The sequence below is a fragment of the Sorex araneus genome, chromosome X (genome assembly GCF_027595985.1).
Source record: "Sorex araneus isolate mSorAra2 chromosome X, mSorAra2.pri, whole genome shotgun sequence".
Taxonomy (NCBI): Eukaryota; Metazoa; Chordata; class Mammalia; order Eulipotyphla; family Soricidae; genus Sorex; species Sorex araneus.
The window spans coordinates 352357794-352426305 of record NC_073313.1 but is presented as its reverse complement, the minus strand read 5'-3'; the positions used below and the strand labels follow the sequence as shown (position 1 = coordinate 352426305).

The window sequence follows — 68512 nt, the reverse complement described above, 5'->3', positions numbered from 1 at the left end:
TAAGGTCTGGCACTGGAGACCCACTCCAAAGCGTTCCAAGTAATGTTTCGTCTTTTGTCAATTTAGTATAAAGCGTTTTCCGCTGGGCTCCCGGGTCTCTCCCCTAGAGTCCTCTGCGCACTGCGATCTGCAAGCAAAGGCGTGCAGCTACCTTTTATTGCTCCCCGCAGATCTCTTTCCTGGCGGCGTTCGCTTTCAGATAACTTTCAGTTTGTGTGCAGTGAATGAAAGAACACTGATATTCTTTCGGCTTGTTGGTTTGTTTGGGGGGCCACACCCAGCTGTGCTCAGGGCTTCCTCCTGGCTCTGCGCTCAGGAGTCACTCCTGATCGGTGCTCTGGGGACCCCAGATGGGCCATGTGCCAGTCAAGCGCCTTATCCGCTGTACTCTTTTTGGTCCCAACACGGACATTCAAAACCGTGTTGTCGCTTCGATTAGATTTAAGATGAGTGGGCTTCTGTAAAGTAGCTTTAAAAAAAAATTGTTTTTGCATCACCTTGAGATACAGTTACAAAGTTGTTCCTGATTCAGTTTCAATCACACAGTGCTCCAGCACCAATTCCTTTACCAGGGTGCATTTCCCACTACCAATGCCCCTTGTTTCTGCTCGGCAACCCCTGACTGCCCCAGCCTTCTATCCGCCTCTATACCAAACACTTTCTTCTCTCCCCACTTTCCCTTTTAGTCACCGAGCTTTGCAATACTGTTACTGAAAGGGTATCAGGTATATTGTAAAGCAGCTTTGTCTAATTGGACAGGCAAAATTTCCCCCCAAGTTCTATTTGCAAGCAAGCGCGAGATGTTTAGCATCCTTAATAAGACGCTTCACTTTAATCTCCAGATATTTTGCAACTTTACCTTTATAAACTCTAACCTTACGTTGTTGCCTTTCTATTTCTTTGAGGCCTTTTAGACAAATTTCATAGGCAATACGAGAAAACATAGTAGGGAGCCAATCTAAGACACCGAGGAGGAATGCTATCATTTACGGAAAATTGTACTCCCTTTTAGGATAGTAAGGAAAGTAATAGACCCTCTAAAACGTGAGGGAATTTTCTATTTCTTTCTGCTTTGGTCATTTGCTTTTGTAACAAAAGAGCCTAGTTTGAATCACTATCTTGCATGCCACTGTACTCTTAGGTGGAGTACGACCAAGCCATTCTGAGTGAAGAAAGCCATCAGATGTAACAGTTGTTCATTATTTAAAGCCTTGTGCCCAATGCCACAGGCCTCAGGGGTTATTTCACTCAGGGAAGTTTTGTTTGTTTTGGTAGAGGTAACAGTAATTCATTCAGTCAGGGGCAAGGAGGAAAGGATCACTGTATCTCTGTAATCCCATGATTGATCATTGATTTGCTCAAGCTGCCGCCAGTAACGTCTCCATTCATCCTAGTCCTGAGATTTTAGCAGCCTTTGTTTACTCGTTCTTCCCAGCAGTGCCGCATTGGAGGCTCTTTCAGGGTAAGGGGAATGAGACCCATCATTATTTTTTTATTATTAATTTATTTTATTAAATCACCATGTGAAAGTTACAAAGTTCTCAGGCTTATGTCTCAGTCATACAATGCTCAAACACCCGTCCTTTCACCAGTGCCCATATTCCACCACCAAAAAAAAAAAAACACCCAGTATACCTCCCACCCCCCACCCCACCCCCCACCCCCCCACACCTGCATAACTGAGAAATTTCACTTCATTTTCTCTTTACCTTGATTTACATTCCATATTTCAACACAAAACTCACTATTGTTGTTGGAGTTTTAACACAGAACTCACTATTCTTGTCGGAGTTTATCCCCCAACAATACGGCCCTATTGACAAGGAAACATTTGATAATTAGTTTTCCACTGATGAGAATGAAGAGATATAAAGTCGGTTTAGGATTTCTGTATTTTAGTAATTAAGTCCAGGAAGATTTAAGTTGGAAATTGCATCATTTCCCTTCCTGGGGCAGCATGGAGCAAAAGCTTAGTTCACGGTCTGGAGACCTGGCTGCAAGCACTTGTGGGACCAGAAGTCATATAGCTGGTTCTGGATCCTGGGCGTTCAGCAGCAAAGCGGCTGTGCAAAGGCACGGCCACCCGGGTTGAATCTCAGCGGAGCTCAAGCGGTGCCGGCCCCGGCCTGAGAATGCCCAAGGGTCCCCCTGTTTCAAGTTCAAAACACATTTGTTTTTCCCGCGCCACCAAGTTCATACCTCTTTAAAAGTTCCATAATATGGCGGACACCATGCCGCTTCTTTCCAGAGGGAAGAAAAACCAAGGAAGGATATTTCCCCCCTTAGCCGGCATGGGGAAAAAGCTTAGTTCACAGTCTGGAGACCTGGCTGCACACACTTGGAGACCCATCATTATTACTGTGTTTGGCATACAGAATATGCCACAGAGAGCTTGCCAGGCTCTGCTGTGTCAGCAGGATGCTCTCAGTATCTTGCCAGGTTCTCTGAGAGGGAGAACTAGGCTATAAGTGGTTGTGTGGCCGCTAATGCGGCTGCATGCTTTCAGGAGCGTTGTTTTATAGTCTCTGGATGTTTATACATACCACAATTTATCTAGTCATCTGTTTGGGGGCACTGGGTTGTTTCTAGACGTTGGCTATTGTGAACAGTGCTGCAATGAATATAGAGTCACAAACACCTTTTTGAAAAAGCATTTAGGGGCATTGAAGTTAAAAGTTTAAGAAGTGGAATTGCTGCATAATCTGGTAACCAAATTTTCGTATTTTTGAGAAGTATGATACTGTTTCCAAAAGAGGTTAAATTAGCAGACATTTCTAACAGCAGTGGATAAACATTTCTTTTTCTCACATCCATACCAAGATTACTTCATATAGCACTGTAGCACTGTTGTCCTGTTGTTCATCGATTTGCTCAGATGGGCACCAGTAACGTCTCCATTGTGAGACTTGTTGTTACTGTTTTTGGCATATTAAATTCACCACAGGTAGCTTGCCAGACTCTGCCGAGTGGGCGGGATATTCTCGTCAGCTTTCCAGGCTCTCCAAGAGGGACAGAGGAATCAAACCCGGGTTGGCCGCATGCAAGACAAACACCCTACCCGCTCTTCTATCACTCCAGTCCTACAAGTGCTTTACATACCTTAGCTTATTAATCTTTGTTATATGTGTGGTGGTTGAATATTTTCTCCCAGCCTATGGGAGTGTTTTTTAAAAATTCTAGTCATAGTTTTGTTATGCAAAAGCTTCTTGAAACAAACAAAAAGAGAAAACAAAATAAAGATCCTTCTAGAAACAATAAACTTTACAGTAAAGTGGCAGGCAACAAAAAAATCAAAGGCATTTCTATATACCAAATCTATGACATTTCTATGTGCAAACAATAAAATAAAACAAGAAGGAGAAATAAAACAAACTTCATTCATAATTGGGTCTCAAAAAAATCAAGTAACTCAGATTCAACTTAACAAAAGAAATGAAAGATTTATACAAAGAAAACTATAGTCACTACATAAAACAGAAGAAATGGATACACATGCCTTGTTCATAGTCACAAAGACAAATATTGTCAAAATGACCATAATTCCCAAAGTTCTATGCAGATTAAACACAGTCCTTTATAAAAATATCCACGATATATTATCTTTTCCACCATTCTTTCTAATTCCTCTCCTTCTGGAATTCCTAATTTGGAGGTTATTCTTTTCACTATTGTCAATCATCTTTAATTTTCCTTATTTTTAAAAATCCCTTTTCTGGGGCTGGAGAGATAGCACAGCGGGTAGGGCATTTGCCTTGCACGCGGCCTGACCCGGGTTCGATTCCCAGCATCCCATATGGTCCCCTGAGCACCGCCAGGGGTAATTCCTGAGTGCAGAGCCAGGAGTGGCCCCTGTGCATTGCCAGGTGTGACCCAGAAAAGCAAAAAAAAAAAAAAAATCCCTTTTCTATTACTTCTTCTTTATTATGATGTCCTTAACATGTCCTCAAGGTCACTGAGATTCCATTTTCAGCTTTCTCCATGCTGCTGACTCCTCTAACGGCATTCTTTGGTTCCTTCAATTCTATATGAATGAATTATTTGGTTTGCCAGTAATTTTTCTTTGAGTTTACTGAATTTCTCCTCCAATGATTTATTCAGTTCAGTGAATATAAAAAAAATTAAAAAGTTATTTTAAAAGCAAATATGCATAGCCAATCTCCATATATAAAGATCACTGTATCACTGTAATCTCCTTGCTCATCGATTTGCTCGAGCAGGCACCAGTAACGTCTCCATTGTGAGACTTGTTGTTACTGTTTTTGGCATATCAAATACGCCCAATGTAGCTTGCCAGGCTCTGCCGTGTGGGTGAGATACTCTCGCTAGATTGCCCGGCTCTCTGAGAAGGAGGAAAGTACTGCAGGTAATTGTTGGTGTTTGTGTGTGTGTGTGTGTGTGTGTGTGTGTGTGTGTGTGTGAGAGAGAGAGAGAGAGAGAGAGAGAGAGAGAGAGAGAGAGAGAGATGTTTTTGAGTACTTGGTAGAATCCTTACTTGATCAGAAATAACTGGGTCATTTCTCTCCCTCCATTGCAAATTCTATTATTTTCTAATTTACTCTATATATTCATTTCAATCCTTGCCAGATTCACACAAACAAACTAAAATCAACAGTTGTTTCAGTGCTGGGAATTGTACCTAGACCACAAAAATTCAAAGCTTGTGCCTTGCCCTGAGCCACAATACCTGACCCAAGAAAAGCTTTTGAGATATACAACAACTCCATTGAGCACTTCCACTGACTTTGACTTTTATTGTAGGGTGGACAGCATTTAGGAAATTAAAAGAAAAATTAAGTGTTTGAAATCAACATTAGAGCATGGAAAGATTGGAACTGGGAAATAAATTTTTTTTTGGTGGGGGAATGAAGTTATACTCATTTATATTTAAAGACTCATCATATTTCTCTTGTATTGTGTTAAAAAAAAGTTAATGTTAGTATTGAGAGAGAGAGATAAATAGAGAGAGAGAGAAAGAGAGAGAGAGAGAGAGAGAGAGAGAGAGAGAGAGAGAGAGAGAGAGAGAGGGAGGGTCTACCATAGAGGCAGGCTGACAGGCAAGGTATGGGGTGAGAGCAAAAATGGGGACATTGCTGGCAGGGCATGTACAATGGTGAAGGGATGGTTGTTGGAACATTACATGCCTGAAATCTAATCATGAACAACTTCGTAACTGTAACTTTGTAACAAGGTGATTCAACAACAAAATTATTTTAGGTGTTAAGTCTATTGCTTTTTATAGAAAAGATGAATTGTGTAAAGTATTTATATTTGTTCTCATTTTTATCCTTAACAAAAATTGTGATGTGGATAGCCAAGAAAATTAAATTACTCTGTGAAATAAAAAAGTAGTTATCACCTAAGAAATCTAGTAAAGCCATATAGCAGGGGGTTGATTTTGTTTGTTTTTTTACCCCTATGCAGTATTCTATAGTATATGTTTGTGTTCTTTCTATCTTTTTTAAAGTAGATTCATAAAATGCAAAGCTGTGGGGCTGGAGAGATAGTACTGAAGTTAGGGTGCTTGCCTTACCTGGCAGATTTGGTTCAATCCCCACCACCCTCTATTGGACTCTTGAGGCCTGCCAGGAGTGAACCCAAGCACAGAGCCAGTAGTAAGCTGTGGACAAAAAACAAAACAAACTAAGGATGCAAAACCGTGAACTAGTGATTTTCATGAATCAGAAGGAAAGTTTCATGATTCTTTATACAAAAGAGGGTGCAAAGGTCCTAATTTTGGTGGTCGTGGTTGAATATTTTTCTCAGTTCATCCCTGATTTACTTCTAATTTGTAATAAGATTTAAATTCAAATTAAAAGATCACTCTTTTCTGTCACCAATTTCCCTTAAACTTTGAACAGTAAATGTTTAAGTCCCTCCTTATCAAATTATTGTTCAAATGTTGAGTTTTCTGAACATTTCTTATTCTCACAAATGGTTACTAGCAGAACAGAATTGGGCTATATATGGTCATTATTTCTTTTATTCAATGCCTTTTTAGAAAGTTTTTTATGTTAGGTGATGAATTTTTTCATTGGTGTGTACAGTTAATGCAAATATAATTATGAGTCTGTGTTCTAGAAATTCTGTGCTTTGAAACTCGTCTAATTCAGAAGGGTTTTAAAAAATTCTTCTTAATAACAGAGTGGGAGACTAACACCCAAGAATTGTAGAAACAACTACCAGGAGGTTGACTCCATGGCTAGGAGGCTGGCCTCACATTCTGGGGAAAGGGCAACTCAGAGAAGGGATCACCAACTATAATGTAGTCGAAGGCCATGTGGGAGAAGGGAGTTGCGGGCTGAATGAGGGCTAGAGACTGAGCACAGCGGCCACTCAACACCTTTATTGCAAACCACAATAGCTAATTAGAGGGAGAGAACAGAAGGGAATGCCCTGCCACAGTGACAGGGTGGGGTGGGGGGGAGATGGGATTGGGGAGGATGGGAGGGATGCTGAGTTTACTGGTGGTGGAATATGGGCACTGGTGAAGGGATGGGTTCCCAAACTTTGTATGGGGGAAGCATAAGCACAGATGTGTATAAATCCGTAACTGTACCCTCATGGTGATTCATTAATTAAAAATAAATAAATTTATTTAAAAAAAAATCTTCTTATATAAAGTATATCTTAGCAGCTTGATTCTCTATTTAGTTTCTATTTCCCTAATATAATTCCTTAATTTTTAAAATGAAACTCTCAAACTTTGAGTATGTTGGCGAAAAGTTTAAAGAAAAATAAAAAATGATTTCTAGACCCCCCTCTGAGGCAACCAGCAAAAACAAAGCCTTCATTCTTTGATAAGAGATTCTCACAGTTGGTTTTATATTTTCACCAACTGCCAACAGTAGACTTCCTCATTTTTTTAGAGTTCTTATCATATTCTTTTTTTAAGTTCATCAGGCAGTCTTGAGGGTGGAGCACTCAAGACAAGAATGATTATTGCCCTTTGATTTTTCTGTTTATATTTCCAAAGTGTTGGTCTGTTTTTAGAGGAATAAATTGTACTGAATTTCAAGAAGATTTTTTTAAAAACTCAAGTGTTGGTGGTTGTTTCTAGTAGTGGATATACATGAATTCTTTTTTATTTCATTATCCACTCACATCTTTTGAAAACTTACTTTGTGCCAGGAAGTGCTCTGAGCCCGTTTCCTATGCTATATTCCATGTCATAAGAACCCAACGTATCTATGGTGACAGGTACTTTATAAAAATTTTATGGATATCTGGAAACTGAGACAACATATTCATAGTATCTCCTAATAATGCATACTTTAATAAAAACCTGTTTCTCTTTTTCACCTCTTTCTGATTAATATTATGATTCTTCATAAATTCTTAATTTCCTTTTCACCTAATACACCAATGCAAAGTAATGTTGTGAATATTGTGCTATAATATTGTGATTATTCTTATTTTTCATTTTTTTGGGTAGGTGCAGGTGGTGTGCTTCACCTGGCTGGTGTTCAAGGCTTAGTCCTGGCTTTGTGCTCAGGGGTCACTTTCGTGTTGTTTGGAGGAACCCTATGCAGTGTGAGGGACTGAACTGGAGTCAGCTGCATGCAAATTAAGCATCTTATTTTCTGTACTATACTTCTCTCCCTGCAAACTTTTTTTAAAAAATCAATTTTATAGTTGAAGCACAGGGATCTTCTGCTGAAAAAGCTTCTAATCCTAGATCTTATGTTTAGAGTATTCTTCCCTGTATCAGAATCCCCTACTCACTGTTCTTAAACACAGCATCTATTTTTGAGAGAAAAAAAGACAGGAAATAGTCCTTTCTCAGCATTCCTGCATATTTATTTACGGTTCAAAGCAAAAAATAAACAGAGGAAAACTTTATGGCTTTTCTGTTATGAATATATATTTCCTTTAAAGTTCATTTTAACATCCTAGGAAGGGTGTGTTCAAGAAAAGGCCACTAATAATCTTAAATTCAGTTTTAGGAACTTGAGACCACCCCTCCCCCACTAAATCTTGAAGATTTAAGAGATCTTACTCTTCCTTATTTACACCTTCTTTACATCTGTCTATAAAACATTGTCCTGTGAATTTCCAACTGTAATCTCAAGTTCAGTATCTACCAAATAGTGTCCTGCCCCTTCATTCTATCATCTTCAGCCACTTTGTCTTTCTCATTTGATAGGATCAAACCATCATTTGATGCAGTGAATTTCTTTTCCTGAATTCTCTCAATGACAGACCTCACTGTCACTGTATTAAACTGGCCTTTCATCATCATGCTCCTGAGTTCGTTATTGTTCTAATAGCTATTACAAAATCTCAGATGAAATTGCATTATGCCCTTGAATACAGCCACTAAGTGTTTTTTCATTTTAATAAAAATAAAAATTCCATTGCACAGCATGTAAAGTCTTTATTCCAGGCTTTTACATATCCCTGCAGCTCCATCTCCTCCCACATCTTTTTAAATGTTCTGTGTTCCACCATACAGTGGTTTACGAATATGTAGTGATAATAATAATGGAATAATGGAACAACATTTTATTTTTCTGTAGTTTAGCATGTGCTCTTTCTTTCTTCTTGCAAAACTCTTATTTCCACTGCTTTCCTGGAAGAATTCTATTAGTTCTTCAAGATCAGCTGAGATATTCTTTCCTAGTAGAAGTATCTTTGCCTTCCCAATGTAGCAGAAAACAGGATTCTTCCAAATTAACTAGGATAGAATATATGATAATACAAACACTAAGTTCTTTTAAAAAGGATCGGGGGATGGAGGCAGTTTGGATTGGACCACAACCTGCAGTGTTCAAGGGTTACTCACGGCTCTGAGATCAGGAGTGACCGAGGTGGTATTGAGAAGCCTGTGTGTTGCTGGTGATGCCAATCAGGGTTGTCGGTATTCAGGCAAGCACTTTGTGCCCTGTTCACCGCCCAAACTATAAAATTCTACTTCAATCAACAAATCACAACATCCTGTTAATCACCGATTTCTCGGGCAGGCTCAGTAACCTCTCATTTCATCCTTTCCCTGGGATCTTAGAAGTCTATCTCGACTTGGCCCTCCTAATGATGTTGCACTGGGGGGCTCTCCAGGGTCAGGGGAATGAGATCCAGCTTGTTACTGGATTTAGCATATGGATACACCATGGGAAGCTTGCAAAGCTGTCCCAGGTGGGCAGGAAACTCTCAGAAGATTGCCAGTTTCTCCCAGAGGGAGAAGTAGGCTAAAGATATGGCTTCTGAGAGCTTGCTTTTAAATCTCTCTCTGGATGTTGGCCGTTGATGGGATTATACACACCTGGGTTCCTCTGCCAGTACCTTCATGCATGAAGCCTGTCCGAACGTGTGGAGAGGAGCCTCCAGCATGGTTCTAGCTAGGTTCTGGTGGTCTTTGGCCGCCGGGAGCTCTGCTCAGGGTGGGGAGGGAAGCTGGAGCCCATCCCCTCCGAGAGGCCCTGGGGAAGACAGCCAGGCCTTCGGGCAAGAGACTCTCTGCTTTGAAATTCTAGTTAAACATAAATAATAATCTGTAACGGCAATTTGTAATTATTAACAGTTATTGCAAAATACAGGCTTTTATGTTATCTTTTTCATTTAAAAAGCAAAAGGATTATGTTACATTTGCCTAAGAACAAAACCCTCTATCCAAGAATAATGTGTAATTTTTGTTTGTTTTTTGTTTTTCAGTGAAACCCACCAGTTCGGGTGATATTCCCGGCTCTGTGCTTAGGAGTCACCTCTAGTAATTTTTGGGGACCACATGTGGTACTGGGGATTTGAACCAGAGTCAGCTGCAAGGCAAGCACCTTATCCCCTGTACTATCATTATCTCTCAGACCCCTATGCCTTTTCATTGGATTTAGTTTGTGACTCTGAATTAAAGTTTTAAATAGGAAAATATATTATGATTTGTCATGCGATGCTGACATGGAACCTGGGTTGACAATAGGCAAGGCAAGTGCCTTAACCCTTGTGCTCTCTCTCCAGCCCATTCTGCCAACTTACTGACTGGAAATATTATTTTGTTTATCTCCCCCAACTGCATGGCAGAGCCTGGAAAGCTCCCCGTGGCATATTCCATATGCCAAAAACAGTAACAATAACAGGTCTCATTCCCCTGACCCTGAAAAAGCCTCCAATCATTGGAAAAGATGAGTAAGGAGAGGCTGCTAAAATCTCAGGGCTGGGAGGAATAGAGACGTTACTGGCGTCCTCTTGAGTAAATTGATGAACAATGGATGACAGTGATACAGTGAATCTGTCATCATGAGTGTCTTCCTCGTTTATTGAATTATTGTCATGAAAACTGAATTACTAAATATACCTGTATTTAGTATATTTAAGAATATCACAAACAAATTGACTTTCGTTGTCTAATGCTATTTTGTTTGCTTTTCTGAGCACCAGGCAAAATTCTAAGAGGAGAACTATAATTACATTTTATAGATTTTTAATTATTTAGCAATTTAGATTTTATAAATTAAAATTATTTTTCACCTCCACCACACACCCCCAACATATTATCACTGTATCACTGTCATCCCGTTGCTCATCGATTTGCTGGAGCGGGCACCAGTAACGTCTCCATTGTGAGACTTCTTGTTACTGTTTTTGGCATATCAAATACACCACGGGTAGCTTACCAAGCTCTGCCATGCGGGCGAGATACTCTCGGTAGCTTGCTGGGCTCTCCAAGAGGGCCAGAAGAATCAAACCCGGGTTGGCCTCATGCAAGGCAAACGCCCTACTCGATGTGCTATCACTCCAGCCCCCAACATATTACTTACCCTTGTTTTATAGGTAAGCTTACTAACTGCCTAGAAAAGCAAAATTATTGCTTTCTAAAAGTTGGATTGTGGGTGTCTGTGCAACTCAGTAATATAATTGTAGTTTAATGGTAACAACTTTGATATTAACAAAACATTCCACTTGCTTTCAATTTTTTAAATTTCTGATTCTTACACGGATGGCAAAAACATGCAACACAGTAGATAATAATTTAGAAAAAAAGGTGACTAATGAATGTTAGATTACTGGATTTAAGGCACAAGAATGGGCTTGAGGGGCCAGAGTGATAGTAAAATGAGTAGGGTTTTAGGCTTGCATGCCGCCATCCTTGGTTGGACCCCTGGCACATCTCATAGTCCTCCCAATCTGCTAGGAGTAATCCCTGAGCACCTCTGGGGTGTGGCCCAAAAATAAGAACAAGGAAAATAATGGGCTGTTCGATCCTCTGCACCACATGGTTTGGAACAGAATCAGGAGTAGGTAGCCCTGGAGCCTCATAACCGGCAGCTCCCAAACTCCCCAAAGAAGATTTAAAAAAAAAAAACACAAAAAATTTGAACCCGTTTATCTTAGGAAACCAGAACTCTTTAAAAACACAAAGAAAAAGGTGTCAGATATTCCAATTCCATCAATAGTTCTTCCTCTAATTGCACAGAATTTTTAAAATGATTTTTGTTTTCAGAAGCACTGTAGCCGAGTTGTTCAATGATTTGCTCGAGCAGGCACCAGTAATGTCTCCATTGTGAGACTTGTTGTTACTGCTTTGGCATGTGGAATACACCACGCCATGGGCAGCTTTCTAGGCTCTGCCATCTGGGTGGGCGGGATACTCTCGGTAGCTTGCTGGGCTTCCTGAGAGGGACGGAGGAATCGAACCTGGATTGGCCTCGTAAAAGGCAAACGCCCTACCTGCTGTGCTATTGCTTCAAATAATACAGTGATGAAGCATTTCTTTGTTTTTTGTTTGTTTGTTTGGGGACTACACCTGTGATGCTTCTGACTCTACACTCTGGCTGTGCTTGTGGGACCATATGGAGTGCTGGGGATGGAAACAGGTCAGCTGTGAGCAAGGCAAATGCCCTACTTTCTATACTATGACTCTGACCCTGGAATTTCTATTCATACATAAATATATATAATTTTTATATATTATATATAAAACAAAAATACAGTTTTGTCTCCAAAACTCAAAGGCATAAAGGAGTAAGATTTTATTTAAGTTGCTTGAAAAATAACAAAGGTGGAAATATTTTTATTGGTTTTTTTCTCTGTGTAGGATTTCTGAGTCAATCCATAGATATTTGGTGATAATATTTTGAGTTATATTGGCATTTTTTAGATTTTTTAGGAGAAATAAAAATTAAACCAACCAAAGATTAGTTATTCTGGATCATTGAAATGATGTTAATAGTGATATTAATTTTAGTAAAAACAGGAGTTCAAGTTAAGGAAAAGAATAACATGATAAGTTCACTTGTATCACTTGTCATCCCATTGTTCATCGATTTGTTCAAGTGCCAAATGGGCGCCAGTAACATCTCCATTCGTCCTTGTTGCATGCTAGAGTCTTCTTGCTCCAGGAACATGAAGATAAGTTAGTTCTGGATATATATATATATGCATAAATATATATATATATATGCAAACACACATATATACATATATGTTATTTTTCCATTTGAAAGGATGTTGGCACCTCCACGTGATGCTCCAGGTGAACCGACATCTAAGATCTAAAACTTTGTTGATAAGAAATACAGAATTATTTATTATTCATATCAAAGAAGTCATAAGACTGTTGAGGCAGGACCAGACTATTGGGTGAAATGTAAAAAGAATTTATGAACATTCCAGTCTCCTTCAAACACTGAATTTTTTGAAAGGAGGAGAGATACTCTATGAAAACAAATATGGGCAGCTGTGGACACCAGACTGCCTGAGTGAACAGGAGGTGCTAGTTTTATTCCCTTCAGTAAGAAAGAAGCAGAATATTTGATTCAAGGGCTGGGTTTTGGGTACTTTCTCTGGAAAACTCAACCCATTTACCTAGAATTGGAATCTTACACCTTTTTTATCTTATAAAAGATAAAACTTATAAAAGTTGACTATAAAGTCAACTAGAAACTGTCATGATAACCTTTAAAGTGGTACAAATTAAGCCAGAATCCCTGGTCTGAAGTTAGCATTGGGACTATTAGTTTTATTTCGTTTATTAACTCCATGTGGTTAAGGTTCTCAGCTTGTTGGGAGTCAGGAGAACTTGGGGTCCTTCAATTAGCAGTCTGTCTATACATTGCCTTATTTTTCTGGAGATATGTGAAGTTGGGGCCTCTCCATTTCTAAATGCTTGCTTTTTTTTTTTCTAAGCAGGACATGTTTCTGTCCCAGACAAGAAGGAATATTATTGGGCCAAGGAGATATTGGGCTGGAGCACACACGCTTTGCATGCAGGAATTCCAGATTTGATCTGCAAAATTGTATGGTCTTCTGAGCAATGATACTTAGGATGGAGCCAAGAATAACCCTACTGAGTGGCTTGGTATGTTCCAGAAACAAACAAACAAAAAGAATAAATAGGATTGACCAGGGAAATATATAAAGAAAGGGAGAGAGAAATAATTTTAGGAAGTATTTAAGTTTGGGAAAGGAATTGGGAAGTATTTCTTTTCTTTTTGGGTCACACCTGGCGATGCACAGGGGTCACTCCTAGCTCTGCACTCAGGACTTAGCCCAGGGGGTGCTCGAGGGATCATATGGGATGCTGGGAATCGAACCTGGGTCGGCCGTGTGCAAGGAAAATGCCCTATCTGTTGTGCTATTACTCCAGCCCCTGGAATGGGAAGCATTTGCTGTACTGTTGCTATTCTTATTTGTTTTTAAGTACCTAGAAATAACTGTCTTACTATTTCATAGCAGCATTTTATTTATTTTACTTGATGGTACCAGGGATTGAACCCAGGTCTCATGCATGAAAGTCTTGTTCTTGACCAGAAACACATCCCACCCCCCACATCCCAGCATTCAGTATTTAAAGTGTTTGCAGGATTAAAATAATGATTGTTAGACCAGAGAGATAGTACAAGGTTATGGCACTACCCTTGCACAGGGCTGACCCCAGTTCGATCTCCATCACTGCATATGATGCTCAGAGCATCAACAGGACCCCTGAGGACAGAGTCAGAAGTAAGCCCTGACCACGGTCAGTGTGGACCCTCAAATCTAGCCCTGAAGTAAAATCAATTAACTAAACATAACGCATGAAATATGTATGGGTTTCTGATATATCTAAAAGGGAATGCGTCCAGAGCAGCAATACAGCGGATAGGGCACTTGTTCTGCGCCCCCAAGCACCTCTAGGAGTAATTTCTGAGTGCAAAGCCCCTGAGCATTGCCGGTGTAACCCCCAAAAATAAAATAAAATAAAAGATGATCCATAGCTAATACAAATAGCTTTGCTTCAAGTAGATGCACACAGAATTTTTAGAAACTATCAATATTTAATCAAGCTGATCATCAGTAATTTATTTATGTGTATACCTAGATGCTCCTACCTGCATATCAATCCACTCAGTCATCTAATTTTTTTCTTCATATTTGACATCTGTAGTGACTACTTTCTGAGGAGTATACTTAGTACACAAACCAACAGATTTCTCACCTTCAGTCCAGACCAAGGAAATCGGTCATTATTTTTAGTTAAATTTCAATAGCTAGTATATTATATATAACATGATGAGCTCTGAACTAATAGAAAAGTACCCTAATTTTAAAATTATATAGATATGGTTACACACTGAGAAAATTGTAGTGACTTCATATTTAAAACTTCTATAAAAACCCATAAAATGTTGACATTTTAAAAAATTAAGTTCTATTTTTTTATTGAATCACAATGAGACACACAGTTACAAAATTGTTCATAATTGGCTTTTATCATACAATGTTCCAACACCTGTATCTTCACCAGTGTACATTTCCCCCCCCCCCCCCGCCTCTCTCTCTCTCTCTCTCTCTCATTTAAAAAATTCTTTAAAATTCTGCAAGCCAAATTAACTCATTTTAAAATGGCTTCTTCACTGTCCTCTGTTCTTCTTTAGGTAAGAAGATACATTTGGTTAATTAGTATATCCTCAGAATTCATGTCTAGGAGCCGGAGAGATAAAACAGGGGGTAGGGGGCTTGCCTTGTATGCAGTAAATCTGGGTTGGATCCCAGGTGCCATCCCTCCTGCAAAAGTTCATGTCTATAAGGAACTTAGAAGGTTAACTTACTTGGAAATAGTTTCTTTGGAAGTTTAGATGAGTTCATATTTAATTTTCTAGGGTGAGCCTTAGGTCCAAAATAATTAATATTCTTAGAATAAGAAATATTCTAAGATGCATTAGAAACTCATACATCTTTATCTGTATGTCTATTTAATTAATTTTACTTCAGGGTTAGATGTGAGGGTCCACGCTGACAGTGCTCAGGGCTTACTTCTGGCTCTGTGCTCAGGGATCCTGCTTATGTTCAGGATGCAATGATGGGGATTGAACTGGGGTCAGCCCTGTGCAGAGATAGGCACATATATTCAGAGAAATTTATGCTAGGTAACTATGGGGAAATTATGCACAAAACAGAGAATGTCAGGGATTTCTAGAAATCATCAGATGGTTCGAGAGAAGAACAGAATAGATTCTTCCTCTGGTCCCCCAGAAGGAAACAACCCCAGTGTTGTCACAGAAATCCAGTGACAATTTGATTTTTGAATTTTGGCTCCATCCTGTGAGAGAATAAATTTTTATTTCAAACCATACATTATTTGGTAGTATTTTATTACATCAACTCGAGGAAACTAATAAAGTCTACATTTAAGTGCAGCTCATAGTTCAGTTTACATCGAATATTCTGGCAGTGAAATGCTAAGAATTTTCTTTTCTACCAAAAAGACATTATTGATCTGTGAAAATTATTGAACACTGAATTAGTGGGCTTGGGAAAAAGACACTTAAGATCTTCTTATAACTTGTTCCTTTCCTTTACAAATTGCAAAAAATTAAAACTGGTAGAAGTCTATAGTTCAACAAGTCAAAACATTGAGGAGCCCTAAAATTCCAGATAGCAAGTTAATTGTGCTAATTAGCGTCTAAGATGATATTGAGTCAGTTTTTCCCCAATTGAAAACTAAATTAAATTCATGGTTTTGAGCTCATTTAAAATAATTTCCTCAGAGGCCTTTCATATTGTTGCTCATGGAAATCAGATTAGGTACATTGATCACAGCACCACTCTTGGAAGTAATACAAATTCCGTTTCAGATCTCTCAGGCTAGCTTATGGATGTTGTAATAAAAGTATTAACAACACTGTAGTGTTAAATAATATTTTGAAATTAGGCATAGAACGCTTTCCCAATATAATTTATAAATAAATATTTGTGGGGTGTGTGCCTGATCGTGCTCAGAGTTTTGCTAATGTAATTTTTTAAAATTTATGTTTTTGTTTTTAGCCACACCCAGCAATGCTGAGGGGTTGCTCTTGACTCTGTACTCAGGGATCACTCATGGAAGGCTCAAGGAACCGTAAGGGATGCTGGGGCTCGAACCAGGAGTGGCCATGTGCCAGGAAAATGCCCTACTTGCTGTATTGTCACTTTGGCTGGCTAATCACGATCACGATCACGAAATCCTGTTGATGGTCGAGTGGCTCGAGTGGTCTCAGTAACCTCTACATTCGTCCTGTCCCTGAGATTTTAGAAGCCTCTCTCTTCTCGGCCTTCCCAACGATGCTGCATTTGGAGGCTCTTTCAGGGTCACAGGAATGAGATTCAGCTGGTTACTGGCTTTGGCACATGGCATATGGATACATATTGGCTGACTAATGTAATTTATAAATAGACATTTGAGGGAGCTGAGGCCACACCTGGCAGTGTTTAGGGACTACTCTTAGCCCCATGCTCATTGTTTGGAAGACCATTTGATGATGCCAGGAATCAAACCTGGAGCTTCTGCACGAGAAGCATGTACCCAGCCACTGAGCTATCATTGGTATTTTTTAAATTGAATCACCATGACATGCAGCTATACAGCTTTCATGTTTGAGTTTCAGTCATACAATGAGCAGACACCCACCAGGGCACATTCTCCACCACCAATGTCCCCAGTATACCCCCTGCACCTTTCCAACCCTCCCCCTGCCTCCATGGCAGACAATTTCCCCCATACACTCTAAATTGGAATTTTTAAAGGGAAATTTAGGCAAAGAACACACAATATTTGCAGAAATGTTGACTGGCTATAGATCTTATTGGGTTCTGCCTGTGCAAATTATAGTACAGCATTAGAAGCTGAAGCATATTGATCATGGATTGAATGCTATATAAGAGTAAATAACATTAACTGCAACACTGTTCTAATATCTTTCAGACCCTTAATATTTATGAGGGTTATGTCTTCAGACCTCCCAGAAAATATGAATGTCACTCTTGTACAAAATTTATTGGTTGGGAAAATGCCCAATATTGCCTACTGATGCAGTATTAAATGAAGTGATAAATAAGGACACCAAAGCCACACCGAGTTGCAGATACTAGATGATCATTTGACTGGATTTACTAATCTAATCATTGTAAACATCAGTTTCATAGTTGCATGAGATTAACATTTTGCTTTAGTCAAAGGTCATATTATTATTATTATAATGTCTAGGGTCATTCACAAATAGAGCCCAAAGATTACATTTATAAAAATTGATTAAAATTATGATACCTGGAAATATTCAAATTTTCTTACATTTTTGTACTACTCTAAAATAGTATATAATTTAAACTTTAGATTGCTTTTAAAATCCAATGTATGGGGGCTTTGGGGGTAAAAATGAAAAGATGCTTTTTTTTTAATGAATTCAACATTCATTTTAAAAACAGGATTTTCGAAGTGCAGTGAATGTGACACTTTTTCCCTTTATGAGTTAATCAAATTGTTAATCAAAGACAATTACTATCAACATTCATTTGTATACTCTTTTCTATCTAAGAGCTGTGTCAATAATTTGTCACTTTGGTCTAGAAGAAAGAATACTGTTACTCTATTCTATTTATATCTTTAGAAACGACTAGTGTTCATCTGAGGAGTCTAAGTCTTTAGAGCAGTAACTAAAATAACTTGCAAGATTAAAAGTAATTAAGAAAGCCAGGAACATTAAAGCGGTAAGAACTCAATAGTTCTGAACCTGTCAGGTTGTTGTTTTTTTTAACAGAATCACCATGAGATACAGTTACAAAGCTGTTCCTGGTCCAGTTTCAGTCATACAGTGTTCCAACACCCATTCCTCCACCAGTGTACATTTCCCACCATCAATGCACCAACATCTCCTGTTTCCTTTCTCTCACCACCCCCCTTCCCCCCGCCCTCCACACAGCCTGTCTCTATGGCAGGCATGTTTCCACCGCCACTCTGCCTCCCCACCACACATACACACATACCCTCTCTCCTTCTGGGAATTATGGTTTGTACTACAGATACTGAGAGAATATCTTATTGTTCCTTTACCTATTTTCAGGGCTGGAGCCATAGCACAGTGGGTAGGGGGTTTGCCTTGCACGCTGCCAACCCAGGTTCAATTCTTCCGTCTCTCTCAAAAAACCCAGCAACCTACTGAGAGTATCTTGTCCAAATGGCAGAGCCTGGCAAGCTACCCATGGCGTATTCGATATGCCAAAAATAGTAACAAGAAGTCTCACAATGGAGACGTTATTGGTGCCTGCTTGAGCAAATCGATGAGCAACCGGATGACAGTGATGATGATGATGACAGCCTGCAGCTTATCCAGAGTGACCATTTCCAACTATCTTTGTCGTAGTGGTGTGTTCTCTATTCCAACTGCCTTCTCCCCCAGCTCCTGAGGCAGGCTACCAACTGTGGACCAATCCTTTTTGTCCTTGTTTCTAATGTCCTTGGGTATTAGTCTCATATTATTATTATTTTTTATATCCCATAAAATACAGTAAAAGACATATGCATGCCTCTTGGAGAGCCCAGCAAGCTACCGAGTGTATCCTGCTTGCACAGCAGAGCCTGGCAAGCTACCCGTGGCATATTCAATATGCCAAAAACAGTAACAATAGATCTCATTCCCCTGACCCTGAAAGAGCCTCCAGTTGTTGGGAAAGATGAGTAAGGAGAGGCTGCTAAAATCTCAGGGCTGAGTGTAATAGAGACATTATTGGTGCCTGCTCGAATAAATCGATGAACAATGGGATGACAGTGATACAGTGATATCCCATAAAAGATCCCTTCATTCTATGTCTATCCCTCTCCTTCTGACTCAATTCACTCAGCATGATACTCTCCATGTCATCTATTTATAGAGAATTTTATGACTTTGTTTTTCCTAATAGCTGCATAGTATTCCATTGTGTAGATGAACTACAGTTTCTTTAACCAGTCATCTGTTCTCAGGCACTAGGGTTGTTTCCAGATTCTGGTTGTTGTGAATAGTGCTGCAATGAACATAGAAGTGCAGGTGACGTTTCTGCAGTGTGTTTTTGGGCGAGAACTTAAACTATTGAACCAGCTACAGTTTTGGTTGTCTCAATTAAAAAAAATAGTTACCCTGATTTTCAATGCTATCAATGAAAGGATTTCGTTCATATGACATTCCAACACCACGTACCCCGATCAGAGTGTCTGTTTCTTTCCATTATTGTCTCAAGGTTTCCATTTCACACACCTGTCTCTGCAGTTTCCCCTACAATCTGCCCATCACGGTAAATTCAATTCTGTTGATCATGTCACAAATTTTGTTGCTTTCAACCATGTTATTTCCTTACTGTGCTTTTCTATGTCCCACATATATAAATCATGTAATGATCATTCTGTATCTGTCCCTTTCCTGGCTAACTTTACCCAGCATAATACCGACCAGTTTCATCACATAGTGCAAATTGCATGATTTTGTGTTTTCTTATAATGCAACATTTGGGTTCCCATTCATAAAGTGTATCAAAAAAAACCAACAAAACCAAAACCCACTGTTTAGCTTTATTTTCTTTTTATTATTGCTTGGGGGTGGGGAAAGGGGTTTTGGGTTACATTTGGGGGTCCTCAGGCCCACTCCTGGCTTTATGATGAGGCACTCCTGGTGAGCTCGGGTGACATATAGGATGCTGTGGATCCAACACAGGGCTTCCAGGTATAAGGCAAATGCCTTACCCACTGGGATATGGCTCCAATCCCTGTTTTGTTTTCTTTCAAAATAGTTTTCAAGGCCAGGGAGATAGGGAGAGAGCACACACCAGGTATATTTCTGGCCCTGAATTTAATTCTCAGCCCCAGATGACTCACCCACCCAGAACCACAGGGTGAGGTTTGCCCCTGGCTACCCCTGCGGCATTGCATTGCTAAATCTATCTTCACAATAGGTCCTTGCATTAGAATAGAGAAAAGTTTCCAATCTTTGACCTGAGCCAGAGAAGATACTTAAAACAGCTACATAGTGGGAACTGATTACATTATAATGCATTTGAAGCCTTACAAGATCAGATTTGAACAGTAACTTTAACAACTGGTTTTCTAGAAAATTAAATTAAAAAAAAAACAAATGCCTAGGATGCAGTGTTTACTGGTTACTATTTAAATGAAATTACTGAAATGTGTGTTTGGGAATAGAGTCTGGCAATTAGTACATGTGAACCTGTAGGAGTCTGCCAGCATATTGTTAGTTTGATGCTAATAATAACCATTGTAATTAAGAATTAATGAATTCTTACTTATTGGCACAATAACTTGTTAAATGCTTTACATGGTGTGTTTCAGTTCACACAACCACCTAATAAGGTAAGTTAAGTTCTGCTCTATAATCCCCAATTACAGTTTACCTGTGTCTCAGAGAGGTTAAGTAATTTGCTTTTGTTAACAGTTAGGAAGAAGTGGACCAGAGATTCTACTTTAGACAATTTGACTCCAGAGACTACTCACCCAGTAACTATTCTTTTTGGATGAAACAGTAAATTATGTCAAACATCCTTTCATGTTAAATGTATTTTGTATTTAATGAAAATGTGTGAAATTTCTTAAAAATGTTATAGTGATATGAGTGGTCAATTTCCAATCTAAATATTTATTGTGCAACCAATCAAAGTAACCAAGATCATAAGGTAATCTATACAAAAGGAGAATACAGTCAACAATTGATTCATACAATAAAAGTGATACTTTGTCATCTCAAAATCTTGAATATTGTGAAGATTAAAAAAGATTCACAAATATGTTTTTCAAAGAGCAATTCTGTATAATTATATGAACTTTAATATAATAAAAACTCTTAGAGACAAAGAATCTTCTTAATTGATGCTGCAATGTACTAGAACATCAAATGTATGATGTGAATAGTTGAATATTCTATTTGGTTTTCTAACACTGAAAGTTCAGAAAAATGGTAATTTTTTATTAGGGTGGGAGAAATAGTTTAGGAGATTATGTAATTGCCTTATATACAGCCACCTCTCATTTATTCCTGGCATTGGACATGGTACCCCATCACCAAAGAGTGATACCTGAGCACAGAGCCAGGAGTAAGTCTTTGAGCACCATTGGTTGTGGCCCCCAAACATACAATATCAAAAAATAACAAACAAGACAAAACTAAACAATAATAAATACTAAACAAACATTAACAAAATAGGAACAATACTATATAAATATACTAAACAATAACAACATCATATTTTATTATCTAAGCATGCATAAAATATAATAGTAAATTGAGATAAGGTTTGGAAGAGAAAAAAATGGAATTAAATAAAAATCTGGGTCATATGAAGATTAGTTAGACTATATAAAATAGAAAATAGTGATGAGTATGACAAGGACCTTAAGTAAAACCTGCTGCTTCACTACTAATTGGTATACACCATTACATCTCCACTGACCGCCAAAGACTTTCTACCACTGTCCTTACATCACTTCTATCCCACTTCTTCCTTTGCAACATCCCAACCATCTTTACATCACTTCTATCCCATTTCTTCCTTTGCAACATCCTCAACTATCTTTCCCACATTGCTGAGAAATCACTGTATCACTGTCATTCCATTGCTCATCAATTTCCTAGAGCAGGCACCAGTAAATATGAATATTTATTTATGAATATTAAATATTTATTAAATTATATTAAATTAAATGTAAATATTGAATATTCACTTACTCATTAGTAGGCAAATGAAACAGTGTATGTCTAAGACTGAGACTAGGACAAGCCTTTGATTTCTTCTCTTCTTTTATTTTGTTTTGGAAGGCACATCTAAAAGTTCTCAGGTCTTACTCTTGGAATAATGAGAAGTAGTGATAGAGAAAAACCTATTGTGGAAATTGACTCAGAAGTTGAAAAAAGTTTAGAACTCTGAGGAACTTTGCTAAATTATAGAGTCATACATTTTATATATGTATGTAAGTATCAGATATGTATACCAGATATGTATATGATATAAGTATCAGAGTCTCAAGTTCTTAAGAAGTAACAAAATGACTTTTTAGTGTTGAAAAGAAACTGAGGAGAAATTTATACAAATATCAATTTATTATATATAGTAACAATAGATCTCATTCCTCTGACACTGAAGGAGCCTCCAATCCTTGGGAATGACAAGTAAGGAGAGGCTTCGAAAATCTCAGGGGTGAGTTTAATAGAAACGTTACTGGTGCCCACTCGAGTAAATCGACAAACAACAGGATGACAGTGATACAGTGATACAGTGATCAATTTATTATAGGTTTGCCTTCTCTGTCCCTCTCAGAGAGCCCAGCAAGCTACCAAGAGTATCTTGCCCTCACGGCAGAGCTTGGCAAGCTACGAATGGCATATTCAATATGCCAAAAACAGTAACAGCAAGTCTCACAATAGAGACGTTACTGGTGCCTGCTTTAGGAAATTGATGAGCAACGGGATGACAGTGATACAGTGATTTCTCAGCAATGTGGGAAGGATAGTTGAGGATGTTGCAAAGGAAGAAATGGGATAGAAGTGATGTAAGGATGGCTGAGGATGTTGCAAAGGAAGAAGTGGGATAGAAGTGATGTAAGGACAGTAGTAGAAAGTCTTTGGCAATCAGTGGAGATGTAATGGTGTATACCAAAAGTGTTAACATTATTGTAAATTATATTGCTTCAAATACAACTAAAAAATGAGGTCCGTAAAAAATGCTGGAACACTATGGATAAAGAGTAGACAGTTGATTTCAGAATCATATTTGATGTAAAATTATTAAGATTTAATGTATATCTACAAAGAGATTAGATGCTGGGTGATGAAAGCAGTAAAAAAAATCAAGAGGGTCGGAGTGATAGCACAGCGAGTGAGTGTTTGCCTTGCATGTGGCCGACCCGGGTTCGATCCCCGGCATCCCATATGGTCCCCCAAGCACCGCCAGGAGTAATTCCTGAGTGCAAAGCCAGGAGTAACCCCTGAGCATCGCTGAGTGTGACCCAAAAAGCAAAAAAAAAGAAAAGAAAAGAAAGAAAAAAATCTAAAGGGGGAATGAAAAAAAGTAGAAGTTTCAAAGTTAGGAGTCTGGGTAGACGAAAAAATTGATAAAAATTGGGGAGAGAGTTCATTAAAGTATTTGTACATACATATCTCATTTAAAATTTTATTATGTATTACCATACTGTTCTCCTTGAAGGTTAAATGCAAATGTAGATGTACATAGCATCATGGTTTCCTAAAATATTTTCCCACCTAGTGCTTCTCATAGACTTGATTAAAGAGTGCTATTTCTGTTATTTATAGCCATTTTTATTTTAAATAATTTTCATTGGTGGTGATGTTTTTCTCTATAACTACTGTATTTGGCTTAAATATTTCTGTTACTTACTCTTATTGTATTTAAAATATATTTGGTTATCTTTCAATCTAAAGGAAACTTATAGTTTAGCATATTTATGTGCCATTTACTATACAACATTAAAAAGAAAAATAGCTGTGTCCAGTATCTGTCCCTATCATAAAACTTTAATTATGTTAGATACTTAAAGTGGCATTTAGTTTTAATGCATAGTCTCAATCAAGTCTCCACTTTAAAAACCAAACCAAGAAACTTAAAACACACTCAAGACACCACTAAATCCATTTGAGTTGATAAAGTTATAGGTCAGTAATATTATTCTAGTTTTTTTTTCACATTAAGTGAGATACTTAAGTGAGGTATTTTCAAGTAGCTTGGCAGCCACACCCACAAACTACCCCCCCCACCCTAATCCTATCAATGGCCAAGATCCAGAGACTATAAAACAAAGCTCCCGGAAGTGTGCAGCCTTGAGACCTCTTATAGCCTAGTTCTCCCTCTCAGAGAACCCGGCAAGCTACCGAGAGTATCCTACCTGCATGGCAGAGCCTGGCAAGCTCCCTGTGGCGTATTCGATATGCCAAAGATAGTAACAATGATGAATCTCATTCTCCTTACTTTGAAAGAGCCTCCAATGCAGTACCATTGGGAAGAACGAGTAAAAAGAGGCTGCTAAAATCTCAAGGGTAGGACGGATGGAAACGTTACTGCTGCCCGCTCGAGCAAATTGATGATTAACAGGATGACAGTGATACAGTGGCAGAAGTGAGGTACTTGGTATGAGCTTGTTTGGAGGTTTTAGCAGGGGAGCGCAGCTACTCATATATCCTCGACTGAAGTCCAGTCCGTCTCTATTTGGGGAAGCGATAGCACAGCAGGTAGGGTGTTTGCCTTTTACGAGGCCAACCCAGGTTTGATTCCTCCATCCCTCTCAGAGAGACCGACAAGCTACCAAGAGAATCCCACCTGCATGGCAGAGTCTGGCAAGCTGCCCGTGGCGTGGCATATTCTACATGCCAAAAACAGTAACAACAATTCTCACAATGGAGATGTTACTGGTGCCCGCTCGAGCAAATCGATGAACGATGGGATGACAGTGCTACAGTGCTACTTGGTATGAGACACTTAACTGGGTGTGTAAATATGAGTAACTCCTTTCCGTAATTAACAGTGTTTCAATGCAGGAGACATAAACCACTCAGTATAGTAACACTGTAGCACTGTTATCCCATTGTTCATCTATTTGCTTTAGCTGGCACCAATAACTTCTCCATTGTGAGACTTGTTGTTACTGTTTTTGGCATATCGAATATGCCACGGGTAGCTTGCCAGACTCTGCCGTGTGGGCGAGATACTCTCGGTACCTTGCCGGGCTCTCTGAGAGGGATGGAGGAATCAAACCCAGGTCGGCCACGTGCAAGGCAAACACCCTGCCCACTGTGCTATCACTCCAGCCCCTCAATACAGTAAAATATTTTAAATACTGTAACAGTTGAAAACAGTGTTTTTGGAAAATAGGGAGGATTACAAATCATTCTACCTGAGAATGGAACAGGACAGGGAAGAAATAGATGTTTACACAGTGAAAGTAACCCCAAGCCTTTCATGGAGGGAGGTGTAGGAGGTGTGATGGGGAGCTTCTCCCCTGCAGTTCTGCGGATGGTCAGGGCTACACCCTATGATTCTCAAAAGGTCATGAAGAGTTAAGGATGGAACTCCAGATCAACACCTGTGCTCCAGCCCTTTGGGCTATCTCCCTCCTAGGAGGACCCTTTGAAGAATTACTGGTCTGGTGGAGAAATAGGTTACTGAGGGTGTGGACAGGGTAGCAGGAAAACAAGCAGTCTACTACGGGCATCATGAGGGTAAATTGTGCAAAAATGATAGTCAGAAAATTTAGGTTAGTTTTTTGTTGTGAAAATCTTGCATACCCTGCCAAGGACATTGAGTCTGGAGGTACTCAGTGAAGCTCTGACTCATTTGAGTAGAACTGGTGTCATGTTTACAGTTTAGGATTTATCTCAATTTATTGTCCCATTCATTGATATCTGAAGCACAATAAGATAATAAGGTAAGAGGAACTACACAGGTGTTATCCTTAAGGATATCAAGTTACAGGTAATTATGGAAAAAACAAATTTATGGCTTTACCTTATAGATGGAAAGTATGTTAATGCACTAATTACATCCACCTTCACTCTCCAGTCTTTATGGGCTGATCACAAGCATAGAAGATTGTATTCCAATGGAATGTGGAAGTACAGAAAATATTAGGGTAAAAAAAAATCTATGGAATTTGAGATCCAAGGAAGTAGAATTTTGAGAACTCACTGATATATAATCCGAACCACTCCCACGTTCTTATTTAGTGCTGATAAATGCTTATGCTACAAGGTTTTCCACAAATTTAAGCAAACATGTCAGAAGAATTTACAAACCAAAGAAAGAACAAATGCCCAGAGTTGGGATCATTACATCCTAATGAAGCAGTCTATTAAGAATTTCCCTAAAAGGATTCCTCATTTGATTCCCATAATGCCTGACAGCACAATTAGCTGTGCTGTCCCTGCTAATATAATCAGATGTAGCCATTGTCGCTCAGTTCTGCTTTCAGGTCCTATGATTGGCTACACTCTCTAGCTCACCCACTGCCTAGGATTATTCCACAAGAAGCAGAACCTATCTAATCTGGATCTGTCTAGATTACTACTCCCCAAGACTGGGCTAAGCAGGCCTTTCTGGTGTCTTCACTGAGACAGTTTGATCAATGGATCTATTGCAATGCACTTACTTTGCTGTACTTATGCTAAATTGGCTTTTTGGAGGGGGGGTTGGCGAGGGGGTAAAGAGAGAGGGAGGCGCACATCCACTTATGCTCAGAGTTTATTCTGCTTAGGGATCACACCTGGTGGCACTCAGGGACCAAAAGGGCTGCTGGGGATCAAAACCGGTCAGCTGCATGTGAGACAATTGCCCTACCCACTCCTAGTGTACTATAGCTCCTACCCCTCTCTTGCTAAATTCTTTTTTATCACCTCACGGCTCATTTTGGACCCAGCAGGTCCAGAGTTCGAAAAGTGACTCCTCTCGTCTGTGCTCTCACAGGGTCTGAAATTTGGCTCTAGTTGCATATGATCGTAGTTGTTTACCAGATAATACCAAACGTGCCAACTTTGAAACAATCAAGGGGATTAAAGTTTATAATTACTGAGTAGTAAATATGTTCTATTTTGTGGTTATGGAATTCACAAAAGGTTGATGGAAACTATGAGGAAATTATTAAATCAGAGGGGAACCCCCCTAAGTTTGTTACTGGGCACGAGTAAGAACTGCATTATTGTTTATGCTTACAAAGTATTAACAATGAATTTTTTCTTTAATTTTATCCACAATATTGGGGAAAGGAAACCATTCCCCCAGCACATAGGTAAAATTTCGAGTCAAAGTGAAGACTTATAATAATTTCCGTACACCTTTTCCTTAAATATTTAAAGTATCCTGTCTTCTGCCTCCCGCCTCCTCCCCTTCTACAGGTGAAGTGGAAATCAAACATCAGATGACTCTGGAATGAAAGCTTTTGTAGTCACATAGACTTGGTGTGGAGCGTCGGAATCACGGAACTAACTATATGCTTCTACTAGGCAAGATAATCGCTGAGAAGCCCCTTCCGGGGAAAAGAGAATTTTAAAACTTAAAGTAGTCTCATAAACTGATAACTTAAAAAAAAAAACAACCAAAAGTCTGATTCTTTGACTTTGGAAGTTTTATCCGGGAGAAGCAAAACACTGAGACCAGCAGCTACTCCGGAATTAGCCACAGCGGGTAAAACTAACCAAGATAACTAACGGCCCCCCAAAGATTTGGGTTCAGAGTACCGACAACCCAGGCATTCACGCGTGTGTGTGATACAGGAAGTTGGAGGCGGGGCTTATATGGAGGATGGAGAGCCGGGGCTGGGGGGAGGCTGAAGAGGGGCGTGGCATGGGCGGGCTGACTATGGGATTGAGAGAGAGGCCAGTCCGCAAGGGGCGTGGCGAGGGCGGGTCCGGGGGCGGGGCCAGCTGCCTAAAGGGCGGGGCGAAGTCGTCGCGCTCCCGCCCGGAACCTGGAGACCCGCGGGACGCGCCTACGGATCGGGTCGTACCGCTGTCATGTCGCTCTCGAACCCCAACTCATGGGTGGCGGAGCTTCGGAAACATACTTCTCCTTTGTCGCCTCCCGCGGGCCCTGATTTCCAACCCCCTAGTAAGCGGCTCCGTCTGGAGGAGCCCGGAGCAGCCCCTGAAGCGGGATGGAGGCTGCCTTTGGTGCCTCGGCTGTCTGAGGTGGAAAAAGTCTGGGAGTTGTCCCCCTGTCGGCCCCTCAGCGAGCTTTTCCTCTCGGCCGACGTGCTTTTGGGTAACGTCACAGAATCAGGTGGGGAGACCTCAGCCCCCGGGGCGCCGAGGTGTGAGGTGGGCTGGCGCGAGAGCCGAAGCCACGGGAGCCCTCGCCGGCCGTCTCTCCCGACGCCGAGTGTTGATCCTCTCAGCGCTTCCAGAAGCTTTGCCGAGGCTGGGGACCTCGGTTTCCGCGCGCCAAGCGGTGACAGACCCGAAGCAGAAGGTCGCCAGCTTCTGCCCAACGCTCCCGGCACGCGCGGTCGGCTTGAAGTCAAAGGCGGAAAGCACTTGGCAGCCCAGGACAGTGACTCTAGGCAGACAGTCGGGCGGCATCTAAAGCAGACCCCCAGCCCGCTTTTAGATGTTACCTTTTGTAAGAAGACGCGGCCAGAACCTCGCGGAATTCAGAACAGATGTCAAGCTGACAGGGTCATGCCACCAAATAATGAAAATAACACTTCAGTATTTACGCTAAAAATATCAAAACGGCAAAACCTGCCCAGCATGGAAATTGCCAAACCCAGCTATTTTAGAGAGAGCAGTACAATAAGTATCCCCGACTTTCCAACGGATTTAAATAGCAAAATGTCCTCTGTCTATTTAGAGGAAATGGCAAAGAAAAAGAATGACATAAATGAGGCATATGTTAGGGATTTCACAAACATTTACTGGTCCCAAAATAGACCTGATGTTAAGCAAAAGTTACAGGATGATAACAAAAGTGTGGCTGCAGAAAATATTTTTCCCAAATGTTATGAAAGTAGCCCCCAGTCACTCAGCAACCAAAATACTTGCGTGAGAAAAAAAGACTTAATCAGTTTAAACCACTACAACAAAAGCAGACTCGATTTTGATACAAGACACTCCGGAAACAAAGTTACTATAATAGTAGAAAATGAAAATTGGAAAGAATTAGTAAGCTACCTAGACTGTTACATGTCTACCACTATATTAAAAAACTTTCAAACACTAGAGACTAGGGACTATAACACTAGATCCATTTTCATAAAAAACATAGAAAATTTTATCATGAATAATTATGGGGCAAAATACCAAACTATGAAAAAAACTGGAGAAAACTTTGGTTTTCTGCAATTATTAGAAGTAGGTCCTTTAAGTACAGAAGATTATTACAATGTAAAAGTCATGAAAACTTACGAAGAACAACCAAAGTCTCTCATGATTGGAATGCAGAGTAGCCAAAAAACTTTAATACATTATTTTTGGTTAAATAACAAAGAAGAAAATGATAATATACTGCAGTTAAGATATAATGCTACACAAAAAGTCTTTTATTTAAGCAGCATTTTTGAAAATTTTATCACGGAAATTTTTTGTTTCTATAAAAGTATTTTAGGAATTCAAAATAATAATAATATTTTAACTTGGTATGAAATTTTGACATGTAAAAAACAAGTTGGTGTTCAAAATTTGGTAACTAGAAATATGAATGCCAATAGAAAGCACAACATTTTAGGATTATGTTTACAAACTAGTGTTACAGAAAGTCTAAAGTTCATCTTGAAAACTAACATAGATTCTTTGCTCAATAATGCTGACATTTCAACAATTGATGAAAGTGATTCCAAATTAGGACAGGCATACATTTTCAAATGGATAGTGCATTTAAACTATCCGAGAAATGTAACGGAAAGTCATATTATACATCTAGAAAGAATTTTAATGTTTTCAGGACTCTTAGAAGATACCCTAAAACCTATGTTAGAGAAAAGAAAGCTGTTTAAAAGTGAAAATGTTTTTGAGAAGTCTAACGACAAAAAGTTTTATTCCTCCAGTATGACAATTGAAATTGCACATCTTCAAATTTTTGAAACATACAAAAAAACTCCTCTCTTAATGAACTTTGATGACATGAATAGAATGTTTTCAACAAAAGAAATAGCTTATAACAGTGATGACAGTTGTCCTGAACAACTCATGGTTTTGGAAAACAGACCCCACTGTATTACCAATGCAGTTCAAACATGTATTCAGTTTGATCCTCAATCAATACAGTGTATTAATGAAAACTGTTATGAAGTAAGTATCTACAGTCAAGATTTAGCTAATAGAAGAAAACATGAATCTAAAAAGATGAGTAGCTTTACTTTTAAATGCATATCTGATGATAACTTCAATATTAGACAACACACCATATCAAAAAATCAGGACATAAAATTTAGGGAAGAAATCAATCTGGCACCCATAACACAAATAATACATTTTGGGAACTTACTAAGTGAAAATGAAGGAAAAGAATATAACTTAATTTTGAAGGAGGAAGAAAAAGTCACAGCACAAAGTTTAACACACAGTTTTCTTGTTCAACAAGATAGTAAGATAGGAAAGAAAGAGAAAAATGCATTTTTGTTAATGAATTGCATGTTTCCTGTGCAATCAGTTTTATTAATGAATGAAAAAATATGCAAGGGAGAAACTAACAGATACATTGATCAGAATACTATAACTGATGATAATGAATATGAAAGCATTTTGCAAGAAAGTGAGTTAGTTAATTCAAAGCATTTTTATCCAAAGAATGACTCTACAGAAAGTGAGAATTATCAATTTGATTTGAGTGTAGCAAACAAAGAATGTTTTCAGGACTTAACTGCCAAGTGTTTATCAACAGAAGCTCTGACAATAGTCAAAGATTTTGAGATGAAGAGTAAATTTGATTTAGTACTTGAAGAACTCCGTATGTTTCATGAAATTAGTAAAGAAAATGAAATTCTAAACACTGCAGAAACAAACAATGGGCAAGAAAATTACTCTGGAGAAAATAATGACATTGAGGAGGTGAAAATGAAGATAAAAGAAGATTTGAAAATGGGCACTGTCAACAAAATATGTGCATCTTCTTTCCACTGTGATAATAGAGCAGCTTCTTCTCTACACAAAAGACATCAAAGTTTATTTAAATGGAAAGTAGTACCTGAAAAAAGAGAACAGGAAGTTCCTGAAGAATATTGTAGTCCAAGGACATCAGAGGAAGAATTATTCTATCCCACTGAGGAAGGTATGAAACTCTTTAAAACGTTTGTAAGAAAAGGTGTCAATTTATTTTTTCTATGAAGACCAAATATATAACTCTGGCAAAAGTGATAAAATATAATGTAATATTTATTGATGCAGATTGTTTTTCTTATAATTATTCAAACACATTAATATACTGAAGTTGATGGTAACAAGGGATTAAGATTTTAAAATAAGCTTTATCGAGTCTTTCTTCATTTATCAGAACTCAATGGAGAAAATATTTTTGAAAAATTTGTTTGTAATTTTAATGTTTCATATAAAAGTAACTTTAACTGTAACATATTGACATTTATTTTCAGTTGGCGCAAACTCTTCAGCAAAAAGACCTGCTTTGGTTTCTGATGAACTTAATGAAGAAAAATTTCATCACTCATTCAAAGGAGGTATGATTCTTGCATAATTTTAAGAATACCATTGAAGATGATTATCGTATTCTTATATTTTGAACATTAAGAAAATACACTAAGGTTGTTAGAAAATAAATACAATATTTAACAGTTTATAAACTTTAATAATTTATTAATGCAAGTTCTAATAATACGAATTATAAAAATTCAAAATACTATTTATAATGTTGTTAAACATGTTTTGTCTGTGTTATGAGAAAGGTGTTATGTATGTTTAATACACACAGCTAATAGATGCAACATTAATTGGTAAAATTAATGGCAAAATTTTCTAAGTTGAATTCTTTTTGATGAAATGTTACTCCCAATTATGTATAATTATAGGTGTTTTATATTTCTTAAATTGTGTTCTTTTTGCATATATATTTTGTTTAGTAATAACATTAGCATTACTTATATATCATGATTTATGAATTTGATGTCAACACTTTTAGAACTTTTAAAATAATGATACTAAGGAAAAACTAGCCAGCTGATCTTATCTTTTACCCAAATGATCTACAATATTAGAATAAAATGAATTAATTTTAAGAGATACACAGCTTGTAGTACCAATGGTGAATGAGGTTGGGAAGAATTGAAATTGAAAATGAAAAGGGAGCTCTTTTCTAAAGACTGTATTTTCATTTTGGTCAGAAACTGCTAGTATTACACAAGATGAGATATAGAATGAGTTTTTATGTAGGTGACTTATATTTACTGTAAGACATTTATGTATGCATCATTTTCCCCTTTCTTTTCTTTTTTTTTTTTTCTTTACTTGGAGAACCATCTGTGATGCTATGGATGGGACCTAAGTTGATTGTTTGCAAGGCAAGCACCTTCACTCAGGACTCTCTCTCCAACCCCTATGCATTGTGTTCCCCCAAAAATCTGTCTGGCTTATCACCATTACTGTCTCTAGTACAGTAGTCAGTTACTTCAAAATTGCATTCTCCTCTCCCCCTACTCAGTTTACAGAGAACTAATTTTAAAAATAGGGACTGGGGCTGCAGAGAACAGAGGTTGAGTCATTTGACTTGCATGCAGCTGACCCTGACTGATCCTGAGCACAGCATGGTCTCCCAAGCACTGCAATAGTCACTGAGCACTATTTGACATTGGCTAAAAACAAACAAAATGGTGAGATGTTATGGAGTTGGGGGGGAGGGTGATAGCTTAAGTGATAGTGTGTACTAGGTCCTGGGTTTCATTGTCAGCACTGAATGTCACCACTCTCCAAGCTCCACTGGGTGTAGCCCCTATAAAAATATATTCATACCCTTGGAAGATCACAAGACTGTAGGTGAATAGCCTTTCCTTTGAATAAAGAAAATTAAATAAGGGAATAGTATTTCATGAAACTAAAATGCAGGATTGTAGGCATTCACCTGAAATAGTTGGGGTTGCAGTTCTTCAAGAACATAAAGAAAGGAAGAATACATTCATTAATATGTTTTGAGAAACTATGAAGAAATTTTAGGGAGCATGTAGCCATGATGTCAACATGACAAATTTATTAATGAAATGACTATATGAGAAAGATTTAAAAATACAACTTGAAAAAGAAATGTTCAAGTCTCATTGCCATGGAATATAAAAATAATATGTATGGCTGTGCATATTATTTAATACTGTTTAGCATAGTCACCTTTTTTTTATTTCCAAAGTGTATGAATATGAAAAGATCTTCCTGAGGCTTGTTAAAATCCATAGTGTGGGAGAAAAGTTGAAAAACACTGGAGTGATGATGAGAAGAATGAATTCTGCTTAGGTGGTGGAGGAGCTTGCTTCTGCAGCATTGTTTTGGGAAACTACTGCTCTGAAATGTTTTTGATATCTGCTCACTTGCCATCATGATGTCTTCAATTTAGCATCAGTGTTCTAGAACTTCTCATTATGATGTGATGTCTAGAAGTTTGAAATTATTTTCAGCATGGGTTTTGTGCCAGCAGCAACAGTAGATGCTGGGTGTGTGTGGGTCAAACTTTGAAAAGACATAGAGAACATTTGAAAATTTAACTAATTTTATTTGTAAAAGATCACTGAAACATTTCATGAATTTTAAAATAAACAGTTTTATTAGAATGTTTCACTATTTGGAATCAAACAATTCAAAGCAATGAGTTGCAATGCAGAGCAATAAAAATAATCATAACTCATTTAATTAGAAGGTAGGAAATAAAAACAAAGAAGCACATTCTTTTAATAACATTTATAACAATAATAAAATGACAAAAGGTATGTGCTTTGTAAAAGGTCTGCTTTTGATACTAGTTTACTCAGTGATTTTATACCTATTACAAAATTGCCATAAGTACTTGTCATATTAGAATATGAAAGAACTATATACTTTGAAAAGGTAATCAGACTGTGGCTTTTTATCTTGGACAATAATCTTACAGTGCTAAGTACATTTAGTATAAATTGGTGAAATTCACGATCACAAAATCACGAAATCCCATTAATCACCGATTTCTTGGGCGGGCTCAGTAACATCTCATTTCGTCCTTTCCCTGAGATCTTAGAAGTCTACTTCGATTTGGCCCTCCTAAGGATGTTGCACTGGGGGCTCTTCAGGGTCAGGGGAATGAGATCCAGCTTGTTACTGGATTTTGCATATGAATACACCATGGGAAGCTTGCAAGGCTGTCCCATGTGAGCAGGAAACTCTAAGAAGATCGCCAGTTTCTCCCAGAGGGAGAAGTAGGCTAAAGATATGGCTTCTGAGAGCTTGCTTTTAAGTCTCTCTCTGGATGTTAGCCGTTGATGAGATTACACACACCTGGGTTCCTCAGCCGGTACCTTCATGTATGAGGCCTGTCCGAACGTGTGGAGAGGGACCCCCAGCATGGCTGTAGCTAGGTTCTGGTGGTCTTTGGCCGCTGTGATCTCTGCTCGGGGTGGGGAGAGAGCTGGAGCCCATCCCCTCCGAGGGGCCCTGGGGAAGACAGCCAGGCATGTGGGCAAGAGACTCTCTGTGAAATTATCTAATTTATAACCAAACCTGATATAATCAAGTAATTTTGTTTTATTTGGATATCTTTGTTTACAAGGTAAAAATCTATAAATAATACTTTTCTCTTGTTTTTTAAAATATTAAAATTGACTAGACATAATAAACTGATTTATAGCTCTTTTTTGATGTCTCATTTTATATTAATTATAGTCATGTTAATTATGGTCACATATATTAAACCTTGTATTTATCAACATTTACACATAAATGTATATTCTGTCTAATTCATTGTAGTAGAAACCATACAATTTAGTTTTTTCAGATTTAATATTTGATTTATTTTAGCAGTTTTAGTATAATATACTATTATATTAAGGTCATCCTAATTCATTAAGGCTTGGTACATTTAGTTTTATACAGGCACTATACCCCATTATTTATTTTAACAAAGCACTCTGAAAGTTAGAGGTATTTTTGTATAATATTATCAAGGGTAGTTAATCCTGTCTAGTTAACTAGTATAGTAACAAAGACACCTCTATGAAATGTTTTTTCAAAAGTAGCAATCTAGGGGCTGGAGCAATAGTACAGTGGGTAGGGCGTCTGCCTTGCACGCGGCTGACCTGGGTTTGATTCCCAGAATCCCATATCGTCCCCTGAGCACCGCCAGGAGTAATTCCTGAGTGCAGAGCCAGGAAGTACCCCCTGTGCATTGCTGGGTATGACCCAAAGAGAAAAAAAAAAAATAAAAGTAGCAATCTAATGTTAAGTACAAGGTTCATAATTGGACAGTACCATTGATAATAATAAATGAATACATTTATGCTCTATTATCAGTAATAATCTCTATTAGAAGTCAAATCATTAGCAACATAGTTTATTTAGCCTCTTGTAAATAAAGCCACTTATTAAGTTGATTTAAAAATCTATAGTTTTGCTGTTTGTTTTTGTTGTTCTGCTTTTGTTTGTTCTGTTTTATGCCAAAATGCATGACTAGAATTTTGCATCACTAATTTTGCTTATTTTATATAAGGCAATTTAATCTTTTTTGTGCTAAGCTTTATTCATTATAAAATGGAGACGTACCCTAAAGTATTATATTAAAAGTATTTCACAGTGGAAAGTATCATGACTGAATTTAATAAAAATAATTTAAGCATAGATGATGTGAATGAAAAATAAAATAAAATAAATTAAAAAAATAATATATTAATGATTTTTACTCCCTTGTGTGTTTTTGTTATCATATATATTCTAGGTAGTAATTTCTCAAATGGAATTTCCAGAGTGTTGCCTCTTAAGACATGCAGTCGACCAATCAGAATCGGTTTGTCAAGAAAAGCCAAGCTTAAACAACTTCATCCTTATTTGAAATAAGCATTATAAAAAGTTAAAAGAAGATATTGGAATTTAATGTTTTGAAAAAGTTCACAATATCTATATATGCTTTTTTCCCCCTATGGGCAAATGCTACCTTTCAATGTGAATTATTTAATTTTTCTTATAAAATGGAGAGGCTTATACTTTTATTTTTGATAAATCATCTAATTGTCTTTGAGCCCTTTATTATTTGTGTATATTAACAATATACACATCAAAGGTTTTTTTTTCATGATCTTAAAAATGTTAAGTAGTTGTTTTTCATAATATATGTATACAATGCTTTTGTGGATAAGATTGATAATAGCTTTATGTGTACACAAAATGATGTGTGGTTCATCATATAAAATCCTGAGCTAATACAGTTGTATTTATCAAATGAAGAAAATAGAAATTCAAAGTGGTTGAGTTTTTCAAGATCACAAAGTTGGTAACAGGATTGGGATACAGGCATTCTGGTAGCACCATTCCCCGTTTTTCTTTACATTCACTTTCTAATTGATATGTCCGTCCTGTAGAATTTATCTTTGGCCCCAGAATGGAATTAAGATAATGTAGGTAATATCCTCTACTTATTTTCTCATGGAGCAAATATAATTGAAATTCTTTACCTTGCATTTGGCTCAGTGATAGGATACAGAAGACATGTCTAAGATCTTGCCTTATGAAGCTTCCTTTCTGTGATTGAGACTGGTAGAGGGAAACTTAACACAGTGCAAAAAAATAACAATAAAATCTAAGGAAAATGAAGCATTAAGAAAATAAACTGAAATCATATGATAGAAGGAATACTAAGAATATCAAATGTACCAATACTAAATGCTAGATTAAATGATCCTATTTCAAGTCCCTTGGGATCTCACATATAGGAAAAGCATCTGAAATTCAGGTCTATTTCACTAAAATCTATCCCTTACCATGCATTTTCAACTCTATTTTAATTTATTATAATTATTATTTTGGTCTTTGGACCACACCAGTGGTGCTCAGGGGTCACTCTTAGCTCCACACTTCTCAGGAATTACTCCTGGCAGTGATGGGAGATCATATGTAGTGCCAGGGACTGAACCCAGGTCTGCCACTTGTAAGTACCCGCTGTACTTTTGCTCCAGCTACTAGTCCATGCCCTAGGAGAAAATACAGAATCAATCAGAAAATTAAATGAGCTAAACATGTTATACACTTATGACAGCTCCAATGCCACTTGCAGTAACTAATAATAACTAGTTAAAAATTTTTACTATTTTTGGAAAATTTTTCTTGGATTCTGAATTAAATTATTTTCAGCAATATTCTATGTAACTGTTATGAAAATGTTATTTTTCTTAAGCATTTTCTTAAGGAATAATTCATATTCCTATTTAAAAAATATTTTATGTACCCTATTTTGGATTTTTTTTATACAAGGCAAATTTTACAAAATCAAGGTTTGTCTACACAAATCTCTGTAGCTGGATGTGATGAATATCAGTTTTGTGCTCAACTGTACTTCTCAAAAATAAATTATTGTGCTTCCAGTATTAATTCTAATACTTAAGTTTTTGTTGGTATTTTTGTATTTTCTCAAATAAATGACACTTTCACTTATAATTGATGTTGGTTCTTTCATACTTAAACTGATTTGCTATATAATATATTAAACTCCCAACGCAATATTGTACTACTTAAAGTATAGTATTTGCATGCTACTGCCTTATTACTGCTTAGATTTACAGAGTTTTCTTTTTAATATTTACGTGTGTGTGTACCACTACCCAAGAATTCCTTCCTCCAGTTTCTCTTACTTAAAAAACACACATGCACAGATAAGATAATACCTTGTCCCTCCTTCCAAATTCTGTACTTTTTAAAATCTCTGTCAACTGTCATCTCATCCCGCTGCTCATCGATTTGTTTGAGCGGGCACCAGTAACGTCTCTCATTGAAAGACTTATTGTTACTATTTTTGGCATAGCACAGTGGTTGGGTGTTCGCCTTTCACGCGGCTGACCCGAGTTCGATTCCTCCGCCTCTCTCCGAGAGCCCGGCAAGCTACCGAGAGTATCGAGCCCGAGCGGCAGAGCCTGGCAAGCTACCAGTGCATATTGGATATGCCAAATGGATATTTTAATCTCTAGAATTAGAAAATTCAAGGAGAAGGAGGAAATATTATTTTAGTTCTTATGATTTTGTGTCTTTGTAGTGTTAAATAAAAAAAGGAAACATCAGGACTCAAATGACATCATTTACAACAATCTACACAAACAATCCCTATTCTAATTAGGCTCTCTAAAAAATGAATCAATCTAAAGACAATCAATCTAAAATTTTCCTGTCAGCCCCAGTTAGGTATTCTGTGTAAGATCTATATGCTTTTTGCTAAGGTGGGATGCCTTTGCTTGGAAAAAAACCTTTTCTTTCACCAATTACCTCATCTTGCCCTTGTGCTCAATATTTAAAGTTTCCATTTTCTCCATACCCCAAACTTTTTTTTTTTGGCTTTTTTGGCTCATACCCAGCGATGCTCTTGGGGGTTGGTCCTGGCTTTGCACTCAGGAGTTACTCCTGGCAGTGCTTGGGGGACCATATGGGGTGCTGGGGATCGAACCTGGGTTGGCTGCATGCAAGGCCCTACCTGCTGTACAATTGCTCTGGTCCCTCCAACCCCCCAACTTCTTGAAGTATATTTCTACCAGCTAGATGGGATGCTGATAATTTGTGAATAATTTTAAAGTCAAATTAGAATTACAATTTACTTTATTGGAAAAAACTAGCCAGGTTTAGAGAGATTTCACTTTTGGACTTGTGGTGGATATTTTAAATTAAAAAATGTCCCTATCCACCCTTTTCTTTTTATCTTTGTTTTTAAAATGTAAAAGTTGAAGTCTTTCAAATTAGAGAAGACTTCAAGGGAATTAAGCCATATTAAAAAATTCTTATTTTATCTGAAGGGTATAAAAAACACTTATTTGTATTTGTTTGTGCTCCAATATTCATAGAATTATTCACAAAAACCAAAACATGGAATCACCTAAATGACTATTAGCATTTGACTGGATAAGGAAATTGTGGTACATATAGGGCTGGAGTGATAGCACAGCCGTTGGGCTTTAGCCTTTCAGGCGGCCGACCCGTGTTTGACTCCTCAGCCCCTCTCAGAGAGCCCGGCAAGCTACTGAGAGTATGGAGCCCGCACGGCAGAACCTGGCAAGCTACCCATGCGTATTGGATATGCCAAAAACAGTAACAATAAGTCTCTCAATGAGAGACGTTACTGGTGCCCGCTCGAACAAATCGATGAGCAAAGGGATAGTCAACAAAATTCCATTTAAAAGAATGCCCCATTTGAGACAAAATGGGTGGAATTTGCGTGAAAAAAGCCAAGGAAATGAAAGATAATTGTTGGATGTTTCACTGATATGTGGAATTTGAATAACAACCACAAACAATTGCAAGAAAACAGCTAAATTATCTCCTAGACTCAGTGATTTCCCTCAGGGAAAAGAGTGGGAGGAATGAGGAGTGAAATCTTTCTGATGGTGGGTATGGTGGGTCTTAAGTACATGAAAGCTATATTACTGAAAATATGCAGTTTTATTGTCTGATACAAACTAATAAAGTGGTACTTGATTTATTCATTGCCTGTGATACTTCAGCTTAGTAGTATACTTTCTTTTGGTGTTTAAGCCTTATCCAGCCATTCTCAGTACTTACTCCTGGTTCTGCCCTAAGGGCTGTCACATCTTATAAAATTTCCTGATGATGGGTAAGTAGATTGGTTTCACATATTGACTATTATAAGTAAAGTTGCAATGAGCTTAGGAGTGCATATGCCTCATTTATTTTTTTCTAAATTAGTGCTTACATATTCTTTGGATAGAAACCTGTAAGTGGATCCTGTGGTAGATCTATTTCACTCCCCGGCACCACCACTGCCCTGAGGAAACTCCATACTGCTTTTCCATAGGGACTGCATCCATTTATACCCCATCAACAGTTACACAGGTTTCTTTTTCTTCACATCATCTTCAACACTTATTTTTGGAGTTTATATAGTTTTCTGTTTCAGCTATAGTTTGAGGCCAAGCTCTGCAGTGCTCAGAGGTTTCTTCAAGTCCTCAGGGCTTAATCTTTGTGGTGCTTGGGGAAACCATGTGGCAATGGGGATTGAACCTGAGGATCATGCATGCCAACTGTGCACTCCATCTCATTAATTTTGTGGCCCTTGTTATGCTTTGAGTTGCATTTCTCTAATAATGAATGGTGATGAGCATGTTTTCAAGTACCTGTTAACTATCTGTATGCCTTCTAAGATGAAGTGTCTATTCAGATCTGTTCGTTTTAAAAATTTATCTATTTATTTTTAATTTTAATTTTAATTTAATTTTTATTATTTATTTTTTATTGAATTACCATGTGGAAAGTTACAAAGCTTTCAGGTTTAAGTCTCAGTTATACAATGCTCGAACAACCATCCCTTTACCAGTACACATATTCCATCACCAAGAATCACAGTATACCTTCCCCCCACCACCCCACCCCCCAACCCCCCACCCCTCCTGTGTAACTGATAAATGATGTAGGCAGGTAGATAGGGAAAGGCCCTTGGCAATGGAACAGATCAACAAAGTCTCTGGGAAGGAGAACCCTGAGACTGACCCACCTTGTGGATACAGAAAACAGACCTGATAAGACCTTCAGCAGACCCTGAGAAGGTTGGACCCCTCTCCATGAAGTTCCTCAAATTCCCTCCACCTCTCCTTAATCTGATTAAAATGTGATCCAGGCTAGAGAAGACCCAGCCTCCCTGGCAACCTCCTTAGCAAGGGACTTTTACCTGGGAAGAAGCCCCACGTGGGGGCAGGTTGAAGAGACCCTATAAAAGACACCTTGAACAAAGGAAGTGGGCGCATATGCTGCCTGAGCCATGTGCTGCTTGTGCCCATGTGGCCGAGCACATGTGGTGCCCGAGCACATGTGTCGCCTGCATCTCCCCCCTTGAGATGTGTACTTTCATGCTTTCGTGTCCAGTGCTAGGATGTGTGTAGAGCTTCCTCCACCCTTGGAGAAGCCCACGTTCTCTCTTGAGAGCGTTACTCCTACTGTTTTTTCTTTTCCACCTATCCCTTCCTCCTTCCCTCAGAAACCTCTAAATAAAATCTGTTACTTCACTGCTTGTCTACTCCTAAAATTATTTTCTGCGAAGACAAGAACCCAGTAACTCTGGGTCCCGGGTGGTAGAGGCGGCTGGGGAGAAAGTGACGTCTTTCTCCTCCCTGCTTCACGGAAGTCACCCGTGGGGCCCACCAACATCAATAAAGTTCACTTTACTTTCTCTTTACTTTGATTACATTAAATATTTCAACAAAAAAACTCACTATTATTGTTTGGCGTTTCTACCCCCAAAGTCAGCCTGCTGAAAAGGAATCATTTGATAATTTGTTTTCCATTGCTGAGAATGAAGAGATATGAGGTCGCGTGGCCGCTATTGCCGTTTTGGATTTCTGTATTTTAGTATTTTAGTAACTAAGTCCAGAGAAATTTCTGCCAGAAATTGCATCATCGCAAGCTCGCACCTCTCTGCTACTTTATATTCCACATATGAAAGCAAGATCTGTTCATTTTTTTAAACCAGAAAAAAAATCACTTTTATGGCTATTGAGTAGTTTCTGTATTTTGCATATTTAAACACTTGTGTAAGTGATCTTTCTCATACAGTCGAAAGTGTTTTGTTTTAAGGGGGGCACAAATATTGTGCCCGCCCAGTGTTCCTACTTGTTTGGTACTTGGTTTGGTACTGCAGTGTTGGGGGACACTAGAGTCACTCTTTGGACCTGGGTGGGTAGATAGGCTGTGCAGTGCCAGTTAAACAACTCAGAGATTTGCATATGGTCAGCATGTACTCTACCACTTCACCTATCTCCCAGGTCCAGGTAACCGTCTTCTTTCAGTTACTCAGGTTAGAAATATTTGAGTCATTCTTGATACATGCTTTTTCTTTTTCACAACCCACAGCTGGGCCATTAGCAAATCTTGTTGACTTTAGCTTTTCTTGCCAGAATGATTGCAGTAGACATCTAATTGGTCTCTTGCTTTAGTACTTATTTCCCTTCAGTCTATTCTGAACACAGTCTGAATATTTCTTTAAAATATGACATAACACACCACAGCTCTACTCAAAACCTTCCAAAGACTTTCACTCTGAGAAAAAAGCAAAACTCTTACTTTGAAGTAGAAGAGCTGTATAATGATCTGACCCTCTCATGTTTCATTAAATTCCTCTATTTCCCCTTGTTTATTTCACTGAAACTTAACTCGTTTGCCATTTGTTGAACACATTAGGAATGTCCTTGCTTTAGAGGCTTCCCAATTGCTTTCTGTTTCTGGACTCCCTGTTTTGAGATATATTAATAACTTTCCCTTGCACTCTCTTTCTTCCCAACCCCTCCCCCCAAAAACTGTAACTTTTATTTGCACAAAAGCCTGTACAAAATATTTGTAGCAGGATTATTATTATTCTTTGGCAAATCCAAATCACTTGTACTTTTTAAGATTTTAGAGGAAATAAAAAGATACTTCTCCAATTGGGCTTTAAGCAATTATATAACAAAGCATGTATTTCTAGCAGCATCACTATGTAAGACCAAAATCGATTGTTTAGCTTTTACCTTTTGTAACTCGTTATAGGGTTTCCAAAACTTGTGCATAAGGTGCATTTATATAAAATTTTTTTGTACTCTCATTCTTAAGATTTTACTCAAGTGTCTCCTTAATGTGATTTTTTTCTTTCTGTTAACGTTTATATGCTCCTCCCTGCATGTCTTTTTCTCCTAAATACTTTGCAATCAACGTGTATGTTTTTATTTATTTATTTTGTTTGATTGTTTGAAATCTGTGAGGGCAAAAGTTTCAGCCAACTTTTATTTTGGTTGCTGTATTCATAGTACCTAGGATGATGTATGACATAATCACTCAGTAAATATTAGTTGAAGAAAAGAATGAGCAATGCGGATAAGTGTAGGCATGCCTGGAATCCATCATGCGTATTAAACTTTCCTTCTTGAGGCATACTGTTTTGTGCCCTCCTGCAACTTATAGGTCTCTTCCTTTTTCTTTCCAACTCCTTTTTGTAATTTTTCTTTAAGCTGAAGATGTGAAATAAAGCTTGAATCTAGATTAGAGTCTTTCTTTAGAAATTCAGCTGTTTAACTTGTCAAAATTTTAAATATTTTTATTTTTATGGAGAAAGAGAAAGCAAAATGAAAGTATGTTATTACAAAGCATCTAAAGTATTTTTAGTTTTTGCTTATTTTGGTTCTAATTTTGCATACATATGCATAGCTGTCATTGAATCTTCCTTTACCTTTCCCTTAAATATGTGATTCTCCAAATAAACTTTGTTTTGGAATACTTAATAATTCCATTAATTTATGTATTTCAACTTATTAAAATTTTATATTAAAGGGGAACATCTTTTTATTGCTAAGTAACTGAAAACTTGAGAGGTCAAGTAAGCTAGCAAATCTAACTCAGGTATCATCATCAACATCATCCACCAAGTTATTTTGGAAGTAGAATATATATACTATAAGACACATGTTATAAGACTACCTGACTTGTTACCAATAATCAAAACCTGATGATCACTTACTTGGACTGGAGCAGAAAGAAGACCGTTTTCAAACTCAGCTGGGTGGATTATAATCTTCCAACAAGTACTTCATTTTCTAATCACACTAATAGCCTTTTGTTCAAATGTTTTCAATTTCATAAAATTTCAGAAAATTTTATATAAAACACTTCCTTTTTTAATATGGTAAGTGACAAAGTTATCAAAAATTTGTGAATGATAGAGTAATATGGAAATTAGCTCAACATGTAATTTTGAGGTCTGTACTGATATTTTTCTTTAAAAAGTCACATATATTTATATGTTTTACAACCCATTATTTAGCAATAAAGCTTGCTGTCAGGAAAAATGTATTAAATATTGGTATTCTGATTAGAATGTTCACAAGGTTGGAGCTGAATCTGAAAAGATTTTCAAAGGTACTATATACAAAGAAGACTTGAGGTTGGTTAACAAAGAAACAAAAGGTTCTTTCCAGAAAAGAGAAAAAAATTTAAATTTATTTATAGCTTTACCTTTTAAAAAATATCATATAGTTTAAATTCTATGGAATGTGTTTCTGGAGAGATTTCCCCACCCCTCTCTGCTACTCCACAGCAATATGCATTTATGATGATTCCTATAATCTTCACTTTTCTGAAAAGATCTTCTAGTTCAAGTTTTAATTTCCAAATGATTTAGACCTTCACTTTCTAGAATTCTATTTTTCTTAGGGAAGGCGACAATAATTGTAGTTCATTTTAAGTTGTGACTGTGTCCCTGTATTAAGTTTCAAAAGGTTTTTTTTTTTTTTTAATGGATTTTCCTTATGGGGATTCTTCAAAGGAACTGTACTGTCAACACTGGCAAAAGCTTCCTTTTGAACCGACATTTCAAAGTATTTTAAGCCATGATAAAATGGCTCCAAAGGAGATTTTTATCTTTTTTGTTAGCAAGAGCTGCATTTGGGAGCCAAAATGAACCATCGGCTAAATGCGCGACATTAAGATGGTGCTGTAAAAGCTCATGCTTAGAAAATTCTAGTTAGTGGAAACCAAAAGTGTTAACGAATGTAAAGGCTATATTACATTGTTAGTCTTGTGATATCTTATATAACACATCCTCTTTGATGTGCTAGTGGACATCAGAATGTCATTAGTAATTCCAATTCTATGACTACATGAATGTTTATAACCATTAAGTGTTTATTTAGACTCAGAAAATATTTAACACTTTGCCAAATACTCCATGGGATACACACATATATACCCTGGTTTCTGATTAGAGAAAATACAAATTTAGTAATGCAATGTAGAAGGCAAGATCCATTAAACAACTGAAACAATAGGGCATTTGAGATTGTATCATGACTCTCTCCAAGACCTGTAATATTTTATGCACTCTTATTTAGCTTTTATATGTTTCCACATCTGGCATATTGCAATAATAAACAGAACTTTGATATTCTATTATTTTGCAAATGAAATCTTTCTTAAAAGTAAAAGGATCAATACAAGAGGAAAAGACACTATAAATTAGAGTGTGAAGTGCTTTAAAGATATTTTAGCAAATTTTATTTGTTAATAAATTACAATGAAAAAGAATTAGTATAGTTATTATTTATGCTTCCTGTATCCAAGGAAGTATCTGATTCATTTCCTAACACATTGATTTATTTATTCCATCAACAAACATTTATCTTAGGCATATCAAGAGCTTGCTTTTTTTTTTTTTTTTTGGCTTTTTGGGTCACACCCGGCGATGCACAGGGGTAACTCCTGGTTCTACACTCAGGAATTACTCCTGGCGGTGCTCAGGGGACCATATGGGATGCTGGGATTTGAACCCGGGTCGGCCACATGCAAGGCAAACGCCCTACCCGCTGTGCTATCGCTCCAGCCCCGAGCTTGCTTTTTTTTTTTTTTTTTTAAAGAAATATTTTATTAAACCACCGTGAAAACAAGAAAAAAATACAAAGCTTTCAGGTTCAAGTCACAGTCAAATACTGATTAAACCACCATCCCTTCACCAGTGCACCCGTTCCACCACCAAGAACCCCAATACACCCCCCTCCCACCCCACCCCCCATTTAAGTAGCTAATGATATTCCCATTATTCTCTCTATATATTGAGTACATTTCATATTTCCATACAGAACTCACTATTATTGATTGGAAATTTTCCCCAACAATCAGGCCTGCTGAATAGGCATCATCTAATAATTTCTCTTCATTGGTAAGAGTGAAGACTTTGAGTTTTGGGTTTTGGGTTTCTAATATTTTAGCTCAGTTCACAGTCAAAATGGATGGCTGCAAGCATCCGCTCTGGTGCCAAAATGGGTTAGGAGACCTCAGGATCACAGTCAATAGGCGCGGAGGCTCTGCTTCTCGTGCCGCGGCTCTCGGTTCATCTCTGGGCGGAAGGCGCGCCGGGAACACCCCCCCTCCCAGGACCACCTACAGGCTACGTCACTAAAGAAAGTCCTACCTCCTGGTGGAAGGGTCTTAGAGGGTGGCTCTCACCGTGTGGCTGCTGCCGCCGCCGCCATTTTCGCTCAGAAAAATGGGGTGGAGAGGGAAAAAAATCCCTCCCCGGGCTGCACAAGGTTGTAGCTCAGTTCACAGTCAAAATGCATGGCTCAAGCATCCGCTCTGGTGCCAAAATGGGTTAGGAGACCTCAGGATCACAGTCAATAGGCGCGGAGGCTCTGCTTCTCATGCCGCGGCTCCCGGTTCATCTCTGGGCGGAAGGCGCGCCGGGAACACCCCCCCTCCCCTAGCTTGCTTTTTTTTAATGGGTTTTCTTTTCAGATTTTAGGTCAACTCCAGCAATGCTCAGGGGTTACTCCTGGCTGTGTGCTCAGGAATTACTCTGGTGGGGTTCAGAGTACCATACGGGGTGCAATAGGTTGAATCTGTATTGACTGTGTGCAAGGCAAGTGCCCTACCTGCTGTACTAGCTTCCTAGCCCCAGGCATATCAAAAGTTTGGTACTGACCACATGAACTCATTGTATAAATTCTCTTAGCCATCCTTTCCAGTGGATCGACCTTTCGGGATGGAACTATTAGATTGAAAGGGATACTCTTCAAATTCATTCTTGTTCATTTTCAACAATATAGTATCAGCTATAAAAGTGGTTATTTGTATTTTCTAAAGTTTGTTTTGAAGACAATCCTAAGAATATTATCTTTCTTCCAAAGCTAAAAATGATATTTCAATAGTCCTAATGTTTGTGGCTATAGAATTTGGAAAATAGAGTAAGGATTATTTGATTGACTTTCATAGGACAAACATTAGAGATAACATATGAGAAATGACTAACACACCTCCTGGTAGCTTGCATGCATATGTCAATATCCTATTATTATTAATATCTTATAAAAGAGGTTTTTAGAGGCTGGAGTGATAGCACAGCGGGTAGGGCATTTGCCTTGCACACAGCTGACCCGGGTTCGAATCCCAGCATCCCATATGGTCCCCTGAACACCTCCAAGAGTAATTCCTGAGTGCACATCCAGGAGTAACTCCTGTGCATGGCCGGGTGTGACCCAAAAAGAAAAAAAACCTTAAAAGAGGTTTTTATTAATTATAGATTATAAATAAAACATTTATCAGAATCTCCTGTTTTAAGGGACCCTACTACCTATGAAAGCATAGACTGAGGGATTTTTTCTTCTCATTTTCCCGCCACCTCCGCCTACAGTGATATTTTGCCTTTATGTTTTACAGAATTAAGTATTCTGAAAGTTTCCTTTTCAGAATGCTTAATTTATGAAGGCAAAATAAAAACTTTATACTTGCTTTAGCAAATTTAGTTTTAACATGTGAAGTATTGTGCCTGGTCCCATGGAACAGTTTTGTAGTGAACATACTATTCAAAGGTTATAGTTTTCTGTCATAAAGTATACCTAAACATACATAATACACAGTTACCATCTTAATGATGTTTAGAAATACAATGAAGGGAAATGATTATCCCCTAAGATGGCCATTTTCCCTGCAGATTTCGCAGAGGAAAGTTTGCTTCCCCCCCTCCCATAGCACTTCTATTACTGGGACTGGAGTGGGGTTAATGTCCTTTACAGTTTTCTATTTGTGTTTTTATAAAGGTCTGGGTTAACAAACTTCTTTGTAAGTTATTATTGAATTTTAAGCTCATTAGTAATGTCAATATTCCAGTGTCTTTGAGAGCAAACCAAATATCTATCGCCCTATGTGGATTGTTTTTTATACAAAACATTTCTGCCTGGTTACACATGAATCAGTTAATAGTTATTTTAGGTCTTTATCAGTTTGTCACACATTTCTTTGGATTTTATTTATATCCAGCATTTGAGTTGCTAATGATGAAAGGAACAATTATTGTGTAAATAATTCTATATTTATAAATTTCAGTTGCACTTGCTTTAAAAACTGCTATTTTGTTAATCCATATTCAGCTTTTTTATTGAATTTATGCTGCTTTATCATGTTGCTTGTTTCATATGTATAGTCTTACAAGTCAGCTTCTTAAATTTTGTGATTCTTAGTCATATTCTGTTACATTCATACAATCTGTCCTTGTCTTCTGTATGTTAACCTACAACTAAAAGTATTTCTTGATTTTATTTTCTCTTCCAATGTTAGCTAAGTTCTTTATAAGCCCCCCCAAGCTGCAAATTATTGGGCCGGGGGGGTTTAGCTTCATAGTAGATCACATGATGGTACAAGTACGAATTTCTGGGTTTTATCCTTGACAAGAGCAGCAAAGTCATAAATTATTCTACAGAAGGCTTTACCCACTTCTTAATACTGGAGTGAAATTGGTTTTGATTTTTGAAAGGGAGTTATCTTTTGACTTTGTTTTGGTTCGAGAAGTAGTAATTCCGCTCTGCTCTGCCACAGAGGCGGAGTGGGGTGGGGGGATGGGATAGGGGCGTGGGAGGGATACTGCATTCATAAGTGGTGGAGAATGGACACTGGTGGAGGGATGGGCTCTCGAACATTGCATGAGGGTAAAACAAGCACGAAAATATGTGAATCTGTAACTGTACCCTCACTGTGACTCACTAATTAAATAATCACTAATTAAAAAAGGAATAAATTATAAAAAAATTTAAAAAATTTAAAATAAAATTTTAAAAAGAGGTAGTTATTCCACTTCCTGAAAGTTTGTGTTAATGTATTTATGAAAAGCTTACTTTACTAGAACCTGTTTTTTTAATAATTTATTGATCTTTTAATTAGTAAGTCACAGTGAGGGTGCAGTTATAGATTCACACATTTTCATGCTTGTTTTACCCTCATACAATGTTCGAGAGCCCATCCCTCCACCAGTGTCCATTCTCCACCACTTATGAACCCAGTATCCCTCCCACCCCCCAACCCCATCCCCCACACCTCACTCCGCCTCTGTGGCAGAGCATTCCAATTTGTTCTCCCTCCTTTTGGGTGTTGTGGTTTGCAATAGGGGTATTGAGTGGCCATCATGTACAGTCTCTAGTCTACTTTCAGCGTGTATCTCCCTCCCCTTTTGGGATTTCCAATAACATTTTACTTGGTGTAGAACCTGTTTTTATTAAACAGATGAAATTCAAAATATTTCTGCTTTTCCAATAAAAAGGTGAAAGTGAAACTTGTGTTCAGTATTGGATTTACAGTAGGCACAGCATTGGATCTAGAGGCAGAGAACACTTTGTAGAACCTCCCTGGAACCAACGCACTCTTTTCCCAGAAACTATTAAGATTTATGTCACTGTCACTGTCATCCCATTGCTCATCAATTTGTTCGAGCGGGCACCAGTAATGTCTTCATTGTGAGACTTATTGCTACTGTTTTTGGCATATGGAATATGCCACGGGTAGCTTGCCAGGTTCTGCCCTGTGGTTGCGATACTCTCTGTAGCTTGCCAGACTCTCTGAGAGGGCTGGAGGAATTGAACACTGTCGGCCTCGTGAAAGGTGAACGCCCTGCTGCCGTGCTATCGCTCCAGTCCTTAGCTTCTATATTGTAAAATTAACTTAATTCTTATCACCATTATAGCCAGAGTTAATGTTCTGAGATATTTTACTAGATTTTGAATTTTTGCCTCTTGGGTTTGGCTTCACTAAACCTTGATTTATCCAGTGTGTTATTATCATAGTGTGTTCTTCTACCTTAGGTGGATACTTTCTATTTTATATGTTCTCCTGAGCTATTGGACCTGTCTGTTTCCCTTAGAGATCGATGAGTTGAGTAGCAGCAATTTCTGTATGAAGAAGTGTGAGATTATGGCTAATTATTATCTAAGCAATTAGACATAGTTATTCAAATGAATCTATATTACTCATGTGAATTCTAAACGAACAATAGAAAGAGCAAAAAAGATGTTTACATCCTTAAAGACCAAAGGCAACTCTAGTTTCACGAACGTCTCATGAGAAAATCTTTAGCAATCCTGGTACAATTCTCTAAGTAGCCTCTCTGTTCTTAGCAACTTTATTCTTTTACACCTCATAAGATATCCTCAGGAACATATGGTTTCACTACAGTAGTGTATTGTCCTTTGATCAATTTATTTTGACCCGGGAGGTGAGTTTTTACCCTCAAATCTGAGATCTCTTCTCAAAAACTGATCAAAATGTTGAGCTTTTTGTCTTTAATTTCTGAGGTATCAATTTGATCATATCACTTTCTACCCTAGTCCTGTTATCCTTACTCTAACCAATTTAGGAATCTCATTTTTTTTTAGATTTAATTCTTTTACTTTGTGTGAAATATTGTGTTTCCTTTTCTTTAAAAAACAAAAAACCGGGGCTGGAGCGATAGCACAGCAGGTAGGGCGTTTGCCTTGCACGCGGCCGACCCGGGTTCGATCCCCAGCATCCCATGTGGTCCCCTGAGCACCGCCAGGAGTAACTCCTGAGTGCAAAGCCAGGAGTAACCCCTGTGCATCGCTGGGTGAGACCCAAAAAAGCAAAAAAAAAAAAAAAAAAAAAAAAAAAAAAAAAAAAACAAAAAACCTTCTCTACCTTTAATTTTGCACTTCTATTGTTTTTTCCTTGGCCTCAGAAAGCTTCTCTCTTCTCCACCCTTCTTAGCCTCTATTAACTTCTCCTCTGTTCAGGTCTCATCACCTCTTGGGGAACGTTTTCCCTGACTTCCGAACAAGTTAAACCTATCTATTTAATCCTCACATTACCCTGTATCTCTTCTTCACAACTACCACTTATATTTGTTTCCATGATAACTGAGATCAATCTGTGGACCAAGCAGTCAGATATTCCTCAACATTAGGAACTGTGTTTGGTTTCTCAACATTGGGTCCTGGTTTTAAAACTGAGGCCTGACAGACAATAGGTGCTCTTTTGTATTTGTTGAATGAATGATTACCTGTAGAATCCTGATTTTTTCACTTCTGCAATTGAAACTGTAAGTGTAGGGATTTAATAGACTTAGGATCACCCTTTACTTATAAACCACTGAGCAAATAATTAAATACTTTCTTTCCCAGGTGTCCCCTGTGTTGTTTGCACTTATATTGCTTATTTCATGAGTATTTCAAGAGACTTTTGATTTTATTTACTTTTATTTTTTTGAGGCCTCCCCAGTGGTACGGGGGCTACCCAAACTACACTGGGATGTGTTAGGAATTGATCCTGGGGTCTTAAGCATGCCAGGCATGCAATCTAGACTTTGAGCTATCTCTTTGGTCCCCAAAACGTTCTGAGCTTCTGTGGTCCATAGTGGTGGTCAACTCAATATCATGCAGATCCCTCTCCACCTCTTTGTTTCATTTGTTTTTAACTTTTGCTTTTTTGCATAATTTCCCAAATAAAATACTTGCAGTTGACTTTTCCTCCTAGACTATGCTTTTCAGTAACTCTGGTAGTGATGCTTCTTATCCAGGAGATAGAGAAACGGTAACCAAAAATTTGTCACAGGTCACACAATGCCCCTAACGAGACTAGAAAAAACATATCCTGACACTTTCTCAGTGCTCTTGCCACATCACTACCATCATTTCTTTCCACATCATAGATTGGTTAACTTATCAGTGCTATTTATGTGCTACTGTTTTGGTTATTATTAGGGGCTGTTAAAATATAACAGAGAGGCATATGCTAATAAAATGCGTGGGTTTCTAGAATGCCAGCAAAAACTGTTTATGCCATGGCTTAAAAATTTATTTAAAGATTTTGAGGTGTTCTACCATCTGGAATGTCTATAAAAATATGACTAAATTTCAAGTTTACATGATACTTAAATATACTTATATATATACTTGTACCACTTTAAGGTTTACATAACAGGAAGTTCTGTTAATATTTTTGCCAAATATCTGTGTCATTTGATCATTCACAAAATTTACAGGTTGTTTTAAGACATGAAAAAGTCAGACTCTGGCAAAAATAAAATCATGTTTAGTAATGCTCAAATTGTGTATCAACGATGCTGTAAAAAAATTTACAGAATTTTTAAGCATCTAGAGTAAACGTGACAAGTTAACAGTAAGCAGAATTTGGGGCTGGAGTTAGTATAGCAGGTAGGGTGCTTGCCTTGCATGTGACTCATCTGTGTTTGACCTCCAGCATTCCATATAGTGCCCTCAGCTCTTCAGGTATGAGTTCTAAGTGCAGAGACAGAACTAAAATGAGCTAAACTATTGCTGGGTGTGGTTCACCCCACTCCATCAGGAGAGACAGAGAGAGAGAGAGAGAGAGAGAGAGAGAGAGAGAGAGAGAGAGAGAGAGAGAGAGAGAGAGAGAGAGAGAGAGAGAGAGAGAGAGAGGGAGGGAGAGAGCGAGAGCACAGCACTATATTGCTACTTTATGAGATATTTACCTTGATTTTCTATAGCTTTATATTTTTCAGAAGTTGGGAAAAGCAAGCTGTTCCTCATAGATGTGTCACAATCTAATTTGCAACTGCTCTTACAAACTGATAGTTCATGCCATGTGGGAGGTGATGCATTAATCCATGTTAATATTTGTGAAAATGCATGTGGACAGTAAGTGAGTCAGCTTAGCATTTGGATTTCCTTGCTCAAGAACAAAAATATCAGCAGGGTTCTGGCATTTGTGTTCAAAAATGCATTAAAAACTCAGCTTACCCAGCTCAGAAGACATTGGATATACCCCAATAGTATTGGATCAGGGCTTGTTTTCTAACATAGTGATGGTTTTATTCTAGGGAATGAAAAGAACAGAGATTATTTTTATTTTATTTTATTTTATTGAATCACCATGTGGAAAATTACAATGCTTTCTGGCTTAAGTCTCAGTTATACAATACTGAAGCAACCATCCCTTCACCAGTGCCCATATTCCACCACCAAAAAAAAAACCAGTATACCTCCCATCCCTCCCACCCTCAGTCCCCCACCCGCCCCCCGCCACCCGCCTGGGTAACTGATAAATTTCACTTTACTTTGGTTACATTCAACATTTCAACAAAAAACTCACTATTATTGTTAGGAGTTCCCCAATAGAGTCAGACCTGCGGCGAAGAGATATGAGGTCTTGGTTTTGGATTTATGTATTTTAGCAACTAAGTCCAGGGAAATTTCTTCCAGAAATTGGATCACTGCAAGCTTGTATCTCTCATTAATGGTCCTCATAATATGGCAGTCGCCATGCCTTCCCCCTCCCCCCCCCCCGCAAGGAAAAGGAGAGAGAGAGAGGCAGAGAGAGAGAGAGAGAGAGAGAGAGAGAGAGAGAGAGAGAGAGAGAGAGAGAGAGAGAGAGAGAGAGAGAGAGAAGAGAAACCTTTCCCCTCCTGGGCAGGCATGGGGCCATGGCTTAGTTCTCAGTCTGGAGATATTCTGCAAGGAGCTGCCGGTATCAAAAGTAGTTTAGCTGGCCTCTGGAATCATGCTCGTGCAGCTGCGGTGAGGCCGCACACGTGCGGCCCCGGGATCACATCTCGGCAGCAAGCAGTGAGAGCAGAGATTATTTTAGGGGTTGACAATAGGGTAACCAATTCTGGGGTGGAGACTAGACTGTGCCATGTGAGAAGTGTTAACATATTCCACCCAAATGCCTCAAATAGAAGCAATTAATGATATATATGTATATATAATGTATATATACTATATATAAAATATATGTATATAATATAAAATATATAGCATATACACACATATACTATATGTAGTATATACTATATGTATATGCTTATCTTGGAGAGCCCGGCAAGCTACTGAGAGTATCCTGCCCACACAGCAGAGCCTGGCGAGCTCCCCGTGGCGTATCCAATATGCCAAAAACAATTACAAGTCTCACAATGGAGATGTTACTGGTGCCCGCTTGAGCACATTGATGAACAGTGGGATGACAATGACAATAACAATGACAATGATATGAATATAGTATATACGTATATGTATATAGTATATACATACAGGCTTAGAGGATTAGAGATATAATACAGTGTGTAGAATGCTTGCCTTGCGTGGAATCTTTCCTGTGACTTGAGCCTTGAGCACAGCTGGTGTGGCTGCAAAACAAAAACAAAAATCCTCAAGTGATAATGGTAAACTGTATTCCTGGACTCAGATATTCCAATAGAACCAGTAGAGGAAGTATAGTTGACTGGTATGCAGAATGCAGCATAGAAAATGAAGCAAAATGTGAATGTACACCAGAGAAAACAGCAAGATCAAAATCCTGAAGGCCAGGACTATGGCTTAAAGGACTGGAGGACATTCTTTGCTTGGAGGCCTGGGTTCGATTTCTGGGACTGCATGGTCCCCTGAGCATAGCCCAGAGTCAATAGCCCAATAACACGTCATGGAGAATAATCCTGGAGCACTACCAGGTGTGGTACTCTAATCCTTGACTCTGTCCTACAAGAGTCTATAAACAAAAGAACATAACTGGAGTGTGGTATACTCTACGGGAAGGAGTAAAGCAACCAAGAGACTCCCCCCCATACTAAAGTTTAAATAGTTAAGTAAATGCAAACTTATAGAATTAGCTATCCGTAGCACAGTGGGTAGGGTGTTTGCCTTGCATGCGGCCAACCCGAGTTCAATTCCTCTGTCCCTCTCAGAGAGCTCGGCAAGCTACCGAGAGTATCCCACCTACATGGCAGAGCCTGACAAGCTCCCCGTGGCATATTCGATATGCCAAAAACAGTAACAAGTCTCACAATGAAGACGTTACTGGTGCCTGCTCAAGCAAATAGATGAACAACAGGATGATAGTGCTACAGTGCTACAGAGCTAGAAATTTAATTAATTGTTTCTATATCTCATTCTTTGTAGATCCATTAATAGAATTTATACATATGCCTCCCAGAGGGTTTTTTTTAAAATTCTTTTCAAGGTTTTCATTAGTTTTGTTTACTTAAAGAATGACAAGCTAACCCTTCTTGTCTGAGTATTTTTATCCCTTGATTTTAATTTTCTTTTTTCATAAGCTGTTCTTTTTGGATTTCCTGACTCCTTCTTTTTGACAAGTAGTATTTGACTATGAAAAATCTTCGAAAAATGTAAACTGTGTTAGGAGAAACTATTATGGGAAGAAATAAATTCTCAGCACATTAATTTTCCTTTCTCAAGTACTTGTTAATATATGACTCAGATCAATCTAAACACCCCAAAGATTTTAGCAAATCAAATCTTGAATGAATTTACTGCAAAGTTTGAAAAGTTATTTTGCTTCTTGCTGTTTATTCTTATTTTTTGCATTTAGTGACAAAAGAATATCATTGTGTTTTTTAAGTCAGAAAATCTAATTAACTTTTTCTTTTTTCAAAGTGATTGTAATTTGTCTCATTCTACAAAAGGAGAGATGGAATAAAATGTAATCATTTAGAGTTCAGAGTGAACATTTTCTACTTAGCACAACTGGTTGTCTATTCAGTGCTATTTTTCCTACTCATTTTAGTATTCGTCTATTCAATAGATTATAATTCCACTGAGTTGTATATTATGGCCAACTAATGATATGGGTCTTTTGGATATTGATTAAGCATAGTGGTATTAGTTCTTGGTTTTATAGCATAGTTAAGTGCTCACTTAAATACAACAGTATTTTCAAAAATTCTGCTTTGTAAATCACATGATTCTGGACCTCTGAGGCAACTAGACAGTTAATTCTTCTTGTCTTATAAAAATAGTTTTGTTTTAATATGTCTCAGTCAAGTCTAGTATCTTACAAAAAATGATAAATAATTCTACAAATAGCAGCAAACTTGAACAAATCTGACTTCCACTGGATAGTGCAAGAAAAATCTATTATTAATTATAATAGAAAAAGCATTATCTGCCCAAACAACAAAATATAACTTACACAGGGTACTCAAAATTGCATTCAATTCACTTCAGAACTGAAGTGAAAAAATATGTTTCAGGTTGACATCTGGGAAGGGGCAAAGAAGGACTTTGAAACAGGTAACTTGAGACTGTCTTATGTGCTAACCTACTACACTACACTGCTTAAGTAGATGAGATTCAGTGTGTGCTTTATAGATGTTGGACAAGTGGTACTGTAGCATTGTTGTCCCGTTTTTCATCGATTTGCTTGATCAGGCACCAGTAATGTCTCCATTGTGAGACTTGTTACTGTTTTTGGCATATCGAACACACCACGGGTAGCTTGCCAGGCTCTGCAGTGAGGGCGGGATACTCTTGGTAGCTTGCCAGGTTTGGACAAGTACTTAGAAAATTTTAAAGCACCATACCAAACAATTTAGACTGTGTTTACTGAACATATATATTACAAACTGGGCAGAGAAGGACAGAATAATGCCTTCTATGATTTTTTTCCCTCTCAAAGAGCCCAGCAAGCTACTGAGAGTATCCTACCCACATGGCAGAGCCTGGCAAGCTACCTGTGGTGTATTCGATATGCCAAAAACAGTAACAACAAGTCTCACAATGAAGAAGTTACTGGTGCTCACTAGAGCAAATCGATGAACAATGGGATGACAGTGCAGTGCAGTGCTTTTTTTTTTAACTATTGTTGAATCATTGTGAGATCCTAATCATGAGCAGCTTTGTAAGGGTCTATCTCACAGATGATTCAATGTAATAATTAATAATAATAATAAGAAGAAGAATCGATGTGCTTATGTGGATAGAACTGCAGAGTATTTAGTTAGTGAAATCAGTAAGGAGAGGGACAGACACAGAGTAATCTCTCTTATATGTGGAATATAAAGAAACATAGGGAAATAACAAATGTACAAAAGAAAGAAAGACTGATAATTTGTCTTTAGTAGAAAGCTTTCTACAGGAAGGAGGCCCAAGGAAGAAGCAGGACAGAGGAAATACTGAGGCAACAGTGGAATGAAGTGGACACTGGTGGACTGTGTGATGCTGGAATGTTTTATGTATGAAAACCACAGTGACTAAAATAAAAAAATAAATAAAAGCATCTATTGCATAATAATTTGCATCTTGGAATCTGATCAGCTTTTAATCATGTATGAGTTTATAGGAAAAGAATTTCAAATACTAAAAAAAATCTGCTTTAATTCATTTGGCCTTGAAAATTATTTGGGGTAAAAAATTCAACTAAAGGAAGATCCTGGCATAGAGAAAAGAGTGGCTTAAACTTGAAAATTTCAGAAAGAAATCAGGAGAAAGGAAAAAATAAAGATCACAGAGGCCAATTCTGCTGCAATCTGAGACCAACAAGTCCAGAATGGAGTAGAGAGCTCTAGGCCTCTGGGGACAGTTTATCAGGAAGAAAAACTGATGTGATTTTGAAATCCTTGAAAATTTGAAAATAATATTACCAAATATGTAAACTATACAATGGGGTATTTCAGTATAATCAAGGAAAGCAATCAGAAGTTAAGCAAGGAAATAGTTGACAATTATAAAGTCCTGTAGAAATAGAAACATGCAAATAAGGGAATTAAATTTAGTTTACTATTTAGTTCCATAATTAATAAGCACAAAATTGGGATAATTTGAGGATTGACTACATATTTAGCCAAAATTAGGATATAATTGTGGTGTAAGAATGACTGGTGGGAAGCAGCTGTAGGAGTAGTACTTTTAATGGTATTAAATATTAGTTTATCATGATTGAGAGGAAAGAGATGATTTCTAAAATTATTAAATTAAGAAATTGCAATATAAGCATTTAATTCAGAAATATGGATGAAATACAGATGAAATAAATGAAAATGTTCGCAACTGGAACAGGGAATGCTGAATTTCGGAAGGAAGTTCGAGTCCATTTGCACTTCTATAACTGAGTGCCATGTATTGGGCAGTTCCTAGACGAAAGACATTATTTTTTCATAGTTCTGTTGTCTGGAAAGTCCACAATCAAGTTGTTGGCAGTTGGATGTCTATTAAGAGTTCTATTTTCGGTATATATGTTGGTACTTTTCCCCTGAGGACTAATCCCTCTCTATGACTCTACCTTCTAATATCACCCTGTAGGATAACATTGGTATGTCACTTCTCCTTGACCACAGGGAACTTAGGCTTATTGGGTTACACCCATTACAGTGCTCCTGAGTCACTCCCATTCCTCTGTGTTTATCTTTAACCTCTTCTCTGTGTTCTGCTTCCCCAACTAGTTAATCACCGATTTCCCCTAAGCAGTACCTGTGACTTGTAAAGTCAAATTCCTCAGAAATCTCTGGATTTGTATTTGTAAGTGAAATAATTGCTTTTTTCCTTCCCTTATGTCCTTTTGCATAACTTACTTTCGAGAAATGTCCTTTTAGACACAGGAAGACAGTTGATGCTATGCTTTTGTAACTTGGGAGTTGACTCCAGATAATATTCACTCCTGGGCAAATGTTTTCTTGACTTAAGCCTCTGTTGCCCTTAGTTCCTAGCACCTTAAAAGCATGGCCTTGATGAGGGACTGGATGGACCCAGGTCAAGCTGTGGGCTACCCTGGCATCAAAATGGGCCAGGCCAAGAGCCATAATCTAAGTTATGAGCATGGTCATGGACAAATTCTGTCGTGATCCACAGAGTAACAACTGGATTAGGACCCTGCTAAGGTTAGGAAAGACTAATCTGGCGTGAGCGCTGTAGTATGGGATCTATAGTGAGATGTCCCCAGGAGAGCCACTCTACAAGCTTAATGTAATTCTTCGTGTGTTCCTACAAAATGACTAGAAAGATTATTTAGAAGTAAGTAAATGTAAGATGGCTGTTGGGCTAAGGAACAGAGAAACATACTCCTAGGTGGTATTTCACCCTTCAGCGAACTCCTGGCTGCAGGAGCTTATTTTAGAAGAGCTTCCCTAGAATGAAGGGCTTTAATGTGTTGATTGTATGACCTGACCTAGGTGTCCTTGGAATGATTGGAGATTTTGGTGCTAGACCACGGCTGCGAGATGAGACAGAGTGCAGAGAGACTAGCCTGGGGCACAGAAGGAATATGGGAGTGGGTGAGACTGGAAAGAGGCAGAGCGAGACAAGATTGGAATAAACAGCAACTGATCACCAACCAGCCTGGCGACCCTGTTCCCTCCTTTATGCGTCTGCTGGCAGCGACTGCAGGCTGTCAAGGCCACTGAACTCACATGGTGGGTGAGAGAGAACATGCTGCCCCCTCCCCTCACTTATTTATTTTGTGATTACACATCTGATATCATGAATTAACATATGAATTGTAAACTCAGAATAATTAACCCATGAAAGAATTTCTTTTACAAATCTATAGTGCTGTAGCTCTGTAGTCCTGGTTGTTGATCAACAATTAGCTCTAGTAGGCACCAGTAATGTCTCCATTGTGAGACTTGTTCTTACTGTTTTTTTTTTTTTTAAGTTCCAATAATTTTTTTTTTTATTGAATCATTGTGAGATAGTTACAAGCTTTCATGTTTGGGTTACAATCACACAATGATCAAATACCCATCCGTCCACCAGTGCCCATTCCCCACCACCAATGTCCCAGGTATACCCTCCCTTTGCCTCCACGGCAGACAATATTCCCCATACTCTCTCTTGACTTTTGGGCATTATGGCTTACAACACAGATACTGAGAGGTCACCATGTTTGGTCCATCATCTACTTTCGGCACACATCTCCCATTACAACTGATTCCTCCAGCCATCATTTTCTTAGTGATCCCTTCTCTATTCCATCTGCCTTCTCTCCTCCAGTCATGAAGCAGTCTTCCAGCTATAGGGCAATCCTCCTGGCCCTTGTATCTACTGTCCTTGGGTGTCAGCCTCATGTAATGTTATTCTATACTCCACAAATGAGTGCAGTACTTCTATGTCTGTCCCTCTCTTTCGGACTCATTTCACTTAGCATGATACTCTCCATGTTTATCCATTTATAAGTAAATTTCATGACTTCATCTCTCCTAACAGCTGCATAGTATTCCATTGTATAAATGTACCAAAGTTTCTTTAACCAGTCATCTGTTCTAAGGCACTTGGGTTGTTTCCCAGATTTTGGCTATTGTGAACAGTGCTGCGATGAACATACAGGTACAGATGTCATTTCTACTGTGCTTTTTTGCATCATCAGGATGCATCCTCATGTAAGGCAAATGCCTGACCCGCTGTGCTATCTCTCCAGTCCTTACAAATCTATATAAGTATTAATTTTGAAATTTTTATTTTATTTTTTTAAATTCAGCAATATTTTCTAATATTAGCAAAAAATTTAGTTCTTGGGGTCATACTGCTATTCAGTGGAACTATTTTAAAAAGATTTTGTCATTTCAATGATTTAGTAAGAAATTAATAAAACAATTATAATGAAATAAAATAGATTTGTTGAGCATCAGGACCTACCTGAATAGACTAAATGGCTGAAATATCGGAAAAACTTAACAAGAAAAATCTAGAATTATTTTATTTCAGACACAAATACGGTCCAAATTTATTAAAGTTTGGAAAAATTTTATAAATAGCAATAGAAGGAATATTCCTAAGTGTTCTATGGTCCTTGTCTTCATTTGATTATGCTTAGTTTATGTTCCTGTCTTCCAGTCATTTACTCTGTAGTTTTACCCAGTGACATAAATTGTGTTTGAACAGTCAATCTAAACTTTTAAACTGGCCATTTTGGAGGGTCCCTTGTCTCTTTTCCTAAGAATTCATTATTTTGGGACCTGACTTATTGCACTCATTAAGTCCTTTGATCCATATGACATTTTCCAGTAAGGAAAAGAGACAGTTAAGTAGCCGAACCGAAAATGTGTCGACTTACCATGCCAAAACTCTCACATCTAGTAAGAGTGCTTATGGCTTTTCTATCACTGATTCTGGTTTCTACTTCTAATACTTAGGTCATTTTAATAGTTAATTTATGCCCTTCATTCCTGTTCTTCTAATTTTCAAAAAAGGCAACATTATACAGGAGGAATATAAACTTTAGAATCTGTTTAAGGTCAAGGTCAAATAGTAAATGCAAAACTTCTCTACAAAGCAACATTGTATCACTTGTCTCCAGTGGGTGCCAGTAACGTCTCCATCTGTTCCTGTCGCGTGCAAGTGTAACCCAATGATATCTGTTCGCTCCAGGAACAGGAAGAGCCTCAAAACATTCATTCAGGGTTTTGACGAAAAAATCTGACCGTCTCATAGGTGGGTGGCCACTTGGTCTTTTGACATTCCGTGGTCAGTCACAGTTCTAGTCCAGCGGTCGCCTCTGAATTGTATTACATGTACGGCCCATCTGATTTTTGACACTTTGGCAAAGGAGACAGAGTCCCTGATGATTGACCATCAACGGAGGTTGGAACTCCAGATTCCTTCTCTCACTTGAGTGGAACGTGATACTCCTAGCATGGCTCTTTGATTCCTCTTTGGGATACCCGAATAGCGTTCTCATCCTGTTTTCTTAGGGCCCAGGTCTCTGAGGCATATGTTAGTGCAGGAAGAATGGTGGAGGCGAAAAGATGTGGCTGGAACCGGAGGTTTTTCGTCCTCTTAACCACTTCTTTGATGCTCTTGAAGGTGTTCCACACTGCTCTCTTCCTCCTACGCAGTGATATATTCGATATCAAATTATTCTGAGCACTATACTGAAACCTTGTTTGTTTTTAGCAAGTTAGAATAGGAGGAGAATGTGTTAATTTGAATGCAAAATCAAGCTGATCAAATTTTTATGAATCTTATGCATAAAAGGCATACGAGAGCCTAGAATATTCCAACCCTAGGTGTCTTCCCTCCTTTCTGTTGTTCCCTTGAGAAAATCATTATTAAAAAAAGTTCTCACTTGTGTCTTCCATCTTTCAAGGCTGTAGTTGCTGCTGGGGGTGGGGTATGTGTGTGTGTGTGTGTGTGTGCATGCGCAGATAATACGCACATGCATGTGTGTGTGGGAGTGTGTGTCTATAAGGAGACTTGATTGGATGCATGCATCATCTACTTTTCTTGTGTGATGTAATATTCAGAAAATAAAAGCATATGTAATTGCTTGCTTTGTCATGGAAGCTAAGAGTGAGGTTTTTTCCAATTATTTTTAATTATTTCATCAAATTAAAAGAATTAATTTTGAGATAAAAATGTTTCAAGGTTTGTTAATTACTTGAAACATTTTCCTGAAAATGTCCTGAAACATTTTCACCATGCATGCCATGTTTATAACTTACACTATTTGCTAAAAAAGCATCAGTGGAAAGATAAAATTATTCAAAAGTCTTGTTTCTAAAAGACCAGGTAACTGTTTAATCTTAAGAAATCTATACATTGAAAATATTGCATCAGCAAGTCCAATGGGATTATCTTGATGAGAATATCTTCTGGTTAATGTAAACATGTGTACACATTTCTCAAATATACAGTTTCTGAATATCATTTGGGATGCTTTGCATTTCATATTATAAAAAGCACCGTAGTGCCTGTTTATTTATTTATTTATTTTTATTGAATAACCATAAGCTACACTTATAAAGCTTTCATGTTTGAGTTTCAGTCATACAATGATCGAACATCCATCCCTCCACCAGAGCACATTTTCCACCACCAATTCCCCCAGTACCCTCCCTCCCCCATCCCACTCCTCCCCCAGCCTCTATAATTTCCCTCTTACTCTCTCTCTACTAATGGGCAGTATGGTTTGCAATACAGATACTGAGAGGCCACCATGTTTGGTTCTTTATCTACTTTCAACACACACTTCTCATTCTGTGCGATCCCTCCAACCATCACTGTCTTAGTGATCCCTACTCTATTCCAGCTGCCTTTTCACCCAGCTCATAAGGCAGGCTTCCAACTGTAGAGCAATCTTCATGGCCATGTCTCTACTGTCCTTGGGTGTTAGTCTCATATTATAATATTTTATATTCCACAAGTGAGTGCAGTCATTCTATGTCTTTCTGACTCATTTCACTTATAATGATACTCTCCATGACCATCCACTTATAAGCAATTTCATGACTTCATCTTTCCTAACAGCTGCAAAATATTCCATTGTATATGTAGATGTACCAAAGTTTCTTTAACCAGTCATCTGTTCTTAGGAAGTCGGGTTGTTTCCAGATTTTGGCTATTGTAAACAGTATGCATTGAACATACAGGTGCAGATGTCATTTCTACTGTGCTTTTTTGCAGCCTTGGGATATATTCTCAGAAGTGATATTCCTGGGTCAGATGGAAGATCAATTTCTAGTCTTTTAAGGAATGCCCATATAGTTTTCTAAATAGTCTGGACCAGTCAGCATTCCCACCAACAATGAAAAAGAGTCCCTTTAGGAATATATCCCGGGGAGGCAAAAAAGTATGACATCTGTACTCTTATGTTCATTTGCAGCCCTGTTGACAATAGCCAGAATCTGGAAAAACCAGAGTGCCTGAGAACAGATGACTGGTTAAAGAAACTTTGGTATAGCTACACAATAGAATACTATGCAGCTGTTAGAAAAGATGAAGTCATGACCTTTGCATGTAAGTGGATCAACATGGAAGTATCATGCTAAGTGAAATGAGTGAAAAAGAGAGAGATAGACATAGAAAGATTGCACTCATCTGTGGAATATAAAGTAACAGGATGGGAGACTAGCACCCGAGAATAGTAGAGATAAGTATCAGGAGGTTGGCTCCATAGCTTGAAAGCTGGCCTCACACGCTGAAGGAAAAGGCAGCTCAGGTAGAGAAGGGAACACCAGGTAAAGTGTGGTTGGAGGACCTGCTTGGGATGGGAGATGCATGCTGAAAGTAAGGCCACTCAATGTCTCCAGTGCAAACCACAACACCCAAAAGGAGAGAGAGAGAACAAAAGGGAATGCCCTGCCACAGAGGTGGGGTGGGGTGGGGGGATGGAGTAAAGGGGTGGGAGGGATACTGGCATCATCAGGGGTGGGGAATGGACACTGGTGGAGGGATGGGTACTCGAGCATTGTATGACTGAAACACAAGCATGAAAGTTTGTAAGTCTGCAACTGTACCTCACGGTGATTCACTAATAAAAAAAAAAAGAAGGAAAGAGAGTTCGCTTCTCCCCACATCTGTGCCAGCACTGGTTGTTCTTGTTCTTTTTGATGTCTCTGTGGTGTGAGATAAAATCTCAGGTTGTTTTGATTTGTGGGCTAGTGCCTGTTTCTTAATGTCTACTTTGTTCTGGGTGTGTATATAAAAATAACTGTAGAAAAGTGCCCTTGTTGCAAATTAAAAAATAAGTATGATGGAGGTGCTTGGACGGTCACAGGTAAGATAATTCAATTATTTTGGTTTGTGATTTTTTTGTTGTCAGTAGAGCAGGAGCAGGAAGTCATGAAAGACAAGACTGGTTAGAGAGGAAAATATTGCACTCATTGCTAAGTGCATGTTGAGGATCTTTATTGCTTTGATGACAGTGCTGAAAGGGCAACAAAGACTCCAGCATTTTGGCAGGGATGCCAGGGATCAAACCCAGTTAGGCCTTGTGCCAAGCTAGTGACCTACCCTCTGTACTACTCTCAAGTCTGATAGAGGTCTTCATTTCTTATTTCTGCTTCATATGCATGGTCAAAAGGACAAATAAGAAAAAGTAACTATTAATTTAATACCCAGCTTTGTAGCATATATAGTTAAGGTCTCTTTCCTCTTCTATTTGGAAAGATAAACCACAAAAATTGTAATATAATGATATGGAAATAGTGTGTGCATTTCCTGATAGAGACTGATGTATTCCCAAGAGAATCTGGGAAAGGTAACCTTTTGTCTAGCTACTGTGTTGTTATACTTTTATGAAGGGATTAACATTGATTTGGGTTTTGATTAAGTATTTAGAAGTGGTGAATAGATTTTTGATGGAGGAAGAATAAAAGTTTATTGAATTGGAAGGAATTGAGGATTGTTTTTTAAGAAAACTCATAGAAGATAAATAGATCATAAGGTTTAAGGTTAGGGTGGGTTTTAAGTTTCACATAAAAAAATTAGAGATATTTTTTGGGAAGTACGGAAGATGAAGGAATAGAACTTATTAAATACTGAACGAGACTTAGAAAAATAGGAATCCTATTGTAGTGCTTTTTGAGGTAGTTTAGGAAAGATTTGAATATGGTATTCTGACTGAGGATGGTAGCAGTGGAAGTGAAAAAGGAAACTTCTAAGTAGGAGCCATACCTGGGTTTGGTGGACAGGGATTAGAATTTGTTAGATTATTACATTGAACAACAAAGGACATGACAGAAAAGAGAAAACAACATATGACAGAAAAGAGAAAACAACATTGTTTACTAGAGATGGGACGTGTTTTTTTTCTTTTTTTAGCTACATGAATTTAAAATAGAGTTGAATATTTTCTAAAAATGAGAAAATATATCTGATTGGCAGGTTAAAATATGAAGCTGGAGCACTACTACCCATAAATCACCAGGAGACAAATCTTTTTAGGAGCTGGATAAGTAATACAAAATATGTTCATTAAAACACTCAATAACCAGATTTAAATGCTTGAATGAGTTACCATTGCCATTGCAATAAAATTCACACCCTAAAATGGCATTGGAATCACATATCTGCATTCTATTTCCTTTCATACAACTCTTATTTTTGCTTTCTGCAATTCAGGAGCAAAGGCCTTACTCCTCCAACATTTCAAATATTTTCCTGTCTCAGAGTTTTTTTTTGTACCTGTCCCGTTATTCCCCCAGCCTTTCTTATAGGTATCTCTCTTCTTTCAGAATTAAGTTGCCATGCCACACTTTTGAAAAGTCTTCTTTGGACAGTTTTCTATTTAGTTTTTACCAATTTTGGGGCCAACGTGGCAGTGCGATGGGCTTACTCCTGGTTCTTCCTCCTGGGTTTTGGTGACCACAGGGAACTGGGGACTAAACAAGGCAAGCACTCTGATCTCTGTATTTTCTCTCTAGCCCTATACTTATTTGATTCATATGCTTAACATAATTTAAAATTACTACAGTCATAGATTTGTAGAGATTATTAGCTAAGAAGATAACTTTCTTGTTTGGATTGAGAAGAATCACATGTATTCCCAAAACAGTATTTGAAACAGAACTATTAAAAGTGACATGATCAGAATAATACTAATCTATGGCAGGAGATAATGGTTGGAATTTGTTGGGTTGCAACATGGGAAGCTTCATAGTTATTATCTTAAGTCATCCTCATTCACAGAAAGCAAGGAAATAGAAATCACTCCATATTTGTAGGTGGTAGATTTTTGTTGGGTGTTTTGTTTTAGAGTCACACTCTGAGATGCTCAGGAACTAGTCCCCAGGGTTACTCCTGGCATGAGCTCCAGCCCCTTGAGAAATCTTCCTGTAAAAGAGCTTACTTTAGAAGTTTGTCTTTGGTGACTGCATAATGAGTCATTTCCTGTGTCTGCCAATTCTTCAAAGTATAGAAAGAGGCCTAAACTGGATTCAGTTATGTATACTCTCCAGATGGTCTTAAAATCATTTTCTCAAGGCTATGCCCATAGAGTGGTTTCTGAGAGTGTCAAAGGCAAGAGGAATGCATAGTCCAAGGACAGGGGATGGCGAATCACCTCCTCTGGCCAAGGTCTATTGTATAGGTCTGTGGGTAGCCCTTTTCTCTTGATTTTGGCCTTTGCCAACAGGATTCAGATGGAATATACCAAGGGAGTTTCTGTAATTTCACCTGGAATTCACATTAAAATAACTAGGCAAAATTGCTTTTTGCTATTCAATAAAAATGATTTAAGTTATAATAAAAAGAAAGCAATGGCAATTAGGAAGAAGATGATTTTTTCGAGAAAAGTCTTTTGGGTAGAGATGACCTCTGAGTCTTTGGCTTTGGGTGAAGTTTGTAGAATAAATAAAATTTTTATAAGGTGATATATGAGGAAAGTTTCTAGGTAAGGAAAAATCAATAAATAAATGCTCAGAAGTAGTGTTTATAGAGAGTGTGTGTGTTTATAGAGAATGATAATAATCCAAACATAGTTGTTTACAATTTTCTTTGATGAAGGCTGTAAACCAAAAGCTGGGGAGAGAGATTGAGATCATGGATAACAAAAATCACAACATATAAAAAATATTGTATGTTCCTGGTGAGGGGAACATGACTCAGGGTAAAGCAAAATAGTTTGCATACTTGAGTCCTGAGTTTGATATACTGAAAAATATTATCATGTTCCTATTAGTCACCTTGCAAATTGCTTTTCAACAAATGAATTTTCTATGAGGTGATATGCAGTTGGTTTAGTGCATTAAGTTGATCTGAATTTCCCTCTTGAGACTATAGAGTTGTCATTTATTTCAACCCATCACTGATGCATAAGTAAGCAAATGCAGAAATGAGAAAGGCAAGCACCTGCAGAACAGATAAAGGCAGAAATTTAAAATCTATCAATGGCTGTTTATGCAAAGAACAGCAAAGACTAGGAAGCTTTCAAAGGCCAGATTCACAACTCCATTGGTAATTTTTTCCTTAAATTTTAAAAGGTCTGTGTGTTACATTATAATTCAGGAAGTGAGATAACTTGAAATGGAGAACAAAATCAGTGAATATTGAAATTAGAAACATCTGGCAAGTAGATAAAAAAGAGCTATGTTTTGGCTAAAAGTTGGGTGGAACAAACTGTAAGGAGAGAATTAAGAATGAGATGGGATCTAGTGAGCAAGAAATGCACACCATGTGCATGGGAAAAGCAAATACTTTAGAGTTACAGGCTTTGAATTTTAAAGCTTTGTTATCTAATGACTGAATGACACCAATTATACATTGGCCTGAGCAAGACAATTAAACTTTCTGAATATCAGATATATTCAGCTGCTACGGTTGTTCAACTTGATGTTATATTGTATATAACATTTCTGACACTTTTATTGGAACTCAATAAAAGATAATCATTTTCCTCCTTTTTCCATTTCTTTTTCACATAATAGTTTAGTTGCTGAGCTTCTTCACTAAAAATATTGCTAGTAAATCACACACCATTTTGATTCACAAAGTCAGGAAGAATTGACCTACTAGATATCCACCCTGTTCTCTGGATGTCTTTTCGCATTTGATCTGGGTAAAGACCAAATTTCATCTGAAGTTTACAAAACATCTTCCGCTTGTTATTTTAAAATATATATTTTTTTCAATTTAATTTTATTTTTATAAAATTGTTCACAATGATTTATTACATTCAGTATTCCAACACCAATCACACAACCATTGAATTTTCCTAACACCATTATTTTCAATTTTACCAGCCACCACCCAAGCCTGCCCCAGTAGCAGGCCCTAAATAATTTATTTTATATTGCTTGTTATGAATAATTTTTGAGAAATGATCAAAAATACTTCCTTATAGAATAAAGTGTGTGAAGATTGTTGGATTTCACCCTACAGCCATTAATCCCTTGTATAAGCTATTACTAAAATGTGGTTGGTGGTGGAATATGTGCACTGGTGAAGGGACGGGTGTTCAAGCATTGTATAACTGAGACTTAAACCTGAAAGCTTTGTAACTTTCCACATGGTGATTCAATAAAAGAATAAATAAAATAAATAAATAAATAAAATTAAGAGGTTAAGCTCTATGTGTTAATATTTTCTTAATCGATATTGGTTGCCTTTTACTTTACATCCATCTACTCCTGGTATCTCCCTGGTGTAGAAATTGAGATGTCATGTGGCTGCAATGTATTCCAGGAATTCTAAAATTTTGAATGAGCTAATACATCATCATCATAATCACCATCATCATCATCATCCCGTTGATTGTCAATTTCTCGAGTGGTCTCTGTAACATCTCCATTCATCCTAGATAATATATTTGTCCCAGTTAATACATTTGTCCCAGCTAATACAGCTGAAGTTAAATTTTTTTTTTTTTTGCTTTTTAGGTCACACCCGGCAATGCACAGGGGTTACTCCTGGTTCTGCACTCAGGAATTACTCCTG

General features: G+C 37.9%; 1 protein-coding gene across 1 annotated transcript; it reads left to right on the top strand.

The window, feature by feature from the left end:
• The first annotated feature begins 27719 nt into the window (after window positions 1-27719).
• On the top strand, window positions 27720-35711 carry RAD51AP2 (RAD51 associated protein 2). Its single transcript, XM_004609405.2, has 3 exons — window positions 27720-30969; window positions 31289-31372; window positions 35593-35711. Exons 1-3 carry the CDS (start codon window positions 27720-27722, stop codon window positions 35709-35711), a joined length of 3453 nt encoding a protein of 1150 aa, XP_004609462.2.
• Window positions 35712-68512: the final 32801 nt, after the last annotated feature.

Bases quoted from the DNA above. Each gene is read 5' to 3' on its own strand.
- RAD51AP2 (XM_004609405.2), top strand. From the start codon at position 27,720: ATGTCGCTCTCGAACCCCAACTCATGGGTGGCGGAGCTTCGGAAACAT. The intron at 30,970-31,288 runs GTATGAAACTCT...ATTTATTTTCAG, and splicing joins ATTCTATCCCACTGAGGAAG to TTGGCGCAAACTCTTCAGCA. The intron at 31,373-35,592 runs GTATGATTCTTG...TATATATTCTAG, and splicing joins TCATCACTCATTCAAAGGAG to GTAGTAATTTCTCAAATGGA.